Genomic DNA, 71,223 nt, shown 5'->3' on the forward strand with positions numbered 1-71,223 from the left:
TTGCTGAAGTAGAAGAATCTGCTGATGCTGCGAAGATTGGCGATAAAGGTAAAGGTGCTCTTCGCAGAGAAAAATCAACTGGTCCTCCTCCAAAGAAAAGAAAAGTTCGTTCTTCTTCTCCTTCAAATGTTCTTCCTAACGAAAATTCTGAAAGTGACAAGGATGATGAGGATGATAATGATCTCGTTGGAACTGAAGATTCTCCACCCGAATCTTCTATGGCTAAGCTTTCTGGCCTCTTTTCTGATTCTCTACAAGGAATGGGAGATATCCAGTTTGCAAATACCTGCAAAGCTCTCGCTACCCTTTGTGATGTCCCTTTATTAGATGGTGATAGCTCTCTTCGCGGAGTTTTTAGATCAGTGACTCCCGACTTCTTGCATTCTCTCAATAGTTTGGTATACTTTTATCTTTTTACTTCTTCATTTTTATAACTCAAAATCTCTTTCTATATTAATATATTTCTTTTCGCAGGCTGGAAAATCTTCTTTTGCGGTTGCCTTAGATCTAGAGAGAAGACGCGAAATTCTTGAAAAGAAGAATCTTCAATTTCACAAAAGGAATGAAGAATTAGAAGTTGAAGTTAAAGGTCTTCGCGAGAAGAATGGACAATTAGAAATTGATTCTTCCTCTTGTAAGAACAAAATTTCTAGTCTTCAACAAGCTAATAATCAGCTTTACGGTATATTACTTTTCTCTTTTCTCTTTATTCATTCATCTTGTTGTTTTATCTTATTTAAATTATCCTTTTTGCAAACATTTATGGTCTTTCTGATGAAGCTACCCTTCTTCGTTCATTTCCTAATGCCTTGGATAATGATACCCTTCTTGAACGTTTTAACAATTCCTGAAATAGCTTTTCTAATGATAGAATTTCATCTCTTTATCTAAATGAACTTAAATAACAATTTCGCCTCTTAGAAATTGATCATAGATCCAGTTTAGGCTTAACTAACAGATTTAAACGTCTCCTTATTGATTCCAAAGAGAAAACCAATGAGTTGAGAACCAAGATTAGCGGTCTCATAGATGATAAAGATCGTATCTCTGATAAAGGTGCCAAGTCTCTGGCGAAATTCCAAGAGGCTCTCCTTGAAGTTCAACTTGAGCGAGATGAAGCTAATCGCAAGAATATTGAACTCTGCGAAAGGGAAAATCAAATTCGTTCTCTTCTTCTCATAAGTAGTGAGGAGGAATTTGTCTGGGCTGCGAAAATTTTAGATGATGCTAGAAAAGATTTAGGCGTAAATGTTAGTCTCCAAGTTGAACATACAGCCTTGATTAGAGATATGATTTCTGACAGAAAAGGTTGTTAATTGCTCTTTTTTACTAATCTTTTGCTTCTTATGGATTTTCATCAAGTTAATAATTGGTTGTCTTTTGTTCGCAGATTCTGAAATTAGATATCGTGAAAAGATTGAAGAATTTGAAGCTGAAAAGGAGGAACTCGCAAAGAATCTTTCTTCTCGCAACGACAAGTATTCTAGATTGAAGAATCAAATCAAAATCACCATTGAGAATTTTAAGAATGATGCTACGCATTTTCGCAATCAAACCATCCATATGGTTTGTGATGATCATAATATCCCAAATTCTAATTACCCTTGTATTTTAGAGGAAATCCCGCGGAATACTACCAATTTGATTATCTCTGATAGTGAAGCTGGCGATGAAGAATCTGATAGTGATGGAAGTTCTGATGGTGATGAGGATTCTGACGCAGATGAAGAAGGAAATAAGCCTGATGAAGATAATGAAGGATTAACCAAGAAATAGTCTTTATTTCTTCTTTGATTCTTTGTAGCACTTGTATATTTATTTCTTCTTTCTGTATATTTGTGTTTCTTTCATTTTGGCCTGCGTAAATTAAAACAATTCTTCTTTGCAATACAGTTAATCAATATAATCATTAATTCTTGAATTTTTGAGTAAATCTCTCATATGGAGACAAATAGCATTTTCTAATTTCATACATTCCCATACTTGCCTCTGTTATTTGAATCCAAATGAGAGATTTCATAAACTTTTTCTTATTGTATAATTTCGCAACCTTTTACGAAGTGATTTTTGTTTCTTTTCAAAATATCATTCCTGTGTGGTCTTATTTTGCCTTCCTAATTAAAGGTCTTATTATGCCACCTCTTGTCATTGCGAAAAAATCGCAGGACGTCCTTGCACTTTCATGCAATAACCCATTGATCTTGCCTTAACTTTTTCTTCTGTATTATGGCCTTTTCAGGAATATTGCGACAATATGACAGGCCTAAATATTCTTGCAAAAATAAAGCCCCTTGACATTGTCGTCTTGCGATGAAATCGCAGGACGTCTTCGCACTTTCATACGAAAACCCATTGATCTTATCTTATCTTTTTCATTTATATTATTGCCTCTTCAGGAATGTTGCACAAATATGACAAGCCTTAATTATCCTTGCGAATAATAAGCCTCATGACATTTGCGTCTTAAGACAGTTATCAGCTCCCTAATGGAGGGTGCCGCCCTTATCTTCCCCCTGGTTGCCCCTTCAAGGAGGCGTACTTCTACCATACAAGGTTAGCTCCTACCATCCAGTCTTAACAACAACCAGTTGTTTCCGCAGTCTCTTATCCCTTTTACCTATAGGGCTTATGGTTACGAGACTGCACCCTAAGTGGGGTTTTCTTCGGGTCGAGTGCAGTATAAGCCAAGACTTGTCAAGAATGGCAAGGACGCTTCAAACGCCCTCGACACTCTTGACTCAACCGTGTACCTCGGCGCCTTGATCAGATCTGCACTCCTTGGGAGAGTCCTTATTACCTTAGTCGCCCAACCTAAGGCATATGCTTAAGTTGAGAATCCAAGGTGCCTCTCCCAGATGGGCTTTATTGACCCTAAATCTCCATGACTCAGGTTCCGGTGGCGGTGTAGCCTTTCCCTGAGCCATGTAACAGGTACCCCCTAATATGACGTACTTTAGGTCTTACATTTTCCTCTTGCGAAATTTTATTCACGAACTAGGGTGTACGCCATAAAGGTTCGCCTCTTTCTCTTTTGTCATTCTTTTCTGATTATTTTCTGTAAAATTCATTATCTCTGCGAGAGTCTCGCAATTCATAATATTGTATATGAATTTCGCAATCTCAATTTTGTTATTCAATCAAATGTATTTTTGAGAATTTTACTTATTGCGAGATTGTCGCAACAACTTAATCATTCATACATTTCTTGCTTTTATTACTTTTTCCCTCCTATGCTTCTTTATGATTTTCTGCTACTGCTTCCTTGGTAATGGCATGTTTATCCTTTTTATCCTGAGCTAGCATTGATTTTGTAACATCTCTTCTCCTTTATTTTCGATTGTATCCACCATCAACTTCTCACTTCTTTGTACGTCCTTGATCTTGTGTCGCCAGTTTTCCTTCTTGTTTGCTCTTCCTTCGCAAGATTCTATCTCAGTTTCGTAACATTTCTTTCCTTCAACCCAATCTCCCTTAATGATTCCTACACCATTGGGGTGAGGGAATTTTATGCATTGATGGAAAGTTGAAGCTACACCCAGAATCCCATGTAGCCAAGGTCGACCAATTAATGCATTGTAGGGTGATTCTACATCAACAACACAGAATGAGATTTCTGAAGATATTCCCTTCAATGGAATTTGCATAGTAACCTCCCCTTTAGGCTTGTTTGCAGTACCATTAAAACCATATATTTTATGTGTTGATGGTACAAGATCATCATCTCTTCCACCCATGGTTTTATAAGTATGATAAAATAAGATGTTCACAGAGCTTCCAGTATCGACTAAGATTCTATTGATTGCCAATGAATCTTCAGATCCATCATCCACATCTTTTTTTGGTTTTGGATTAATCTCTAATTTTATTACCAATGGATTGTCATGCATCTCTTCTCCTTCGGGAACTTCTTCTGCGGTAAAGGAAATTATCTGTTTCTTCTATTCCTCTAGTTGCGAAATTTTCGCAATATTCATAATTTCTTTTCCATTATTATCTCTTGCGAACACTCGACTTAAAACATTATCATAAAAGTCTTCAATTGTCTTATATGAATGTACGATAGAATGACATAATAGATTTTTTGCTTTTGCACCCACTTCTATGAAGAATGTTTCTTTCTTTTTCATTGTATTCACTTTGTGATGTTCTGGTGGTGGTGGTAATGGTTGAGGTTGTGGATGCCCTACCAGAAAGTCGTTTAATTTTCCTTAATCTATCATTCTCAAAATAATTCTCTTTATATTTCTGCAACTGTTTGTGGTATGTCCATGAAAATGATGAAAAAAACAAAATTCATGACTTCTGTGATTTGGAGGTGGTTCCGTTCCCATGTTCCACGGTGTTGGTATATTTTCCATCAAGATTATAGCTTCCCATATCTTCTCCACACTTGCATTTAGAGGTGGCATCTTGATTTCTTCCCACACTACCTTATGACCTCCTTGTCCTCTATTAAAGTTTGGTCTTTGACCTCCATAAGTTTCTTGCGGTTGATCGAGTCTTTGAATCTTGTTATTTCCTCCACGACTGTAGAAACTTCTTTCTCTTTCATACCCTTCTTTATCTCGACTTCCCATGGCTACCAACTTCCGCTGATTGTTTCCTGTCACCTTTTCTTGTTGTACTTGCGAAGTATTCGCCACTGTATTTATTAGCTTGGGTAATAAGCTTGCATTCGCTTCTTGTGAGATGGTATTCGCAACTGGATATGATTCCATTTCATTTTGTCTTTCCTCCAAAGAAATGTATTCTTCTTGAAGTTCTTGCAATTCAGTCATTGTAATTGTATTCTTGACTCTGAAAATTTGGACATACAATGGGTTTGTTGCAAACATAGCATTGATAAATGATAATATGAGATATCTCTCATCTACACGGCCAGCCATTTCGCTACACATGATTCTCCATCTTTTAGTCAAGTGTTTCAAACTTTCACCAATCCTTTGTTTTAATCCAAACACATCTTCTATACCAGATCGTGAGGAATTATTACTTATATATGCTCCCAAGAATGTGGTCTGCAAATGATTGAAGGAGGTTATTGTGTTCTTTGGTATACCTTCAAACCATTTTAACGCCTCTCCTGTTAAGCTGGATGCGAAATATTTGCACAATACCGCATCATGATTTTCCCATTGTAACATGCATCTCACATAAGCTTTAATGTGTTGAATTGCATAAGTTGTTCCATCGAAAATGCTGGTTAATGCGGGCAAATTGCATTTCGGTGGTATTCCTCCTAATTGTACTTCCCTTGTAAATGGAGTTTTCGCAGCTTCTTCTATTGCTTCATCCAATTGTCTTCTACCTACTTCTCCTCTGTTATTTAGCATTCCTCTCATTTCTTCTAATTCTTTCAAGATTTGTTGATTGACTCCTGAATCTTGACCCATTGGTCTCTTTAATTTTGCTTCTCTTCTTCTGCGTTCACGTTTATCTTCTCTTGTGAAATTTTGTATCTCTTCTTCATTATCCTCATCTCGTCTTCTTCTGCGATTCTCTTCCTCATCCCTATCTTGAATTCGCAAGTGATGATGTCGTTCATTTTCCCCTCCATAATTTTGTTCATTTCTTATCAACTCAATTCGCTGTCTTTCAGCCATTCTCTTCACTCTATCATACTCCTCATTGAGATTATCATTATTCCAGTTTTGTATACGCCTTCTTTCTCGGTTGTCATGATTGTTCTGGTGAATTGTCTCCTGAAGCTCTTGCTCTTCCATTTCTGCTCTCAACTTTTCACATTCGCAGATTAAACGTGCTTGTTCAGCATTATGTCTTTCAATTTCTTCTTCAATTGTCTGTTGATTTCTTTGATTTTCTCTCACATGTAAAATTCTTCTTCCCTCCTCTTGATTTCCTTCGCCATCTTGGTTATTTTGTCTCTGAATTTGCCCGTTCTCTTGATTTCCTCCAATTTGTCTATCATCAAAAGTTTCATTTTGTGGAATGTAACGATCATCAATTCTTTCTCTATTTTCGCGATATTCTTCATTAGGATTTGACATTTCTTCCTGAATACTGTTTCCAACATTGATTGTAAGTGAATTTTGCCTCATTTCTCTTCTAGTTGATCTGGAATATGATTTTGTAATACTTCTCGATCTTCTATTCTGCAATCTGATATTCTCCATCCTTAATTCGTGATTTTGTCTTGTTAAATTTGCACGTTCTTCCGCCTCAGCTCTTCTCTCTTCATGTATTCTTCGTCTCAATGTTTCTAACGCTCCAATTTCTTCACCTCTATGAATTATTCCTTCATATGCTTCTTGATTTCTCTCTTCCTGTCTGTAATTTCTATTTTGTTGCTCTTCTTCTACTTCTTCTGCTGAATTTGATCGCCAAGTGTGTACGTTCACTCTGTCATAATCTGTATTCCTCTCTTGAACTAGTGTTTGTTGAGTTGGTGATTGAAAAATATTTTATCTATTATTTCTCCTTCTAGTAGATTCTCCCATTTCACTTCTTTCTCTTCCAGCAATTCTTTTGCTTCTTCTAATAGTAGTTGGTTGTTCGGATGTATTTCTTCTTCTAGCCATTTCTTCAATGCTAACAATGTTTCAAGAAATTATGAAAAATTATTAATCAACTACTTTAAATTTTCACAAATCTCAATATTAATCTTCGATTTTTTCTAGAATAGTCTTCAATCTTTAATCGTCCCTATTTCTAGCGCCATTATATAGTTGCAGGAAATCCTACACTACACCTCTCATATGATTTCATTGTTGATCGGCTCATTTAGGTTAACACTCTTAATTTTATTGATTGAATTCTGAATGTTCTTACAAGACAAGGAAAATAAAGAAGATCAAGAATGATCTTTATTCTGAACTCTCTCTCTCTCCTATTTACTTGTCTCTCACTCAAAAAGGTCCCCCTCTTTTACAACTCGAATGACTATTTATAAGGAAATACATAGTGGATGACAGCTAATCTGTCCTTTATTTTCGGATATGGTTTACGACATTCTCGCAACCTTACAAACGTTAACTTCGCAAGCTCTCTAATTTTCGCAAGACTATCACATCTTTCCCATGATATTTGCTGACGTTGTTTTCTGAAATTGTTCTGCGACGCTATTGTGCAATTCCATTGATAATTTCGCTGAGACACAATTGTTTCAAGAATCTAATCCTACAACAACAAATCGATCATACCATTTCAGGTGATTACTTAAGATCGCTTTCACTAATAAAAGTCATACCAATACAAAAGTCAGGCCTTCTAAAGAGTTTTACCAAGAACATAAACAAGTCATGAGCGGTTATACTAATCACACATATTGGTAGTTAAAAAGAAATGCAATGAATAGCAATACCAATAAGCCTAGCTATTTCCCTTTTGATTCACGAAACAAGTTCATGAATTTACTTCCTTTAAACGAATTTAAAACATTGTTTCCTAGGATGAAATCTTCACCTCATACCCATACATAATCACAATAGAATTCAAACGATTATGTCGATGTCTTATATACGAATTTCAAAATATAAACGTTATACTTCGTATTGTATTCCTTAATACTACGTCTAACTAGAGTATAATCATTCATGCTTCGCAGTTATATTTTCAATATGCACGACTTGAAAGATACGTTAGGGAATGAAATAGTTCAACTCAAATATCACTAACCTCAAGTGGAAGGATGATGTTGTCGTTGTAGCTCCTTACTTCTTCACTTCTTCAAGTCTTCACGTAATACTTGTAATGTCTCATATCCTAATACTTTCAAGCTAACCTATACAAAGTTGACTCTAGTACATAATCAAGCGACTCTTTAAATGAGTTTTGGTCCACTAAAACATGAAAACCAAACTTGACACACCAACGCTTGGTGGGTTCAACCGAGCTATGCTCTAACATCTCCCCCTTTGTCAATTTTAGTGACAAAACTCTTACATCATATGGATAAACAAATTACAAGAATTCACTACACATACGCTTGATTCCCAAATTCAACAGCACAATAACCTGTATACATTCAATCCATAAATGTCGTTGTTGACATTATAATAACAAAGTTAATACTCCCCCTAAAGGTAAGATAGGTAGATTTTCAATCTACACGTCTTTGTTATTCCTTTGTAGTCCATATAACTACAAATATCATATGATATGCTACTCCCCCTTAGTCTATGCTTTACTCTTTCATTAGATAAAACGTTTAAGAACAAATGTCCTTTCCCTTAGTGATACCAATCAATATTAATCAATACCAGTATCACTTGTTTACTCCATATATTTCTCCCCCTTTTTATCACAAAATGACAAAGATACGAGCAAATAAAGGACAAACCGAAAGGATCTTACAAATCTCACAAGACTTGCAACCTATAGAGTTAAGCACGAGGTTCCACACACCATTTTTGATAACCAATATCAAAACTGAAACTACAAAGTAATTTTGTTTTGATATGTTACCAAGGAAACAATTGCCTTGCCCAAAGCAATTTTCCATAATAGTTTAGCAAACCAAAAGATCGACTAAACACCTTAGTTCTTTTGCTAAACCGATTGTACAAGTACAATCGCTTGTTCAATAAGACCAAAATAAAGATAACTCTATTTTTCTCATCAGGTTCTAATTATCCATATAACTTAGACTTCACTTTCAAACAAGACAAGTACTAGGTTAGTTAACTAACATTTTTTGTTAACGCATTCGATTAGACTTGAATAACTGAAACCTCCACTTTGATAAGTCTAACTAAGATCGGAATTAACTTAGTTTCTCTTACCCGGAATCGAATTGGACTAAACAATTCATCCCGAAAAACCTTTTCTTTTGTCAAGCCATAAACAATTCATACAAACCAAATAAATCAACTTGCATAATTACTTACCTCAACCGGAAGCAATTGAAACAACATAGACATTAAAGCACCGCAATTGCACCGAAATTTTGTAAGCCTAAACGATTGATACCAAATAATAAATCAAGATAACAATAGTTTTTCTTAACCGGAAACAATTGAATCACACACACGTCCATACACAAATAATGGAATAAAACATCAATTGTAACGAATTTTTTTTAAGCAAACGCAATAATCATATGCAATAAAATCAGGCTTTTCTTAAACAGGAAAACGATTAACTAACAAAGTCGTTACCTCAAATTTCTCATCCTGTTCTCCAATATGTGTGCATCTTCTTTCCAGGGAGAACTGATACCGAAATATCATTGTGTTGTCATCCTTATGCAAAACAAAAGAATAACAACAACCAACCTTTACCAGAGAAAGGTTGAAAACCGGTTTTTAACTATTGCAAGCAAAAGTTGAAAACCCCGAAACACATATGCTTTTATGCTAAACCAAACGATTCAACATATTGTGACTTTTCACATATTGTTTCAATCATAACCCCTTGATAAAGCCTACCAACATGGGCTAGAACTTAATCTTGCTAAACCAAAAAGTCACCCAAACCATAAGGGTTCACAACATATGAAATCGAATATTAAGGTCAGAAAACCGAAATCAAACATCCCATAAACATATATAGCAATAAGATAAAGCATTCAAGCATATGCTATGTAATCATAAACTATCACAAGAAAAATTACAAATCACATAATTTTATTCATAATAAGATAGTTTTATTCATAATAGACCTAATACAATTATTGAAAGAAATCAAAAACTGATGTCTATTTTCCCATTTTTGAAACTTTAATTTCAACATTTTAGGGTTTCCTTCAAAGCTGAATCCGGATCAGAAGATTTCACCGGATTCCAATCATCTTCTATAATTACTAGTCTTGATTCAAGACTAACAACATTGTCATTGACTTCCTTTCGCAAATCCTTTTCCATATTCCTTACTTCACACAAAATTAGATCTAATTTTAGTGAGAGGTTCTTGAGAAGATTATCATTAATCGAAGAGATTTCTTCATTAGGAACATCTTGCTGAAGTTCTGGAGATGAATCAGAGTCACCATCAGGAGATTCAAGACGAAGTTTCTTGTTAGGAAACAATATAGTCCAGACTTTTTCGGTTTTGCGAGAGTTGCAGCTAGAGGTAGACATTCTGTCAAATCTCTATAAAAATGAAATAAGAGGTCTTCCCTCTTATAATTTCTAAAACTTTTTCTCAAAATCTTTGAGAATATTATTTCAGTTAAATTCTTAACCAAAAAATCATTTTTAGAAATATTTTTACTCAAATATTTACATTTATATCCTTACTTTATACTTTTGAGGATAACAAGTAAAGATCCATGATAACCAGTTAGGTTGTCACCTTTTTGTTGAATTTTCTTCCCTTGAAGATTTCAACATTCTTACATATTTGAGGAGACATTACATTTGGAATTTTAGGTTCAACTTTTAATCTTGATGTTCGAAAATCTTATTCTCCCTTTTAGAAGAGATCCTTGATATATACTTAGATCCTGACTTTTCGGTTTTATACAATCTCTCTCTCTGTTTAGTATCAGTGAAAAGAAGAGGGTACCCAAATACACCACAATCTTTTATTTTGATCACAACCTATACAAAACCCACAACGTATAAACCTCTTGGAGATACAATCACTCAAGGAATATTTCAACACAGTGTCTACTTGAAATAGGGTTAGTCCGGACTGGCCTAACAATGTGAGAATGTCAAAGTCAAGTGGAGAAATCCAGTACACTTTATGTGATCGTCTATGGATATGAAATCGAGACAATACAACAACAAAGTGTTCACTTGATAATAGTAAAACCTTATAAGATAAATATCAAGTGCCTAGTTAACATACAAGTGTAATTACTGTAATTATAATATAAAAACTATTATAATGCGGAAATAAAGTAAAGCACACGCCAAAATTTTGTTAACGAGGAAAACTACAATCTTGTAGAAAAACCCCGGGACTTAGTCCAGATTTGAGTACTCAATGAATTAAGATGCTACAAAAAGTAAACCTGCAACTTCGTGTAGATACTACTAAGTAAACTAAAATCCTAGTACCCAGCTTCAGCAGTATTCTTGTTTTGATAATATCTAGCAGAACCAAAGTTCTCAATAGATATTTGATACCCAATATCCTGGCAGAAAAGACGTTTTCTTTAGGACTAGATCTAGTATATCTTCTTAATGATTCACACAAATTCTTCTTCAAATCTTAAAAGTCTTCAATCTTCTAATTAATCTTCAAAGTAACAACCTGCAAAAACAGACTTTATTCCTTATTGATTTGTCGCATAGAACGGAGTCTGTTAACAATGGAAAATCAATGAATCTATCTTACGGATCTAGAAAAACTTAGATCCGTAGAAACGTTAAATCCTTGATCTAGTTTGAGTGAGCCTTATCTCAGAAGAGAAGGTTCTCAAGAATAAACAAACTAGGTGCAATCAAATATTCAACAACCGTTAGTCAATCAAATCAATAATCGAAAACTAAAATAACAATGCAATCATCTAGTTTCCCACCAACGGTACTAATAGAGATTCTCAATCCCAAAGAAGACTTTAACTGCGCGGTCGTAAGATATTTCACCTAATTAGGTTACTCTCATCTCTGAATAGGCGACTTCACCAGTAACAACACAACCGAGGAAGTTTGTTGTCACGAAGGATTAGTTTGCTAGAAATGCAAACTTCAAGTATTTATAGACAAGGAAGTTTGGACACCAAGGAATTTCCAAAATCGAAAATATTCTCAAGATATGCAATATATTACAAATTCGGTTTCCATAATTCCTGGAAATGCTCTGTCCAAAATATTGACCGAAAATCTCTTTGGAAAATCTTTAACTAGTAAATGCACATTACTAATTCTCATTTTCCTAAAATAAAATTAACAACCTTAAATAAAAGATTCTTAACTTATTTATCTTTCGATCCTGGGATTTTCTTCCTTTAGCTATTAAGGAATAACTTTGAACAATAAAAGATAAATATTACAGCACATGTTCAAAGTATGTCGACATCCTTACTTTGTAAGTCCTCTTTCATACTTACAACCTTGAAACTAATTTGCCACACTTCCAAACAAGTTTAGAATTGGTTCATCTGACAAGAACTATGTGATTGATCAAGAACACTCAATCACAAATCATGAGTTTAACGGTTCTACCAAAACAAGTTTCGGTTCTATCTCCATGTGAGTACTGTGCATAGTCACACTAGCTTTCCAAAATTTGGTTGACTAGGTACTAGGATCGGTTGCCCACATATATATGGTATCTAACTTATAAGTGTTGCACATGTTCATAGGATCGGTTCTCCTTTGCCTAAAAACGTGTTGCACATGTCCATAGGATCGGTTCCTCTTTCTGCTAAAAACTTGTTGCACCTCATACAAGGATCGATTCCCCTTTGTGATGTCTTGCACCTCTTACTAGGATCGGTTCCTCTTTACCCAGATTCGGTCATACACAAATCACAAGCTCGATCATACCATCTCAGGTGATTACTTAAGATCGGTTTTACTAATAAAAGTCATACCAATACATAAGTCAGGCCTTTGTGAATAGTTTTACCAAGAACACAAACAAGTCATGAGCGGTTATACTAAATCACACATATTGGTTGTTCACAAGATATGCGATAAATAACAATACCAATAACGCCTGGTGGTTTCCTTCTCGATTCATAAACAAGTTTATGAACTTACTTCCTTAAAACACATGTAAAACATTGTTTCCTAGGATAAAATCCTCACCTCATACCCATACATAATCACAATAGCATTTAAACGATTATGTTGATATCTTATCTACAAAGTTTAATGGTTAAGCAATAAACCTCGTATTTTATTCCTTAATACTATGTCTATCTAGAGTGTTCATGCTTCGCAGTTTTGTTTTCAATATGCACGACTTGAAAGATACGTTAGGGAATGAAACATTTCAAGTCATATATCACTAACCTCAAGTGGAAGGATGATGTTGTCGTTGTAGCTTCTTACTTCTTCACTTCTTCAAGTCTTCGCAATACTTGTAATGTCTCATATCCTAATACTTTCAAGCTAACCTATACGAAGTTGACTCTAGTACATAATCAAACGACTCTTAAAAGAGTTTTGATTCACTAAAATATGACAACCAAACTTGACATACCAACGTTTGGTGGGTTCAACCGAGCTATGCTCTAACAATCTCCCCCTTTGTCAATTTTAGTGAAAAAACTCTTACAATCATATGGATAAACAAATTACAAGAATTCATTACACATACGCTCGATTCCCGAATTCAACAACACAATAACATGTATACATTCAATCCTTAAATTTCGTTGTTGATATTATAATTACAAAGCTAATACTCCCCCTAAAGGTAAGATAGGTAGATTTTATCAATCCGCGTCTTTGTTATTCTCTTGGTAATGATATGTTACTCCCCCTTAGTCTATGCTTTCACTCTTTCGTTAGATAAACGTTTAAGCACCAATGTTCTTTTCCTTAGTGACACCAATCAATATAAAATTAATGCCAGTATCACTTGTTTACTCCATATATTTCTCCCCCTTTTTGTCACAAAATGACAAAGAAACGAAAAAATAAAGGACAAACCGAAAAGAATCTTACAAATCTCAAAATAGACTTGCAAACCTATAGAGTTAAGCACGAGGGTTCCACACACCATTTATGATAACCAATATCAAAAACTAAACTATAAAGTAATTTGTTTTGATATGTTATCAAGGAAACAACTTCCCGAAGCAATTTTCCCTAATAGTTTAGCAAACCAAAAATCAACTTAGCACCTTAGTTCCTTTGATAAACCGATTGTACAAGTACAACCGCTTCGTTTGATAAGACCAAAATAAAGATAACTCTATTTTTCTCATCAGGCTCTAATTATCCATATAACTTAGACCTTTCACTTTTAAACAAGACAAGTACTAGGTTAGTTAACTAGTATTTCTTGTTAAGGCATTCGATTAGACTTGAATAACAGAGACCTCTACTTTGATAAGTCTAACTAAGATAAACTTAGTTTCTCTTATTCGGAATCAAATTGGACTAAACAATCCATCCCGTAAACTTTTTCTTTCGTTAAGCCATAAACAATTCATACAAACCAAATAAATCAACTTGCATAATTATTCACCTCAACCGGAAGCAATTGAAACAACATAGACATTATAGCACCGCAATTGCACCGAAATTTTGTAAGCCTAAACAATTCATACCACACAATAAAACAAGATAAAAATAGTTTTTCTTAACCGGAACCAATTGAATCACACACATATCCATACACACATCATGGAATAAAACATCAATTGTACCGAAATTTTGTTAAGCAAAAGCAATAAATATATGAAATAAAAATCAGGCTTTTCTTAAACAGAAAAACAATTAACTAACAGGATTGTTACCTCAAATTTCGCATCCACTTCTCCAATATGTTTGCATCTTCTTCCAGGAAAAATTGATATCGAAATATCATTATGTTGTCATCCTTATGCAAAACAAAAGAATAACAACAACCAACCTTTACCAGAGAAAGGTTGAAAACCGGTTTTTAACTATTGCAAGCAAAAGTTAAAAACCACCGAAACACATATGATTTTATGCTAAACCAAAACCGATTCAACATATTGTGACTTTTCACATATTGTTTCAATTAGAACCCCTCATGATCCTTTAATAAAGCCTACCAACACGGGCTAGAACTTAATCCTGCTAAATCAAAAAGTCACCCAAACCATAAGGGTTCACAACATTATGAGATCGAATATCAAGGTAATAAAACCGAAATCAAACATCCCATAAACATCCATAGCAATAATAAAGCATTCAAGCACAGGCTATGTAAATCAAAAACCATCACATATTATCAATCAAATAATTTTATTCATAAAATAGACCTAATACAATCATTGAAAGAGATCAAAAATTGATGTCTATTTTCTTGGATTAAGTATTACAGCATATAACTTAATCTCTAGTGGTGCTATTTTTGTTTACTGAGGTTTCATCAGTGTTCAAACTTTTGAAGCATGTCTCAAGAGACTTGTCAGCAACCACTTTTTGTTTTCCAAGATTTTCAATTTGTAGCTTCAAATCAGCTAGCTCGCTTCTTGCTTCTTCCATTCTATCATTCAGACTGTCTCGATCTTGTAACAAAGAAAAAAGACTTCATATGAGTTATTCAAACCCATGCATAGCTTCATGCATACCATATGTGGGAAACCACTTGGTAGAATCTGAATCATCGATCGCAAAGAGACTTATTCCATCTTGTGATATATCAGAGTTGTGATCAGAAACGATTCTTGAGACGATCTTCCTGATTCTTCGTTTTGAGAGAAAACCTGGACAGGTTCTAACAATTCGATCTTCACTTTTATTACTCCTTGTAACACTTCGAGTTATAGGAGACATGATTTTTAGTTACAGACTTTTTCCAGGGAAGATCTAACTCTTAAGAGAAGATTTTTATTTTAAAGATAAGAATATATTCAATTCATGAAAACAGGGTTTCTGAGAATAGGTTATTTTACCGAACTTCTCTTTTTATTAAAGGACATTATCCCCTATTACCGATTAAAAAAAAACAGTACCCCACTTGTGCTCTTGTTTTTATATGCTTCTCTCATCCAGGGTTACGAGCACAAAGAAAAATGGATGAGTTTGCACAGTCTCCCTACAACTAGGTTGTACTGGAGTAAGCCTTTTCTGGCTTACAGTGAGTATCAGAAACATAGTTCATGTTTCTCTTCGGGAATTTCTGCCCAAAATATTTTCTCCCAAGACAATGATCTTTTCTAACTCTAGAGATATGATCATGTGGAGAAACTATACTGACGTGAGAATTTTCAGAGATAGATAAATCTCTCTTGATTCTATCAATGAAATTTTCATAAGATTTTCTCATTATAAGGATTTCCTTGTGATTCACATCAGTGTGATTATCTGAAACAATTATCGGAGATTCCTGATTGTTTTTTTTTGACAGAGATTCTCTCTTTCCCTTTCTTCTGGAATCGTTCTTCATCAAAACAAGGATTGTTTCGATATGGATGAGGAGGAATCTTTTTCCAGAAGCGATTATCAACTATTTCCTATGATTCTATTAAGTTGATCTTATCGGGTAGTGGTATGATCTGTCTTTCTACTGAGGAACGGTCTTTCAGTTTTTTAAGACAAGAAACTTCCTTCAATATTTTTACCACCGTATGTTGAAGAAGTATAAGTTTCCTGTCAAGTGACTGAAAGTTGTATTTCTTAAGATCATGCTCACGGAATCGGTTCAAAGTTTCCTTTGCACAAGATTTCGTTTGATAATCAGTAGATCTAGAAGATGTTTTTCCATCCTCTTCTGACTTGATGTAGTTAGGAAACTACCATTATCTTGATCTGTTTCAGATGTGACTAAACCGGTTTTATCACAGTATGTAAAAGTCGAGCAAGGACTTTCAGTTTCCTCATCATCAGAAGAAATCACAACAACATCATTAGTCAGAGTCATAGGACGCGTCTCTTTAATAAAAGTAAGAGATTTACCAAGAACTTCTAGTTTGATAGTGAGATCCATATTCTCTTTAGCCAGACAATTCAGTTGAATGTCTTTATCTATGATCTCCTATTTAAGAAGATTTGTCTGTCTTTAATAACACTAATCTAGTAGACAGAGTTTTATAGGCTTTAGGAGTTTTACCAACTCTTTATCAGCATCTTCTTTTCCATCAGAGATGGACACAGATGTTTTCGCAACTCCTGGATCATGAGTCAGCGAAGTATTAACATCTTCAACTTTTGAGTAGTCAAACTCTTGCATAATGTTAACTCAATCAGACATAGATTCAAATTTTTATAGGTTGGATCGCACCAAACACATATTGTTAGATCTTTTCGTGTTTGCCTGCTCTGATACCAATTGAAAAGGCGAGGGTACCCAAATATACCTCAAGCTAAAACTTTTCCTACCTATAAGTCCTTTCTCCGAAAGTGATTGTCTATGGACTGAGTCGATACAGTGCAACTAATCGGTTCACACTTCGTGTGATCGTCTATGGATACGAGATCGAGACAATACAACAACGAAGTAGGTTTACTTGATAAAAAGGTTTGGACTTAACCAAACACAATAGGATTGCTTATCAAGTAAATAGGAATTAACGTTTGTGTAATTTACTTTAATTATAATAAAACAATTATAATGCGGAAATAAATGACACGGCAATATTTTGTTAACGAGGAAACCGCAAATGCAGAAAAACCCCGGGACCTTGTCCAGAATTGAATACTCTCAGGATTAAGCCACTACACAAAATTAAACCAACTTCATATAATTTAGACCAAGCAACTAAACCCATAGTTCACCTAGTTCCGTCTGTATTCCCACGCCTCCAACTTATGAATAAATCACGTACTTGGAACAATTCCTTTGGTTCGTATTCCAAACAGTAAAGGAACAACAAATATGTTTGGTAGAAACTCTCTTCAACTAAGTGATATGAGTTCGACAAAGGCTCTTATGTTTATCTCAATAAACTCCGTCGTCAGGTTGATGCCGATCTACACAACTAATCAATCCAATCTACCACAAGGATAAACCGATTATAGTTGGATCCTCTTATACCGAAACAAGTATTGTGCACACCAAAGATTATGAACCGCAAATCAGAAATCTTCAATATCTTCTTTATCTTTAAATCTTCTTAGATCTTCAATAAACACCTGCACACAACAACTTGAATCTCTTGTGATCAATCACGCACAGAACGGAGTATGTTAACAATGGATTATCACAAGATCATCTTTAGAACTAAAAACAGTCTAAAGGTCCATGTCGAAACTTCGATCTAGTTTGAGTGAATCTTATATCAGAAGAGAAGATTCCCAAGCATAAACAAACTAGGTGCAATCAAAGTTCAACCACCGTTAGTCAATCAAATCAATCGAAAACACAAGATAAACCGCAATTATCTAGTTTCCCACCAACGGTACTAATAGAGCTTCTCAATCCCAAAGAAGACTTTAAACTGCGCGGTCGTAAGAGATTTCGCCTAATTAGGTTACTCTCATCTCCGAATAGGCTGCTACACCAGTAACAACACAACCGAGGAAGTTTGCTGTCACGAAGGATTAGTTTGCTAGAAATGCAAACTTCAAGTGTTTATAGACAAGAAAGTTTGGACACCAAGGAATTTCCAAAACCGAAAATATTCTCAAGATATGCAATATATTCCAAATTCGGTTTCCATAATTCCTGGAAATGCTCCGTCCAAAATATTGACCGAAAATCTCTTTAGAAAATCTTTAACTAGTAAATGCACATTGCTAATTCTCATTTTCCTAAAATAAAATTAACAACCTTAAATAAAAGATTCTTAACTTATTTATCTTTCGATCATGGGATTTTCTTCCTTTAGCTATTAAGGAATAACTTTAAACAATAAAAGATAAACATTACAGCACATGTTCAAAGTATGTCGACATCCTTACTTTGTAAGTCCTCTTTCATACTTACAACCTTGAAACCGATTTGCCACACTTCCAAACAAGTTTAGAATTGGTTCATCTGACTTTCAAGAACTATGTGATTGACCAAGAACACTCAATCACAAATCATGGGTTTAACGGTTCTACCAAAACAAGTTTCGGTTCTACCTCCATGTGAGTACTGTGCATACTCACATTAGCTTTCCAAAATTCGGTTGACTAGGTAATAGGATCGTTTCCCCACATATATATGGTATCTAACTTATATGTGTTGCACATGTCCATAGGATCAGATCCCCTTTCTGCTAAAAACTTGTTGCACCTCGTATAAGGATCGATTCCCCTTTGTGATGTGTTGCACCTCTTACTAGGATCGGTTCCCCTTTACCCAGATTCGGTCATACACAAATTACAAATTCAATCATACCATCTCAGGTGATTACTTAAGATCGGTTTCACTAATAAAAGTCATTCCAGTACATAAGTCAGGCCTTTGTGAATAGTTTTACCAAGAACACAAACAAGTCATGAGTGGTTATACTAAATCACACATATTGATTGTTCACAAGATATGCAATGAATAACAATACCAATAACGCCTGGCGATTTCCTTTTCGATTCATAAACAAGTTTATGAACTTACTTCCTTAAAACACATGTAAAACATTGTTTCCTAGGATGAAATCCTCACCTCATACCCATACATAATCACAATAGCATTTAAATGATTATGTCGATGTCTTATCTACAAAGTTTAATGGTTAAGCAATAAACCTCGATTGTATTCCTTAATACTATGTCTATCTAGAATGTTCATGCTTCACAATATTGTTTTCAATATGCACGACTTGAAAGATACGTTAGGGAATGAAACAGTTCAAGTCAAATATCACTAACCTCAAGTGGAAGGATGATGTTGACGTTGTAGCTTCTTACTTCTTCACTTCTTCAAGTCTTCGCAGTACTTGTAATGTCTCATATCCTAATACTTTCAAGCTAACCTATACGAAGTTGACTCTAGTACATAATCAGGCGACTCTTAAAAGAGTTTTGATTCACTAAAATATGACAACCAAACTTGACATACCAACGCTTGGTGGGTTCAACCGAGCTATGCTCTGACAATCTTAGATTTTTTTTTATAGAATAATAATGCTTATGGAGTTTTAAAAATTGATTTTAGGAAAAGAATCAAAACCTTATTTTAGATTTTCGATAGATGTTGTTGTGGAGAATCTTTAAGGGCATAATAACAATACATAACCTCAATCAACATTACCATAATCATGATTTAGGAAACATAACATCATTTTGAGAAAAGATGATTTGGGTTTAGTTTGTCTTGGGAAAAAGGTAGAAATTAAGATTTGTGATAGGGCAAGTTGTAAAAATTGTGAGAGAAAAATTAGAAATAAACTGAAATATAACTTAATTTGGACTAAAAATAAAGAAAAAATTAGGGTTTATAAATTGATTTTGGGGAAGAAATACGATTGTTATTAAAACAATTAAAATCTGTTTGGTGACTTTGATTCCCGAGGGCTTAATTCTATATAATCCGAAATTAACGACTTCTCAACCAAAAGTGCCGTGATGTAGTCGGTTATCACGTCAATCTCACACTGAAGGTCCCCAGTGATTCGAAATTTAACACACCGAACTTCACGACCACAGCTGAGATGACGATGTCGATGTTCATAAACTCAATTCTTAATCTTATCCTGACAAATTATAAAAAAACGAGAAGAAGAGGAAAGACCCTCTTTTAAGTTGGTGGAATGAAGTGGAATGCTAATCTCCCTTGCATCATAGCCGACTTCCATTTTTAGGGTCCTCCACCAAAAGAAAGTATAGTGTAACACACGTATGATTTAAATTAGAAAGTATTTTTTGACTTGTTATTCATTATACATTTGGATAACGTCCACTCAACCCTACTCATCAAGAATGTTTTGACAACGTGTCACCAGCTGTTATTACACGTCAGTTGTCGTTCTGAACAGTACATGTGTTTGGTTACGAGTTTATCTCAACCACTAAACTTTTGTTTAATAATCTAGTTGCTCATAACTGTGATGCACTACTTTGTTAATGGTGTCGACTGGAATAGTGTTGGTTTTGGCATGTCCGGCTAATAATTAACTTGAAAAAGTCGTCTGGAATTGATTCATGAATCTGCCCGTACAACTGTAAGTCGTCTCTATAGGTCACTCAAGTGTCACAAATAACATGCGGTTCTTCCTCTACGGTCTTAGAGCAAATACTATGGCGCAAGACTTTTTGGAGATATCCACAGAATGCAGAGAAATGCAACAGCTATGGTGTCATATTTATTTCCTTCCGGTAGAGATAGCTTAAACATTTTACTTCACAAACAATTAATATTTCTGTTTTTAGAAGTCATTCTGAAATTGTTTTCATTTTTTTGTTTTCTAGAGGTCAAAAAATAACTTTTGGATGTGTATCCAAACGCTCTATTAGGCTTACCCACATGCATAGACTATGTTTCACACTACCATAGGAAACCCAGCTTTTGCCAAATATTTGTTTGTGACACTTTTATACTTAATCAAATCAAACCTAGTCATAAAAACTCAAGGTGACCAAACTTGTGGTACAAAAACCCCACTCAATCGTTGGGATCCATTAAAACTCCATCGAAACAAAATTGATACAAAAACCCCAAATTTTTTAAAATTTGATGAAACCAACATTTAAATTTGGGGGTTTTGTGTTAATTTTGTTTTGATGGAGTTTTTGTGTTACTTTTGTTTTAAAGGGTTTTTTGTGGAAGGATGGTGACACCTCTGGGGTTATAACTCGCGGACCGTAATCAAATATCAATTTATGGGCTAGAAATAGAATGCTTGCCTAGGCTAACACCACAACGCTATTTGAATGTCCCTGTTATCTTTATCAGATTTGGTCTTGTAACTGTGTTGTTAAGGTTCTTGATTATCCATGTCGTCTATTTGAATGTCCATGTTATCTGTTTGAATTCTTTATAACTGCTGGAAACTTTCGAGTCAATCCTGTAAACGATCCGGATCTAGAATCGGAAAATATTTTTGAGACTTGCCTCATTTATGGGGAAAAAAGAAACCACCACAATGCTAATCCAAAGGACTGTTTCACAATCACCAGGTAGCGTTGATTTTCTCAGTTGACTGAAAAGTCATGTCATAACTTATCGTTGCAGTTATCCATGCCTACTGCTGGTGTGGGTATCAAAATACATGAAAATATTGTTTTGTTTTATATTTTTTAGAGACGGATGGAGTATGAAATTTGATACACCCCAAACAAAATTGTATCCCCTATCACTATTATTAATCCTGTTAAACTTGGAAATTTCTCATGCTGCTCCTATGGTGGCCTGGTGGGAATCGCTAAAGAATTGGCAACATATGGCGGGTATTACTTTCTTCTTAAAAGGTATTTGATCCTAGTGAAAACATATTGGTGCCACTAATTGGCGGAATACTAAGAAGCTGACCACATACTGAGACGCATCATAATGCTATGCTTTTGACACCCTACATATTAGTAGAATCCCAAGAGAGTACAGAAAGAAAAAGAAAAATACCCAAGAGAGAAGCAAGTGAGATAAGCATTGACTTCCATTGACAATAACAGGTTGCAAATTCACAATACAGAGCAGTTTACTGCAATGATATTCATCTCAACATAACAAAACTCGACCCTTTAATTCCATTCAAGAGTTAGTTGGTGATTCTTATATCAGAGCCCACCATAGTTAAAGTTGTTATCCTTCTTTCTGACAAAGTAACAATCTTTTGAAGAATAAGAATAAGAACCAAAATATCTTAAAACCGACCAGAATCATATTTATTTCATGGGAACCCACTTCTACAGTAAACCGACTATTTCACATCCCTATCAGATTTTCCTGCGACTCATCAGCACTATGTTTGTTTATTTCTTTGTAACAAGAAAAACTTGATACAAATAATGACATTTCTTTTGGTCAAAATCGGATATATTGTACACGTGTAACTTAAACAGGTTTCGTTTCCTGCTATAAAAGAAGAAAACGTGTTCAGCTAAAACTTCAAAGAAAACCTTCCAACCAAACACCTCTCATCTTCATCTTCTTCTTCCCCTTACCCGCCAAAACAAGAATTTTTTTTGAACAGATTCAGCAGCTTAGATGTTCCAAGAAGATTTTATGATGATGGGTTCTAATTATCTTCCATCAGCGACGCAGCAGTCGTCGCAATTTTATTCGTCTCGAACACCATGGCCTCGTTCTTTGGATAAGTCGTTTGAGCAAGCTATTGCAATTTTCCCCGAAGGAACACCAGATAGATGGAGAAAAATTGCTGCTCATGTTCCAGGGAAAACACCATGGGAAATTCGAGAACACTATGAAGCTTTAATCCATGATGTAACAGAAATTGATTCTGGAAGAGTTGAATTGCCTCGTTATGAGGATGATTATGCTGGTGGCAACAACGATTCATTTTCAAAGACTTGGGGTTCTGATAGCGGGAGAAGATCGAATCAAATTTCCTTTGCATCAAAGACGAAAAATAATACAGAGGAGAGAAAGAAGGGGATTCCCTGGACTGAAGAAGAACACAAGTACTTTCCTCTTTACTCTCTAGAGGAATCTAGTTGAACAACTTGACCAGACTGATATTAGTCTGAACACTAACAAGCTACTAATTTTTGTGTGACAGGCTTTTTCTAATTGGATTGAATAGATATGGGAAGGGTGACTGGAGAAGTATATCAAGAAATGCTGTAATGTCAAGAACACCTACTCAAGTTGCTAGTCATGCTCAGAAGTATTATCTTCGCCTGAACTCAATGAAGAAAGAAAAGAAAAGATCAAGCATCCATGACATAACCACTGTCGAGACACGCACTGTTTCTCCACCACAAAGTGATAAATCTAGGGTTGGGTCAGCATCTGACAGTTCAATGAAAATGGGGATGTCAATCGACCTGCCAAGATCGTTTTTTGATCAAGGATATTCTTCATCAGGGTATCAGCAATTGGGCTATCCTATGTAAAGATTACTACAGTTTAGATAAAGTTCTTGTAAAATGTGTACTATTAACCAACTTAGGTTCTGGTGTTTCTTCTAATTTTCTAGTAAGGATTCGCAGTATACTAGCTTGCTTTGCATCATTCCATGAACAGGAAATTTCTGTGAATTTGTGAATGTAAACCTAAGTTCAAGAACTTACTTCAATTGCTCGTTTCATCAAAGTGACAATCCTTTTGCATCAAAAGATTCTTAAACTGTGAATAACTTGCAAGTAATAATTGGTATCCATCCTCATCTAACAGCAATTATAATCCAAGATATAAAGGTAGTGTAGCAATCAAATCTAGCATTATGATATGCTGGAGAAGAGAATGGAAGACAAAACCCGCACTTTAAAGTATTGAAAATATAAACTCAAAGGTCAATACAGGTGTGCAGTTTTACAAACAAGTATATAATAGCCACTTCTAACTAAGAAAACGGTGTTCAAAACCATAACTGTAACTAGTTAAAGAAACAACAGAAGGGTCTGGGAAAAACTCCATGTTACCGAAGATATTGAGAGCTTGCATCCAGCAAGTAGGCACTTCACATCTTTAGAGCATCAATCTTTAACTGAGGTCCTCAGTATCTTGACGTCATGAATAGGCCTGGAAAGCAGACGGCACTTTAATGTCAACATCGATCAATAAAAAGTGAAGGAAACGACAGAGAAAAAGAAGCTGTTTGACTTAAAGATCAGTCCTAGGCTAAAAGTATTTTGTTACTAGAATTGCAAAAGCGAGAAGTATCTTGATCTTACTACAAAAGATAAAGGTTAGTACTCCTATGTAATTAGTGTAGAGTTCTTTTTCTTTTGAATAAGATTCCACCTCCTAAAATAAAGAAACAGGAATTGTTTGCCCCTACCCAATCAAGAACGGATATACATGCCAGGAGAAATACAGGTACCTAAAGCATTTTACAGTACAGATACGTATGACTGGTCCACTCATGCAACAGATTTTATCCAACATAAAGAGTCTTCAGAATGACGTTATTACATTTGGGTTCCAGGAAAATCTAGACAATCACTAATTGTACACAATCACTTATAACCTAAGAGCTCCTATGATGGTCCATGCTCAGGAAGATGGGTTTCATATTATAGTCAAAAGAACACAAAAGAAAGGCATAGCCCACAGAAGCATACCTGTCATTATTATTAGTTTGAACACTGCCAAGTCTTTTGACGATTTCCATCCCTTTACAAATTCTCCCGAAAATTGTATGTTTACCTGGAAAAGTGAGAAACAGTAAGGAAATCGACTTAACTTTTAAGTTTGAAGCAGTAGCAATATAACTCCTACGGAGCACCAGGTTCCACTCAGTTAAACTGAGAAGATCTGGGACCCTCAATTGTGAGATATATACTTCAGGAAATGGTACGATATGATAGAAATATGTATGGCCATTTGAAGCTTGGTAGGAGATGGAGTAAGACCTACCGCAATTCAGCGTAAATTCAGCGTGACACAAATCGCACAATAATTCCAATTAAGAAGCAATTTAAATGGAAGAGAAGAAGAAGGTTATTACCATCCAGTGATGGAGTGGGTGCCAGGGTAATGAAGAACTGACTTCCATTCGTATTCGGACCAGCATTTGCCATGGATAGAATACCAGCTCCAGTATGCTTCAACTGTGTTGTTATCTCATCTTCAAACTTTGAACTGCATAAAGTTATAGAAATCGAGTCAAAGACTAATAAAGAAGAAATAGGCTATATAAGCACACCTTCAAATCAAAAGAACCCACATACTTTGCACTAACAGGTAGTTCATGCTAGAGATTGATAGTATCAAATTACACTCAAATTCGAAGTTTTCGAATTCGCCAGGGAGCACAACTTTCTCACTGTCTTAGCAGCCAACGTAGGAGGTCCTTTTGTGGTGACCAAAAGTAATTCCTATCAGTGTCTCGCAAGCAAAAAGTAACTACAGTTCGTTCCAATTTCACTACAATTTCTTCCACTGCCTTGACACTAGGAATTAGGTTAAAACTTACATCTGCACCCACCGTGGAAGCGGCTACCAGTTAACCTCAAAAAACCCTCACTTTCTTGGTCTCTCTTCACTACAATGCTACAAAAAAATTTGATGCCCTAATTTTATCATACGCAACAAACATCTAAAAACTAAGTTTGAGTAAACTAACCATACCCAAATCACAAAAAGCAACAGAAACCCTAGAAATTGAAAGAAGAAGGAAGAAGATGAATACCCATATATGGATTCTCCACCTCTGCCAGTCCCAGTAGGATCTCCTCCTTGTACAATAAAATCCTAATTCATACACACAAACACACAAAATCAGCCAAACAAAAAATCATCTACTAAAAAAAGAATAAGAAAAAAATATCGACAACAAGTGAGTAGTACCTTAATAATTCGATGAAATTTAACGTTGTCATAATAACCCCTTCTAGAAAGCTCCAAAAAGTTTCTGCAAGTTCTTGGTGCATGCTTATAGTAAAGCTTTAACACAGCAAAAAAAAAAAAAACCCAAAACAAAACCCATCAATATTTATCAAAAACCTAGACCTACAAAGAGAGAATAGAGCTGAAATTGAGAGAGAAACAGACCTCAATTGTAAAAGAACCCATGGATGTTTCCACAGTAACTTCAGGAGCTTCTCCTTCTGCGTTTCCCCACATCTTTACTCTTGAAAGATTGCAGCAACTCGAGTGATTTTTCTTCTCTTTTTTTTTTTGAGCTATGGCGCTAAATCGTAGGTATATACAAGAACACCACAATCACTAGGGCACCCGGATAATTGTTAGAGGCGGACACTTGTCGAGTTGCATTATTGAGTCAACTCAGTGAGTTGAATAACAACAGCGAGGATTCCAAGGGATCATGTGCAGGTGCACGTGGAATAAGTGTATGTGTGGGACCACTTTGGACTTCTTGTTGAGAGAAGAGAGAACGGCTCTTCTCCTCAACTAATTTCTCGCTCTCTCCTCAGTTTTGAGTTTTTGGGGAGAATTTAGGTTGTTTGATTTGATGAAACAAAAAACCTAATTTTAATTTTTGAGAATTGATTGAAAGGGATGGCGATAGTATATGCAGTAGTAGCGAGAGGAAGTGTAGTATTAGCAGAATTTAGTGCTGTATCTGGTAATACCGATGCTGTTTGTAGAAGGATCTTAGAGAAATTACCATCTGAAGCTGAAACTAGGCTTTGTTTTTCACAAGATCGGTATATTTTTCATATTTTGAAAATCGATGGGATTACTTTTCTTTGCATGGCCAATGACACCTTCGGAAGTAAGTAGTTTTTCCTAAATTAATTTCCTGTGTTCTTGATGTTAAATTGTGTAACCATTATATTTCGATTGAGATGATTTTCTCAACCTGTTAAGTCATTGAGAAGATTGGGTTGGTTTTGAATTTTTAATTTAGGGTTCTAGTTGGTGATCGTAAGAGCCCAATTTGGGAGAAATTAGAGTTTTTTCAGTCCTTGGCTAGTTCATTCTATATAAAATTAAAGGTTTGAGGTGCTATTTTGTACAAGTGCAAGACGTTGAGGTTTGCACAGTCCTGTCTACAGCTCACATTTTTGCAATTTTGCTTGTTTATAAGAGTTTTTCACCAATAATGATGATTATGCTCTTCTTTCTAGTTTATTATAAAAGCATAATGTGTAACTTGATTGATGTCTTGAGACATGAAAATGTAATTTGGTGTAACTTTGGATGAATTGTTTTTGGTGTAAAGCCTTAAGGACATTAATGCTTCATGTAGCATGATTATTTTCCTTATCCTCAGTTGATATTATACAACTGACATGATGAACTCTGCGATTTTCATGTTTGAAACCTTGATAATTTCTAATTCTTTATCTTCGAATCCATTCCTTTCATCACTCATATGGTTGGCCTTCTATTATACTCTTTGATTCCTTGATAACTATGACCGAACCATGGTATTTGATCTGCCAGTGTAAGACCTGTTATGTTGTTTGAACGTTATACGTATATGATATGTTTATGGTATTTGATCTGCTAGTATAAGACCTGTTATGTTGTTTGAACGTTATACGCATATGGTATGTTTATGATGACTGTACTGAGTGTACTCAAGGTTCCTGTAGTACTACAATTTAATCCCTATGGTATGTCATTTATTCCTCGAAGCTTTACTTGTTATAATGGTGCATATCTAGTTGTAGCACATGATGCCGTCTGATATACGTATCTACATTTTGATTTTGTATGTTGTTGAACAAATTTCTGTCTATCTGATGATATGATTGTTTATTTGGCTTAGGGAGAATTCCTTTCTCATACTTGGAGGACATTCATATGCGATTTATGAAAAACTACGGCAGAGTAGCTCACTCTGCGCCTGCTTATGCAATGAATGATGACTTTTCAAGAGTCTTACATCAACAGATGGAATTTTTCTCTAGTAATCCCAGTGCAGATGCTCTTGACCGTGTAAGAGGCGAAGTTGAAGAGGCAAGTATCCTTTTTGTGATAGAATCTTTTCTCAGTTCTTACTTTTCAGAAATAAATTAAATACTTTGATGTTTGTTGTTGTAATAGTAAATTGAGAGGTCTACACCCCTTACTTTATTGTTGTATTGGTTCCTAGTTCCTGTTTGCACTCTACAAGAGTGGATAGTTACTTCATTTCTTCCTTTCTAGCTTGCTCAAATAAAACATGGAAAGTAATCACCATTTTCGGATTGTTGATTTACTTAAAAAGTTATGTTCCAGTTATTTTCAATATTGAAACCCTCTTTGGGCCCTTATTCCTTTGCTTGGTATGTGATATATAGTCATCTTACTGGCTCTTTTTTATGCTGATCAAATTATGGTTTGATTTTCAGGTACGTACCATCATGGTCGACAATATTGATAAAATACTTGACAGAGGTGATAGAATAGAACTTCTGGTTGATAAAACTGCCACAATGCAAGATAATACCTTTCATTTTAGGAAACAGTCTAGGCGTCTTCGCCGAGCTCTTTGGATGAAAAATGTGAAGCTGTTGTGAGTGACTCCCTCTCGTCTTTTTTTTCTGATGTTAACAGGGTGAAAATGATTACTTCCAGACTAAAATATCATTGGAACTTGTCACCTTTATCATTATCGTGGCACCGAAGTCTATGAATTGCATAGTTGACTCTTCTTTTTCTTTTCACTTTGCAGGGCCATGTTAACAGGTGTGATTATTTTTGTGCTGTACTTGATTATCGCTGCTTGTTGTGGAGGCATCACTCTTCCTTCATGTCGCTCTTGAACTGAAACCTGGGATTGATTGTCTGCAAGGGTTTGCATTATCTAAAATTCAGAATTGTTGCTTGCCTCTATTAATCTCAAGATTCAGATTTATCAAGTGTGATTGCAAACAGAAGCATGTTATTGCATCCCAAGAACCTCACAAAAATCACAGAACTGAAGTTCTATTTGCTCAAGTTCTTTATCACGAGGTCCACTGCATATTTTTGCTGGTTGGTTACTACTTGCAAATTTGTCTTCCTTTCCTGTAAAATGTTGTTGGACTTCTGTATAGTTTTCATTTTAGTCGTGATAAATTGTCAAAGTTCAGCTTGTGCTTTCTGTGTTGATTTATGTCTAAAGCTTGTGCATATACTTCGCTCCCTTCTATAAGCTTGCAGTTTTAATATTGAGATAGTCCAAATCTTTTGTCGATCAACAAGATCCTGATATGTGTTTTCTTTTTTTGTATAACTTAGTTCAGTGTGACCAGCAAGCTTGCCGATTCATTCCAAAATCAACTATGGAACTTTTACATAAACAGCAGTCTTGAAGCATTCTAGGGTTTTGTTTAATACCGATAACCCTTTTGTTCTGGTTTGAAGCCCATTTCATCAAAACTGATGATGATACTTTTACCTTTCAGTCATCTTGGTTTAGTGGCATTTGGATGCATCAAGATGATTAAAGTTTTGAAAAAAGAAAATTTAGGGTTTTGTTTAAAGTTTTGAAGGTAGAAAAGTTAGGGTTTAGTTTCTCACAGGTAATAGTGCACTGTCCACTAATATTCCACTACACGTTGACCTGAATGTTGGGTACCTTTTAGCTCCTTGAGGGATGTCCACCTGAATTTCATTTAGAGGGATTTAGGAGGTGCATCATGTATGAATGAATGTAAATACATTTTTTCTAGTTAGTTGCATATGCGACAGTGAGAGAAATAGAGCATAATTTTCTTTGACAGTCCTTAGGATTCCTTTTTGTCTGTATACCAAAGTTCATCTCATTAGAACATCTACAGAAAAAACTTGGCAAGAAGAATTCTCATTTCTCAAAATCTTCGCATCTCCCCTGAATCCTCTGATGGCAACTTTTCTCAGGTGTCCAATGTTTTCTCCTTTCAAAGCACCCATCATCAAAGCACCTCCAAACCCCTATCCTCTGACTGAGACAAATTCAAGAAAACAAACCAAACCCAGAACTCAGATCACCTCTACACTAAAATCATTCCTAGATTTAAAGCCTGAATCGAAGCCGGAGTTCTCAACTTTCGACTTACCTTTTCATGACAAATCCGAGCGCGTAAAATACGACGTAATCATCATTGGTGCAGGTCCGGCTGGTCTTCGTTTAGCTGAAAGAGTCTCTTCATATGGAATTCGAGTTTGTTGCATCGATTCTTCACCTCTTTCCATGTGGCCTAATAACTACGGAGTTTGGGTTGATGAGTTTCAGAGTTTAGGTCTTGAAGACTGTTTGGACAAGACATGGCCGATGACTACCATCTTTCTTGGTGATCGGAGAACTAAGTACTTGGATCGTCCTTATGGACGAGTTAATCGTAAGGGTTTGAAAACAAAGTTGCTAGAAAAATCCGTTTTAAATGGTGTCAAGTTCTTCGAATCCAAAGTGTGGAATATTGAGCACCATGAATTCGAGTCTGTGGTAATATGCGAAGATGGGGTGGAACTGACAGGGAGCTTGGTTGTTGATGCAAGTGGATTTCGCAGTCCTTTCGTGCAATTCAATGAACCAAGAAACCATGGATATCAAATTGCTCATGGAATCTTGGCTGAAGTCGAAGAACATCCATTTGATCTAGACAAAATGGTTTTAATGGATTGGAGAGATGATCATTTAGGAAATGAGCCAGTTTTACGCGTTAAAAACAATAAGCACCCGACTTTCTTATATGCAATGCCATTCAGTTCAAATTTGATCTTTCTTGAAGAGACCTCATTAGTAAGTAGGCCAGTTTTATCTTACACTGAAGTGAAGAACAGAATGGTTGCTAGGTTGAGACATTTAGGGATCAAAGTGAAGAGAGTAATAGAAGATGAGAAATGTTTGGTTCCCATGGGAGGACCTCTTCCTACTATACCTCAAAGTATACTGTGCCATGGTGCAACAGCCGGTTTAGTGCACCCATCAACTGGTTACATGGTGGCTCAAACTTTAGCTCGATCAACAATACTCGCGGACGTGATTGCTGAATGTCTAGGATCAACAAGAATGATTAGGGGGTCTCAAATGCATCAAAGAGTTTGGAATGGTTTATGGCCTATGGATAAAAGATGCAGTAGAGAGTATTACCGTTTTGGAACGGAAACTCTTTTGAAACTCGACTTGAAAGGAACCAGAAAGTTTTTCCATGCTTTTTTTGATTTGGATCCTTATTATTGGCAAGGTTTTTTATCTTCTAGATTAAACATTATGGAGCTTGGGATGTTGAGTTTGTCTTTGTTTAGTCATGCTTCAAGGAGTACTAGGATTGATATTGTTACCAAATGTCCTTTGCCTTTGGCTAAAATGATTGGTAAACTAGTCAATAGTGCAATCTAATCTGTACAAGAGCAATGAGCACTGATATATACTTGTCTTCCTCCAGAGAAAAAAATATAAATGCGTGTTCTGTTTTGCTTGAATAACACCACTTTTTTGGAATATCTAAATTGTATCTATGAATGTGGAAAACATAATCCACGGCAGGTTGCTTAGGCAATTTTTTTTACCATGCCGCATCTAATCTGAGTTGGTGTGAGTTCACGAAAAACAAGCACTATGGTGAGTCGGTGACCATAGTTTGTCAAATTTCTCTACAGTCCAGCAATGGAGAACCACTACGACAACAAAAATTGCTAAATTGCAGTTGTTAGTTAAGAGCAACTTCAATGGCCACCATCAAATTTCCTAGTTTTCCGGGCCAGGTAGATGGACAAACTTACAGGGGTTAGTCCACGAATGAGTTGAGGGGAGTTTAATGTATTCTGGATCTTGGAGATTTTGAGGGAGTGTAAAAGAGTGTAGGGAGTTTGAGAGAGTTTGGTGTTTTGAGTGTAGGGAGTTTGAGAGACTCTCCTAAAATCTCTACTTTTTTTTAGAGATTTGGAGTGAGGCAATAATACACTGTAAACTCCCTAGAACTCCCCAAAAAAACTCAACTCCCTACCATTCTAATTTTTACCACTAACAGGGAGTTTAAGAGTTTCTTTCAAACTCCCCCACGACTAATGGGGTTTTCTAGGGAGTCTGGGAGACTCTTCTAAACTCTCCCATGACTAACGGGGATTTTGAGAGACTCCTTCGAACTCCCCCACGACTAACGGGAAAAAATCCAACTACACCCAACTCCCCCAACTCCCTTGAGGACTAACACCCTGTAATTTTGCAGGGGAGAGAGGTTTTTCGAAGCGAAAATAGGCCTGATCAATGTGGTCTGGTCGTCCCTAATTGATTAGGCAACGGTCGGATTCCCAACGACTATTTTCCCCCCTATAAATATTTAATCCATTCAAACTTTCAACTCACACCAAAATTCAACTTTCTCTTGAATTTTTTCCACTATAAATCTTTCTCTTGAAATGTCTCATAAGGCAATTTCATTTTTTTGTGAAGCCACTTGAGACTGTTGTAAATAAGATATGTAATTTTTAAAAAACTGAAAATGGTAAAAAGGAAAGAGTTTTGCAGGTTTTAGAAGTTAATCTAGGAAAATGTGTTGTTAAAAGGCAAAGAAAAGCTTCAGTCTTGAAAGGTAACAACCAAAGTTTCAAAAACAAAGGAGAAACAGTTCACGAGTGCGTTGAATGAAAGTTACGTCAAATGAAGAAATACAGGAGGCCAAACAAGTGGCAATAATATTAATTAATGTAAATATTTAGACCTTTAAATTAGACTTCCATTTTATATCAAGCACTACTTGTTACATTTAGACTTACATATATGGTAACTTGATTTCAAAATGCTTAAACTCTCTTCTGTTTTCTTCAATAAACTGGAATTGAGCCATGGTTTTCTGAAACACAGATAAACAACAAGTTAGTTAATATGATTTTAATTAAACTATGATGCAGTTGCTCAATGAGGACAAAGGTATTAAGATACTCACCAGTTCTTCGTTGGACAATCCAGAATTATCACGGTGAGCCGTCCATAAAACTTTTGTATGAATGCAAATCTTAGTTCTAGGATCGTGTTGTTTCTTAAATATTCATTTCGCAATGCTACAAGCCTTTGCAACACTCATTCCCAGAAATAGTCACAGGTCATATTTCTCGATACAATATGTATCCAACATCGAACAAGAGTAACATCTTCTTCCATAATAAAGATAAGGTGATCCCTTCAGGTGCACTAAATATGTGATTGCGATGGACCAAATCTAAGGATGTTGAAACAAGATTCATAAAGAAAAGGTTTGCAATGAGTTTCTGTCATTCATCCAGAGCTATTTAGATCACTTCAACTTCAGAAATAGTCACGGGTCATATTTCTCGATACAATATGTATCCAACATCGAACAAGAGTAACATCTTCTTCCATAGTAAAGATAAGGACAGCCCTTCGGTGCACTAAAGATGTGATTGAGATGGACCAAATCTAAGGATGTTGAAACAAGCTTCGTAAAGAAAAGGTTTGCAATGAGTTTTTGTTATTCATCTAGAGCTATTTAGACCACTTCAACTTCAGTTACACCGTTAAATTTTTCTTGATCAATTTCCCTTACCCAGTGTTGATGGTGGTTTTTAGCATAGGGTTAAAATCGTAAAACTGTACATCCGACATGACGTCACTATGATCATTAGCACATTTATTGAATCAATCAGCATGCCTAAGTAAGAATTATCGGGGTACCTTTTTTTTACATGGATCGTGTTCCACGGCAAAACCGTTAAATATTGACTAACATCATCCATGCCAAACCCTAATTCTCATGCTACCGCGCCAAGGCATGCCAATCATGCCAGCCGCAACACTGTGCCAATGGCAAACCATGCCAGCCACATCTTCGCGCCAAGGCATGCCAACCATGCCAATGGCAAACCATGCCAGGCGCGTCTCCGCACCAAGGCATGCCAACCATACCAGCCGCACCACCGTGCCAATGGAAAACCATGCCAGCCACGTCTCCGCGCCAAGGCATGTCAACCATGCCAGCCGCACCACCGTGCCAATGGCAAACCATGTCATCCACGTCTCCGCGCCAAGGCATGCCAAGCCGTCCAAACCCTTGGCCCCACCATGACAAGCCAACTGCACCTTGCCTTGGCCCTAGCCATGCTGGCCGCACCATGCACCAATGGCATGCCAAACCCTTGGCCCCACCATGCCAAGCCAACCGCACCTTACCTTGGCCCTACCACGCCAAGCCGTCCAAACCCTTGGCCCCACTATGCCAAGCCATCTGCACCATTCTGCCTTGGCCCCACTATGCCAAGCCGCCCGCACCATTTTTCCTTGGCCCCACTATGCCAAGCTGTCCACACCATTCTGCCTTGGCCCCACTATGCCAAGCCGTTCGCACCATTCTGCCTTGGACACACCATGCCAAGCCGTCCAAACCCTTGGCCTTACTATGCCAAGCCGTCTGCGCCATTTGCCTTGCCCTACCATGCCGACCTTCCCTATGCGGCTACCAAAACGAAGGCGTGCGACGATCAACGACCACCCTTCAATCCTAGATGCAAATCCTAGCCGTCCAAGGTCACCAGACAACGCATGGTAACCTTTGGCCCAAAACCCTAGTTTTGGCCACGCCAAACCGCGCCAAGGCATGGCATGCCAACCACCTTGTCGTGCCATCCCATGTCAGCCTTCCGTATGTGGCTGCCAAAACGAAGGCGTGTGACGATCAACGGCCACCCTTCAATCCTAGATGCAAATCCTAGCCGTTCAAGGTTGCCAAACAACGCACGGTAACCTTTGGCCCCAAACCCTAGTTTTGGCCACGCCAAACCGTGCCAAGGCATGCCATGCCACATGTGCCAATGGCATGCCAACCACCTTGCCGCACCACGGCATACCGGCCTTCTATATCCAGATGCCAAAACGAAGGCCTGCAACGATCAACGACCACCTTCTCATCTAAGATGCAGATCTTAGCCGTCCAAGGTTACCAGCTAACGCATGGCAACTTTTGGCCCTAGTTTGGTCGTGCCTAAACAAAGCCAAAACCCTAAATTTTGGCCGCGCCTAAACCAGGCTATATTAAAGCCATACCGAGCATGTTTCATGCCACTGTCTACCAAACGAAGGGTTGCAATAATCAACGACCACCTTTCCTCTTAAGATGCAAAATCTCGACCGTAGAAGGTCACCAAGCCGGCAAGTCTCCCAAGCTCGACTTGCCAGACGACAACAACATGTTACATGTTTTCCATGAAAACACTCGAGACATCAACGCATGTCACAAACTGGGGGATACTCATTGGGTATTGGTTTGGCGGTCTACAACGTGCGGCGTACACTACGCCCGTTATAAGAAAGTAACATAAGGATGAGGCGGTTAGTAAATACAGGGAGTAATGATGAAATGCTTTCTTTTATGGAACATCAATTCCAGGCGTTACCGGTTACCACCTCCTCCCATTTACTCACCCGTTTTCCATTTCTTAATGAGCCAGAGTACGTTTCACTTCGACTTGTATAAATAGGAATTACCTATTTCCACCGAACAACAAGTTCAGGTCAGGAGCATACAACACTCAGAAAAAATTTGCTAGCTTTCCATATGTTAGCTTCCCACTTTCTGATACAAGTCATAGAAAACAACTACTCTTCCAGAATCAATTATTCTGGTCTCAACACTTTCTCCGCTTCCCTCCCCAAAACCAACCCTTCTCCTTCACTTTGTGGCCGAAGCAAGTCTGGAACGGTCATTTCTTGGTTTAGGCCGGATTTGTACAGATTGATCTCTCGAATCTAAAGTACTCCCTTGCAGTACATTGTTTAGGGTTTAAATTCGTTTCTCACCCACACACCCGAAATTACCAAAATCAGCAGAAACCGTTTTCACCCTCAAACACCCGGTCAAGGAATCGCGTGACCTCGCGGTTAATTGATTGAAAACGATCATACAAACCAGTGGAATCTCGGTTTCCGGGGTTCCCCATTTTTGAAACATTGTTAAAATGTTGTGCCAAAAAGACGTGTCTGACATGTCTTGATCGCGCATAACATTTTGTACCTTATGAAAAACGTGGGATTTTGATATAGTTAAATCCTCTTCTTCATTAAATTTAGGACCACGAATTCTAGCAGACATTTTTTTAAAAAAATTTGGTACAAAAGTTTGAGAATGAAAGATAAGATAGAGAAGGTGTGGTTTTGGACTTGAAATCATTTGAGTTTCCAAGGCCGATAGGCCCAATGTGAGACGAGATAACGACTTTATTATAGCGGTCATATTTTTATTATATAAATAATACATTATAACCAATATTTTCCAAACACAGCCAAAAACATTCTCAACTGAAAACCTTCTCAACCAACAACATATTTTCTAAAAGCAATGGAAAACAAATATTATGTATGGACGAAAAATAAGTTTGTCTATTATGTTTCATGAATGACCATAGTTTGATGCAATGCCCTTGGTATTCAAAGTGTCCACAAGTTGGTTGTTCAACTAACATAATACTCATTGAATCACAACCAGAAAAGCTCAGGTATTTGCAAAGTCAAGATCCTAACTGCCGTGAATAACCACGAATGTTAGATGATGTTATAACGGAGCAAGACGATGAGAAGGTAGCAGAATCGTGGAAAACTTGAAACTTCAAGCCAGGTTGAAGAAGTTACAGTACGACCGCTGCGGAGAAGCAACGTCATGGAAAAACTTGAAGCTTAAAGTCATGTTGAAAAAGCCACAACCCAACTACTGCATAGAAGTAGAGTTTACAAAACAAAAGATTAGTGAATGCTCAAACCCCGGTTGCAAATTGTTTATGCGTTTGCACACTTCTTCGTAAGAAGACACATATGGAAAACACTTCTGGGAATGTCCTTCGTGTTTTAAGTTGGAGTGGATTGATTAAGTGTATGAACTAATTCCACCATCATTATATTGTCTCTAGCTTAACTAATGGAAATGTCTTTTGTATTTGCACAACTCTTATGTTTATATCAAAAAATATTAAATTCCATTAAACGGTACATTAGACCCACATTAAGATTTCATTAAACATCACATTAGACTTAATTACAACTAAATCAACATCCTCATTCATGGAACGGCTGGTGGAGCATCTAGAGTGCAGAAGGGGTCGAACATTTGAATATTTCTAAGGATGTTGGGACATGAAAAAGTCTCTTGTTAGTTTGTTGCCACATCGCTGCACCTTTTTGGATCAATTCAGCTTAGATTTAACTGTTAAATCTATTTTCGGATAATTTGTATTAGTATACCAAGAAATTGGTTGACATCATAACTAATTGATTGAAAACGATGAGACAATCCAAGAGCATCACGGTTTCTCAGGTTCCCCGTTTCTGCAGCGAACATTGCAAAAACTTGTTGTCAGAAATTCATTTGCATAAAATTCATGACATTGTGGATATTAATTCTTGTTTGAAAAATATAAGTTGTGCAAACTGTTAAATCTTCTTCAAGAGAAAACTTAGGACCATGAACTATGACTATTTTTTGAGATTGAAAGATTTTCGGATTGAAAGATGAAGACTGAAGTGGAATTATGAAAAATCTGTAGGTGTAATAGGTGAGAAGGTGTGATTTTGGAGTTGAAATCAATTCAATTTATAGCGAGGGGATTGATAGCCGTTGGATGGACTAGTCGTTCAATGCTCAGTGTGCACCGGTCGGGTCATCATGGGACGATCATCGTCTCTGTTTGAACCGAGCCTTGGCTCAATGTGAGCTGGTCGGTCCTTATTGATCCAGTTGTCTCAGGTTGATTCGTTCCACTCAACCTGATACGCGATGGAAAAACCCTTTTATTTGGGGTTTTTTCCATCCATTTTACTCGTTTGCCAGTCCCACTGTAGGTGGTGAACTGACAAGTCAGCTTGTATATCAGTCACATTGGAGTTGCCCTAAGTGACGGACGATGAGAAATGTACATCTGTAGTACATCGACCTAAACTTTTCTTGTTTTGTTGATGTTTAGGATTAAATCTTGTAAGGGACTGTTGATCTTAGTGGTTTACCAACTTGGGTTGGAATTATCTTCAAGATTTTATTCAATAGTCTTGTTGATTTTTTCCATAGCTTTTGCTCTTCACAGAAAAAGGAAACTTCAAAACCTTCAACAATTTTGGACCAACAACAGACTCAAAGTACCCCTCAACAGCAGTTTTTGAAGATTTATGAAGCCGATCCTGGTTTACTCTCTAGCACCATGAAGATTTTCTAAGACACGGGTACAAGGCACTACAATTACTCTGAAGACACCAACAACAAGAAGTTACAGAAGACCCAGGCAGATGAAGATCCAAATTGATCAAACCGATCTCGAACGATTTCGTTCTATGAAAACCGATTTAGATTATACAAGTTACTTTTGCTACTGTTACTTTCAAAAAATCATTGACAAAAGGTTGGATCTATGGATCCTGCTATACCTTTGTCATTTGTTTCATTATGATTTTATTAAATCTCCTGAGAAATGGTTGGATTTGATAATCCTAACATCTCTATTGATAATAGATATGTTATATGGGTTGGATTTGATGCTTGTAATCCAACCAAGACCATGTAAACTAGTCATGTTACATAGGAATCAATTAGGAAAGGTTGGAATTCTTTTTCAGAATTGGTCCTGTTAGTATATTGTTGAGTCTTTTGAATGTCTCTGTTGTTGGCTTGAAAATTCTGTAACTGTTGGAAACTCCAGAATCAGTCTTATAATTAAACCCGAGTTCAAATTGGAGATCTATGATCAATATATGTGAGGCATGCCTCTTTTCCGAAGGAAAAAAAAAATAGTACTGATAAGCCTTAATTTAGCTCGCGAAAACCTATTATCCGCCACCATGGGAACTTAGTTTTTGTCGGATACTATTTTATGTTTTCAGACCTTTTATATTTTAAGCTACACATTCAAATCCAAATCCAAATCCAACCACACATTTCAGTTTTGGCGAGAACGAAGTTTCCGTTAAATTTATTTATTTTTGCCTTTAGCTAGCCAAAGGTCATTGTGGTTATAATTTTTCTCTCTTAACTAAGTTGTATCTGGTTTTCAGCCAAGAAAAACACACTGTGATGTTTGTCTCGAAATTCAAAAATACCTTACGATTATGTGTGACTACGAGTCCATAGTATTCAGACCAGGTCCCACTGCAGGCGCAAACAGATTCACCACTTCCCAATCAAAGGATTAGATCCGTGACATGGGGTGTACAGATGTGGGGGGAAAGCGGTAGACGTGTAGCTTCGAAATAAATCGGACCCGGCTAACCGGCTTCAGTATTTTACACTTATGACTTTCAAAGCAAGCAATATATGACCACCACGTAGGACTAAAATCTAAATAACAACCTATTCTATTCATTTCTTTTCGTACTGTTTTTCCCTTCGTCTCTCTGAAAATCGTTGTAAGAAAACCGATCGAAATAACTTAAATTCCTTGTCCTACGAAATCACAACGAAACCCTAGATTTCTTATATCCTTGCACTTTCATAATCAAATTCTATTCCCCTCTTGTATCTGTAATTGAAAACCCTAATTTAGACAGAGTAGAGTAATTTGAAGGATATGTTTTTTTGTTTGTTTAATTGTTGATAGAAAGGGGGGGTTTGAGATTAGTGCATTGAGTAAATTAAAATTGTTGAGATGAGAACAATTAGACTACCTGAACCGCCTAGCGGTACTTTAGGTATGCCTGAAATTTTTGAAGGTGGGGTTTATAGTGTTATAAGAAGAGCAGTTATAATTGGGAATGGTTTTTCTGGTGCTGAGAATCAAAGTGTTGGGTTAGTTCGTGCTCTTGGTCTTGCTGATAAACATTCAATCTATGTAAGTCTCTCTCTCTCTCTATGTTTTCTCAATTTTAGTAGTTAATGTGTTGTTCCTTGATTAGTAATGTTAAATTGTGATGAGTGCTGCGATATTTTGTTTGATAAATGAAGAAAATGTGGAAAAAGAGAAGAAATAATGGTTATTGTTTAGGCTAAAACTCTAAATTTGATAAACTGGAATGTTAGGGCGCATGCCACTTGCTCGCAAGTTGCTTGCTGATAGCTATGCGGAAAACCTCATGACATTCACCCTATAGGGGCACCATCCTGAGAATTAGGGTGTATGTATGAGTGCCACGTCATGATCGTGGGCAACTACGGTGCAACTGGCTTGCGTTCTAGCACTGTTCATTGAGAAATGGGTAGTATTGTGCAGTCGATAGAATGATCAGCTGTTTGTAGACTGAGAAGTTGCAGTGAGTCGTAGTGGCTGAATAGTAGTACAAAACTGCTTGTTGTGTTTAGGATGTTCTTTAGTAGTGGTACATTTGGTATCGAAATTTATCTGTAATTGCTGAATTTAGTTTGTAAGAATTTAGTAGTAATCATGTGTCTTATTTTCAATGACTTATGCAGCGTGTTATCAGGCCACAAGGAGGAATCAATGACTGGCTTCATTGGCTCCCTGTGTCTGTTCACCAACAAATATATTATATTTTAAGGCGGATATGTGGTACTTCACGATTTGGAGTGGTACTCGGGGGAAAGAGACTGTCGCCTATACCTTATGATACAAGTATTAGTGCTGGTTTGGCATCTGTTTTAGATGCTGATGCAAAGCGCATTGCAACAATGGCTCGTGAGACTTTTGAGAAGTATGTATCTGCAATTTCTATGAACGTCACTCCACTTTCATTTTCCCTTTTTTTAGTTTTGATTTTCGTTTTGTGGTGGGCACTGAGTGCCAATTGCTTAAAATGAAGCAAAAATTAAAGTACCAAGCAGATAATAGTTTGGTACCATTGTCATGGAAAAATATTTTTATTTGAACCATTGTTAATACACCTGGATGCGAACCATGCAGATTTTACTGCGTAATTGCTAGATGGCTTTTGCTGGATACTGAAAATTAAAAACATATTTAAAATTGTGAAAGTCCCTTGATTCTGTATTCTTTTGTTACAATTCGGGTTTCAATTTGGAGAAGCACTTGAAAAACATTCCTTCATTATACTTTTAGGCTTAATAATAACATGTGATTATATTCATGTTTTAGCTTCTGCTTGCACCAAATTGCTTATGTTGCATGCTTCGTCCATTTAGTACTTTGTTTAGTTTCCTGATCTGCTTTAATCTTCCTTTAAATACTGTTGTCATTTCTGCCAGGGATGGTCCTTTATTAGTGGTTGCATCTGGTCGGGATACCATCTCGATAGCAAGTTCTATAAAAAAGTTAGCCCCGGAAAATGTGTTTGTGGTTCAGGTTTGTCTACGACCTTCTGTCATTGTATTTTCTTGTTAAATGCATTGTATACTATGCTCTTTCCGGACATTGAACACTGTACAAAGTTGTTAAAGCATCTGCCTGTTTTATATTGCATTTAGTATTCACCATGGTTGATTTTTCTGTTTTACCAAGAGAGAATTTTCGTGTGAAAGACTCCTTTTCCAGGTTTGTCTTGTGATTGCTATTATTGTTTGTTGGTGGAGATGCAAGTAAGTCGAGTTCATGAGACTGGATGATTTAAACTTCCTTAGGTTAGGAACTTGCTGTCGTTTTGAAGAATTAAGAATGTATGCGACGGTGCTTTTGCTTCATCAATGGATTTTATGATTATTTGATGTCGTAAACTAGTGGCTGAGGCATTCAGCACATTTTCACTATGGTTATATAGTGTTTCTAGGGTTTATGTGTTACTTGACAGGAAAAGATTTTATGAACTTGTTCCCTGTACTGTCGGTTATATGAGTTATTGATTATTCTGGGAATGCCAAACACTCTTTTCCCTGCTTCTCCAAGTAAATGCGAGTTGTTTTAAATGTTTTGTTAATTAAGTCATTCAAGTATCTCTTTTTTATACTAGGATGCTTTATGTTATTATCTGAGGCGCTGTTGCATTCTGTTGGATGCAAATGTGGTTAAGATTTTTATGCGCTTCCATTATGGTTGTAATTATCAGATACAACATCCAAGAAGGAATTTAAGTAGGTTTGACCTGGTGATAGCCCCTCAGCATGACTACTATCCACTGACTCCTCAAGCACAAGTACAGATCCCTAAGTTTCTTCGGAAGTGGGTAACTCCATATGAACCACCTACTAAGAATGTGGTGAGTTTCTTGACTATGATCTCCTTGATCTCTGATGGAAAACCTTCTTTGATTATAAAATGCAACTTCCATTTCTCATTATATTAGTATGAGATATGCGTATTCTGTAAGAGATCAAACAAAGAAATATGAGTATTCTGTAAAGAGTTCCTTTTCCTTTTTGTTTCTAGGTCTTAACCGTGGGAGCTCTACACCAGGCTGATTTTGGTGCACTTCGGGCTGCTGCTGCTGCCTGGCATGATGTGTTGGCTCCTCTACCAAAACCCTTGCTTGTGGTTAATTTTGGGGGACCCACTGGTAATATTCATTATATCATGTTGTTTAGCGAATTATTTCAATTTTCCCATAATTTTCTTGCTTTGTAATGGGTGTTATTTGCGAGTGGCTCATCACTTCTTCATAATGCTATATAATATCCTTGCCAAAGGAAAAATTGTTAAGTAAAGTTGTCGCGTAACAAGCTCCTCCGGATTACTTTGACTACCCTCTATATAGAAACAATGGTTACGTGGTGGTCATATAATATAAGGAGTATTCTCAATGTTATACTGATTGAAGAGAAAAAGAGTCTCGAGATCCAAATTTCAACTTGGGTGTTCATGAATTTTTTTTGAAAAGTTTAGATCCTAATTTCTTTGTATCTCCTGCTGCTTTTCTTTTTTACAAAAGAAGCTCTCTATGATTGGCGAGTTACTTGACTTCGATAGAAAGGAAGATTGGCAGCAAATAGCTGCTTCCATCTAAAATTTTTCCCTCTCTCTGTGCTTGTATTATGCAAAAGGTCTGCTTCCCATGTTTACTTTTTTCTCGTAAACGTAAGAATGGGAAGTATGCATGTCTTTTTGTCTAGTTTGTTGGTTCTTCCTATATACGGGACATAGTAAATTGTCTGAAAAGTGAAAACCTTAATCTTGTTTCCCTCATTTGCTATTGCAACTTGTTATTTGACCTTAGTGTTTCAGCATCTAATAAGTTATTCAAATTCCTATGACAGGCCACTGTCGTTACGGAGCTGACCTTGCCAAGCAGTTAATTGGGTATCTACAGAATGTGCTAGCAAGCTGTGGAAGTCTTAGAATATCTTTCTCCAGGAGGACCCCTCAGAAGGTACATATATGCAAGAATTGTAGGTGCTTCTTAATTTTCCAGTGCACCTCCCCAACCCTTTTCCAACTAGTTACGAGCATTGGCTATTCGCATACACAGGTATCCAGCATGATAGTGAATGAACTTAGCGATCATCCAAAGGTTTACATTTCGAATGGTGAAGGTAAGATCTTGTTTATTTTGTCTGCAAGGGGTTTATTATAGACCTTTGGACGTCTAAAAGATGTTTTTGATATGGTTTCTCTTGGCTGTGTAGAGCCAAACCCACACATGGGACATTTAGCTTGGGCAGATGCGTTTGTCATCACCGCAGATTCAGTTAGTATGCTGAGTGAGGCTTGTGGCACAGGGTATTACTCAAAGAAGAACTTTCTTTCTGGTTTGGTGATTGTGAATCCTACCTGAGACTGTCTGAGCTAAACTTTTTCGTTGATCTCGCAGAAAACCTGTTTACGTTATTGGAGCAGAGAGATGTACATGGAAATTTGAAGACTTCCATAGGTCTCTTCAACAACGTGGTGTAACTAGGCCATTCACGGGTAAAGAGGATGTAAGTAACTGATTTAATCCTATACATTCCTTGGGAGATGTTGCCTTGGATGGTGACTTTCGACGATAAAGTACTAGTCTATCGCAAACAAATTTTGATGTTGAAATATACGTCACTATTCACTCTGTTACTTTTGTTTTTGAATTATTAGATATCAGAGAGTTGGAGCTACCCACCTCTTAATGATACTGCAGAAGCAGCTAAGCGTGTACAAGAAGCCATTGCAGAACGTGGATGGAGGTTGCGGCCTTGAATGGAAGAATCTTTTGAACGATTTATCAGAATCACAAATCAGTAATTCAGTTGGAGGGTGTTTCGAGTACCTACTCTCCTTGGTGGTGTGACAGCTTCAGATAGACTAAACAGAAAATATGGTGAAAGTGAATGCTACAAAATGACATATTCCCCATAAATTGTTCTGATATATTTTCATATCCCAACATCCAACACTATTTTGTTGGGTGTCGGAGGTCGTCTGTAGAATAAAAAAGTTTTTGCAATAGTTTCATGTTGTAATTCCTAAGGTAGCAGACGCATCAGCATCAGCAGCTCCTTCGGCTTTGTAAATTATGAAGAGTGGCAGAATTTGTATACGATCAATACTTCTTTACGCATGGCACAGAGACATGAATACCAGAAAAACCCTTGACATCTGATTTAGATGATCAAATGGTTATAAGAGAGTTATTTCTGCCAACGTATGGGTTGTGTGGCTTGTCTTTTGTTGAAAAAAGTCTTCATGCTCGTATATTGGACTTAACGGTTGCTTTGGCTTTGGTGTACCAACACAGTTATAATAACATTCTGTTCCAACCCACTCTTGATAGGAGTTTTCCTCAGTCTTGTAGGAGCGAGGTGTTTGTGTTTGTTTGTTCAAGTGTGAAGGTGTACAGTTGATTGCTTTTAATAAACACTAGGGAAGTCTTATACTAATCTAATCTTCAAGTCCAAAGGTCGCCATCTAACTACCACACACCCCCCCACCCCCACCCCACCCCCCCACCCAACCCAATTTGTCATCCGCTAAAATAATTTACTTTGATAGTGTTGTTCTTAGTTTATCTGGCCAACAAGGAAAAAGCAGAATCACAGTAAACTGAGTAAGAGAAGTTAACGAAACTGAACAATGATGTCTAATTTTTGTGCTGTTCTTTTTTGGTATATAACAAGTATCATGCAATGGATAATTTCACTATTAGAAAACAAAATGATCCTATCTTAGAACCTCGCAAAAGAAAGAAGGAAAATGGCAGAATACAAAACACAGTTAATGAGTGCATACTATAATATGTTTTGCTCTAAGTAACAGATTATACAACAGAAATACAAACATCTATGCTACAGGATAGAGACTTGACAAAAAAGTGAGCAAAAATAAAAAGATCATGCAGAATTGTCCAACTATAAAAGCATGTCCAGTTAATCATTTATGTGTTTGAAGAAGAAAATTCTGAAAAAGCGACACAACACAGACAAATTGTAAGCTTGTACAAGTTATAACTCCGCGGCTATTCTTCACTATAAATAATAGCATTGCTCTGCATCACAGATTAATGAGACGTAATGGAGACTGGAGTCGATCTAAACGAAGCTTCAAACAGAAACTCCCTAGCTGGAAAGTAGTATCCCGACCTTTGCTTACATGAACGAGTGATGGCGATAATCTCCAGATTAATGGGGCGCAATGGAGATCAAATAGTGGACTCAAAAGCATGTTTCTCTGGGTTTGGTGTACCAACACAGTTATGACCAACATTCGGTTCCAACCATCTTTTTTCTTCAGCCTTATAGGAGCTAAGTGCTTGTTTGTTTTTTTTTTTTTTTGACAATTCGAGTTTCTCTGTTTGTTAGGCCAGAATAAAGATCATTAAGAGCAGTTCCTATGGGATGAACAAACTCAGAGTTTGTTCATTTTGCTCCCACTATGGAATGAACAAACATGAAAAATGGATGTTCAGATCAACAAATCTGTTGATTTGAACATCGAGTCGGAACATCTGGCACGCCTCTGTATCAAGGACGGGCGACATCTCTACAAACGCTGGCGTCAGAAGAAAAAAACGTCAGCGTTTTTATAACCAACGTGCGTCCTTAGTTAGAACGCCCGCGTCCGTATTAGAATCGCTAGCGTCTGACTCTATTGCGCCAACGGCTCAATCTGAACGGCTGCAAAACCCTTTGATCCAACGGCTACATTTTTTGAATTCTATAAATACTCCTCATTTCAACTCTAAATTCACACATTCTTCACTCTCAAATCATCTACAAAAATGCCTCTCAGAGTTCGTGCTGTTAGATTCACTGAACAAGATGATTTAGCTATTTGTAGAGCCTTTGTTTCTCACACACAAAATGTTGTCATGAGTAATGTAGCCGATTCAACGTTGACTTTCTGGGAGAAAGTTTACAGAATGTTCACCGTCGAAACTGGGAACATCCATGGGCGTGATTCTCACGGATTGCAACATCGTTTTAGTGTAATTAGTATGAATATATTGGATTTTGTCCCCCAACTAATGGAGAATCGCCAAAATAAGCTCAACGGTGAAGCCGAACATGAAGTGTTGCCCAAAACTCTAGCAATGGGGCAAGCATCTCACCGCGATCGTCCTTTCGACTTCCATGCTTGTTTCAACATTCTTAGGGTGCTCAACAGATACGATCCCTACGTCGCCCTAGGAATTCCACCACCCGCCGAGAACTGACGCCGCCTATGTAGTAGTTGTTTTAATCTGATGTATTTCTTTTATTCTCATGTATGGTGTGGTTGTTTAATGCAGTATGTTTTTATTTATGAAATTGATGGTGCAATGTTTAATCGAAGAAAATTTTAAATTACTTGATATTGATGGTTTTAGATAATCGTAATAACACAGAATAAACAACAAATTAAATAACATAATACCATAGTGAATCGATTTGTCCTACAACTTCAATCAGCCCAATCCACCAAAGAATACCTGGGACATTCCCAGAAATGTCTTCCATATGTGTCTTCTTCAGAAGAAGTCCGCAAATGCATAAAAGTCCTGCAACAGGACTTTGAGCATGAACTGATTCTCTGTGGACAATGTTTGTATTCGTAATCTCCATATCCACAATGCTTGCAGTGTAATAACTCCTTCTTCAATTTGGCTTTAAGTTTGAAGTTTTTGCAAAGTGTTGCAATCTTTTCTTCAATTTGGCTTTAAGTTTGAAGTTTTTTAATCTTCATAGCATCATCTAGCATATGTGGTTCCTCTGGAAAATTGGGATCTTGACATTGCAAATACCTGAGCTTTTACGGTTGTGATTTAATCACCATTCTGATGTGTGAACAACCTTCCCGCGGACACTTTGAATACATCCAAGGACATTGCATAAGACTGTGGTTATCCATGAAACATAATGGGCATACCTCTTTTGCTTCGACACATAATATTTGCTTCGCTTTGCCTTTAGAAAACATGGTGGATGATGAGAAAGAAATCGGTTGGTTTAGAATAAAACCTAGTGATGTATTTATAATAGAAAATAGGCGTTGATAATTCAAGCGGGCGCTCAAAGGAAAGTCGCAGGAGATTTTGCTACAAACGCCAACGACAAAATTTCGATTTCCAACGGCAAACTTTTCTTTCTCGACCTATAAATTTCATTCCTCCCATCTCCAAAATCACATCTTCTTCTTCTTCTTTTTCGTAAATCTCTCCTCCTTTGCAGAAATGTCTGTTAGAAATCGTGGTCCCAAGTTTACTCAAGAAGAGGATATAACTCTATGCAAAGCATATTTCTTTCATAGGGTAATCACTGGTGTTGCTATTTCTCATGACAGTTCTTTTTGGGAGAACGTCTTTTAATGTTCGTCTCATTGACGGAAAACCCAGGAAACCGAGATGCTCGTCGATTGCGTGCTCGGTTTCATTCCATTAGGCTTGCAGTCCAGCCATTTCTTGCTCTGGTAATAGAAATTGATCGAGAAAAGTTCAGCGGTGTAACTGAAGATGAAGTGATCCAAACAGCTCTTGATAATTGGGAGGAAGCTCACGGTAAGCCTTTTCGTTACGAAACGTGTTTCAGAATTCTAAAAGATGGTCCATCTCAAGCACATCGTTACTGCACTCGAATGTCGCTACCGGAATTTACAGTGGAAGAAGATGTTGATCTTGTTCGATGTTGGTTACATCGTATGGTGAGACCAATGAACAATGACAATTTCTGGGAAAGAGTATTGGGACATTTTGTAGCATCGCGGAACGAAGCCATAAGAAACAGTAAGAGCCTAGAACTAAGAATTGCATTCATCACTCATGAAGTCAAACATTATACGGAAGTATTGTGGATGGTTCATCGTAGCAATTCTGGATTATCCAACGAAGAACTGGAAACCATCGCTCAGACCAAGTTTACCGAAGAAAGCGGGAGAGAGTTTAGGCATTTTGAATGCTATGAACTTTACAGAGAGAATGTTGCTGGATTTGATGTAGTTTGATGTTTTATTAAAATGTAGTTTGATGTTATTTGCAAGTTTAATAAATTGTAATAAATTTCACTTAATCTGAAGTGGAAATCTATTTTAAAATATAAACATTTTCATTCATTGATATTACTACCAATTCTTTTACAAGATATAAACTTACACAATAATAAAAACTTCAATAAAAATCAAGTACAAGTTTTAGCCTCCTGTTTATCTTCATTTGACGTATTTTCCATTCAACGCGCTCTTTGACAGTTTCACCTTTGTTTTTGAATTTTGTGTTGTTAACTTTCAAAACTGGAGCTCTTCTTTGCCTTTTAGCAGAACATTTTCTTGGAGCAACTTCTAAAACTTGCACTTCCCTTTTACAATTTTCAATCTTTTTAAAACTCCCACATATCTTAGAAACATCGGCTTCAAGTCTTGCATCGCAAAAAAGTGTGATCGCCTTTTCAGCCATTTTAGAAGAGAAAATTCAAGTGAATTTTGGTGTGAGTGAATTGTTTGAAGATTGTGGTAATTTATAGAGGTAAAAAGTGAAATTCGAATGTTAAAAAACTACCCGTTGGCGTTCGTGGCAAAAACGCCGGCGCTTTATCTTCGGACGCCGGGTTGGTTCTTCCATCGCCAGCGTTTGTCCTCCCGACGCCTGCGTTGGATCTACTGACGTCAGCGGTTTAACCTGGCTCGCGCGCCTATTAGTCTAACGCCCAATGCTTTACCATAGTGGAAAATCTAGTTTGACCATCCACCTGGCTGAACAAAAGAATTTGTTTGTTCATTCCCACAAGAATTGCCCTAAGAGTCTTTTTAGGTACTTAGGTATTACTGGGGTTTACAGTTGATTGTTTATTAATAAACACAAGGGAATTCTTTTACTAAATCTAATTTTCAAAAAGCTTATGGTAAATCCAAAGTCACCATCTGACGGCTCCATAGTGTGTCAGCCACCCAATTTATTACTTTGACGGTGCTGTTGTTTGTTTATCTGTCTAACTAACAAGGAAAAATCACAAGCACGGAGATAATATAAGGGTAGGAAAGATAACCAACAAGAATGAGCAATGATGTCTATTAACAAAATCAAAAAGATCCTAATGCAAAGACGGGTTCTGTTGCAGCCGCAATAGAGAACCTTACAAATGGAAGAAGGAAAATGATAGAAACGGAGTTAATGAGTGCTTTATAATCATGTTTCCAACAATTTTAAAATTCCCCTACTCTGAATGGTATAGATCATCTCAGTTCACCTTTGCCACTAAGTGATACTAGTAATATATCGAACCAGAAAATTCAGCTACGAAATGGCAAGAGAACTAAAGAAAACAGATAGACAAGTGCCTGAACCATATTGGAAGTTTGACTACAGATGACAAGTTCAGGACTTACCAGGTTATTCGAAAATGACCAAACACAATAAGGAAACTGAGTGAAACTGAACTATAGCCTGATGAAGAGTTTTTATGCAAATTTTCGAAAAAGAAAATCAGAACAAATGATGTTGGTGTCAATCAGAAAACCATAGTGGAAGTTGACTACAGATGAACTTTGGCAATGCAAATTCCAGAAGCCCTTTAGATTTGGGAAAAATCAAATTTGGGTGTAACTGATTTCTCATTGATCGCCTTGATTCTTTATCACCACATGAATATGCAAAGTAAAGACTACAAGTTTTATTCTGCTTTCAAAAATAACAATCTATCTCCCCTCTACTACTCTTTTAAGCTCATACTACCCTACATTGTAATTACATGAGTCATGCCAGAAATCAAATGCAGCACAATTTAGAATCTGTTAACCTACAATTCTGACCGCTTGTGATACTGCAATTACGATGATACTGGAACAAACTAATACAAGCTACTATTTAACTCCCTCTGACAATCTTTTAGAAGAACTACTGATAAGCAGATTTTGAGAATTAAACTGACCTTTGTAGACCTCCGACAGCTGTGGAACTTTTTGAGCATACTCTTTCACAAACTTCATTGAGAAAGACTTCTCACAGAGTGCCAAAAGTGAAATTAAGGAAAATTGATTCTTAACCAGTCCTTTGGAAGTTAAAGTTTTGTAAACCGAACACCTAGGTATAATTCTCTTCTCCAAGCTATAACAAAAAATACTGGGGTATTGGGCAATATAAGACGAACTGTAACCCATTTGATTCACAAGGTAATCCATTACCGAGGTTATCTTTTTCTCAGAAGTCATCATACACACAGGATGGTACCTAAATGCATTATGAATTTGTTCTTCAGACCAACCGAATCTCCTGTAAACAGCCACCCTTGACTCCCTATTCGATTTACTCAACCCATTGATTACATGAATAGCTAAAAGATACGTAGTTTTATAGGGCTCGAATCCCATATCCTTAATCTCTTCTACACTCTCCTTGTATTTACTAGTGTTCATCGTAAGTGCTCTTGGTCGGGAGATAAGAAAATTAGAAATATTGGATTGAGGGACACCTTCATTTCTCAAAAGCTCAATGTTGAGCGTCATGTTTTTTATACATCGCTTGTCGGAAAGAATCCATGAGTGGCGTCTGAGGATAAGAACTACATTCTCATCACAGTGAACAATATTCCTGAGGATATCAAATACTGGGATTATTTGGGTTGTTAAGCTCGCTCTAAGAATCCGCGGTTCACTAGAGATGACCTTGGCGAGGTCAATTCCAGAAAGCCCTTTAGAGTTGAAATAATCAAATTGGGTTTTAAGGGATATCTCTGGTTCAGATGAGAGTATGGATGGTGCTCTGGTGATGAGTTTTGAAATGTAGGGCTTAGTGAATCCATAGCTTTCAAGTAGGCTAAGAACTGAGTCTGGTTTTGATGTTGTTTCGAAATGAACTTTCTTGGAAGCAGAAATAGCTTCACTTTCTGATAATCCAACTGAATTTATTGGGTATGATGCTACAATAGAAGAAAAATTAGAAGATGGGTTGTGAAATTGGGAGGTGTTAACAACAATTACAGAGGAAGAGAAGGATATAGAACTAACCTTGGTAAGAAAAGGAGATGGATTTACAGTAAGAAGAAAAGATGAAATTTTGATTCTTGAAGAATACCCATTAGAGTACCTGATCTGAGCTACTGTATTTCGAAGAGAGCGAAACCACATTGTCGATTGAATGAGTAGAAAATGTCGATTGAAAAAGTAGAAAATTAGGGTTTCGCAATTACCCTGTGGTTTTAGATGTGGTTTTAGAGAAACATTGTAGGGTACTAAGGCCTATTCGTATGGGTACGGCAAAAAAAAATGTTGTTTGTCATACCAGGTGGCATGGCAAACGAGTTGCGCCACAATAGAAAAACCACTAAGCGACAGAGTTTCTAGCGGTCGATGTTTTCAATATCGCCAGCGATAAAGATTTTATCGCCAGTGATATTATGAATACCGTTCGATGTTAACTCTAGCGCCAACGGTTAGTTCTTTATCGTTATAAATAGGTAATTTTCAAACTCAGAAGTTACCCCAAAAAATTTTACACAAAAAACTTTCTCTAATTCTCTCTTTCTTAATCTAAATTTCTCTATTTTTTCTTTCTCAATCTAATTTATTTTTTTGAATTTTCCCAAATGGCATAATTTCAAACCCAACTTGATTCGGCAACACAACTTGATTTTTCTGGAGTAGTGCTTGAAGGTGTCGTTAAGAAGATACGTGATAGTTATAAAGAAACAGGTAAGAAGCAAAGAAGTCTTCAAGTTTTGGATGTTAACCAAGTCAAAATCGCAACTAAATCAAAGCAAAGGCAAAGAAAAGCTCAAGGCAAGGAAAATCAAAACAAAACAAATTTGAAACCAAAGAAGAAGATAAACAAAGGAAATTCCGTTCATGAGCGTATCGATTGGAAGTTTTGTGAAATGAAGAAGATTAACAATATCAAGAACATTGTCCCAAATTTTTAGTTTTGAAGTCTTTCCAATTATTGTCTAGTTTTATGTTTTGTAAAATGACTATTAATGATTATATGGACGTTTAATGAATTTGAAAATTTGACGAATATTGTTGAAAATTAATATTAATTATATTCTTAATCCAATCTTATAATTTATAATTTAAACAAATATTAAAACTTAATACTTAGACAATTAAAAAATTAAAACATAAGAACTTAAGTGGACAATTGAGAAATTACAACATAAATGTTGGAAAATATTTGGGCAAATATCTTAAAATCTCGAAGAAACTTTCAAAATGGAATCTTTTTCCATAGATGCGATGATATTCCGCACAACACCTTTGTTGAAATTCCATCATGGTTTCACCAGTTCTCAAGTTTGAACCTTCTTGATGAAGTAAAGTAACATACCTAGTAACTTCTTGCTTAATTATAGTGAAGCGCTGAATCAACTCTGAAACATCATGATTGTAGAGGTTCATTGTTTGTTCTTGAAATTTCCCAAAAATCCTTTGGCACAATGCTTTGGGATGAAATGCATCCTATAATTCCTGCAAATACATTCATCTTCCGAAGTAGTGAATTTTGGTTTTCGCCTCATAAATTGAAGTCTCCTAATTTCACTTTCCACATTGGCACAATTAACAACTCTTTGATTTTCGGCAGCACGTGGGTTTGCTACGAACTCAGCGAACTCAGCCATGTTCATATTATCAGCCATGCTCTCTGAGGAATTGGAAGAGTGATGAAAAGAACTGGATATTGAAAAAATCTAGAGAGGTTTAGAAATCTGGTGTGAGTTAAAATGAGTTTGAAATTAGGTATTTATAGAGGGAAAAAATAGTAGTCGTCGGATGAATATCTGATAACCATTGATTAATCTTATCCACATTCTATTCTCTCTCCTTGAGCTCTGCTCCGTCATAGTGATGTATGTAATAATCCTCAAATGCAATTCAGTGTTCATCCTTGCAAACTCAAGCTCAAATCAAGCACCTTTACCTATCTGTATTCAACAATCATTGGAATCCTAGAATCTTTCTTTACTATCATCACCTGCTTGCACATTTACACTACTCATTCAACTGCCATTAAAATCACACAAACAACATAACAGACAACAAAGTCCATAAACAGCAAACCAACATCGGCACAATTCAAGCATTAAGGAAAATCCAAATATTTAAAAGAACATAACCAGAGTAATTACATTACAGGGAAGAAGAAATAAGCAAAAAATTAAACCTAACACATCTGAAAATCCTTCAGTTCCATTACAACCCTTTTATACAACAAAAAATCAAGATTGTAACTTTGCAATCCTAACTGCTAAGCAAAGTCATATTATTTTTTATACTGCAACTCTTCAAACAGCTACCATTATATGCATTTTTTGTTGCCATCAGAACCACAAAATCACCCCATGCTTCACAAAAAAAGAAATTCTTACACCCAAAAAGTAAAACACCACAAAAGATCTTACCACGAAATGTTAGATGTTGAAACTCCTTTCTCTATGCACTTCTTCAACGACTTTTAATACCATCAGTTTCCTCATAAATTTTCACGAAGATGTTCAAGAGATTCTCAGCACTCTAGTTCGAAGGAAAATGATGGTATTTCAGAGATAATTACTCAGAATCATCCTCACTGTCGCTGGTATAGTTCAACTCATCAAAAACATAGTAAGGACCCTTACCGTCATCACTGTCTGAAGTTGTATAAGGCCCCTGGAGATATTCATCCTCATCTTCCTCATCTTCATCATTATCAGTGCAAGGCTCCGTCACACCAGAAAAACAGGCTCTCCATCTTTGTCCAATCCAGGAATTTCCTCTCCATCAGAATCAATATTTAGCGGTTCTGACATGGTCCGATCAACCTTACGGGGATTCTATGCCTTTTCTGCAAGATGACGCTTATACATCTCCTCCTCATACTCATGCCTTTCCCTCTTATTTTTCTCCAGTTTTCTTGCTCTCTTCTCCATTTTCCTGGAATCATCACTATTTTCCTCCATTTATTCTTCCTCAAAATCTTTTTTCTCTTCATCTTCACTATCACTCTCAGTCATACTTCGAGTTTTTCCAAATGAAACCTTCCATTCTTCTCTCCTCTGTAACCTTCTCATATGTCGGCGTGCATCAACAACATCAAGTTTTCTCAACCATAGTTGCAATTCCTCATCATTCTCAATTCTCTGTCTCTCATACTCTTCCCTCTCTTATTGTTCTATCTTCTTGGTCTTCTCCAGATGCATATGATCAATCAATCTATCCATCTCTACACTGGTTAAAGCCTCAACTGCTTTTTTTGCATGTCGCATTGCATCGGAATCAGGTGGTAAGCCTGGATTTCCTCCGTCGGTGGAACTGGACGCAACATTGGCCATTATCTCCTCTCTTAATATATTTCCCTCTTTGTTCTTTTCTTTGCTTAATTTGGTATAACACTCGGCTTATTACCATGTTCTCTTAAATAAGGGTGGTAGATTAGCCATAAATGATCTTTTATGGTTTTTGGTCAAGCATCTTGTCTCTTGGCTATTCACACCACTTCAATTTCATGTGCAACCCTTCCTATACCATCATTACCCTATTAAACCCTATTTTCAAAGTCTAAATTTAGACGTTTCATTTGCATTCAATTCTATTGGAATTACCTTTAAGAGGATTGTAATTAGGCCACCTAATTTTGAAAAGTTTATTTGGATTTTAATTAAAACTATTGGTTTTATGGAGGTTCAAAGCAAACAACACCTGTTGGGAGGCATTGTTCTTAATTAGGGTACCTACAACAGTTGGATTATTTCAGTCCTGTCCCGGGCAAGCATGTTCCATCAAGTTATAAAAAAACCCTCTTTTTCCAATACCAGTAAATCCAAGCACAACCATAATAAATCCCAATTTCACCATCAACAGATTTTATTTTCACAACCCACAACTATATTTATGGCAATTGGAAGAATGTGCAAAGCTACTCAGGGTTATTATCTATGTCAAGACAAAGCTCTTAAATACTCACCAACCTTCATATCCATCATGCTTACGTTTGAACTTGACGTACAAAGAATAACGTTAAGTAATCTGGTAAAATATACCTATTGCTTGTTTCTTAGTCACAAGTACCACGTGACATTCAAGCCCACGTCTCTTTCCACTGCTCAAATGAAGGGCACATAATTATCTTGTATCACTGATACAAGCTCTTTGTTTAAGTGTAAAAAAGGGGAACCTTTCATTAAACCATACCATTCTCCACCTCCCCATGTTTCAGACCTTATTCAACCATCTCAGAGTTCCCATTTTAAGGATCGGAATGCCTATGATAACTTTATTTGGTTGTATCTCCAATGTTTCATGATAGGACCTTTTCATCATCCTTGCACTGATACAAGAATCTTTTTCCTTCATATTCATATTTTAATCCCTAGACAACCTTTCTTCTCTGATAAAACTAGTATCCACACCATATTTATTGTATTTTATATGGAATCCTCTTCACCTTTGACCTCTACTTCCTCTGAAAGTCTTGAAATTCAAAACCTCACTAAACAAATGGCAGAAAAACTTATTCTGCCCTCTTCTCTAGCTGAACTAGTCTTCATAGATAAAACTGTCATACTTGCTGAAGATGATAATAGTTGGAAATGGTATATGGTTGGATATGTTTGTTGTGAAACCCTGACCCCTACCTCTTATGTTAGTTATTACATATGCAACCAGTGGCCTTTAACTCAAATTCCTTTTGTTACTACCTTCAATGGTTTGGAAAACAAAGTTCTTATCAGATTCTTAGCTGAAAGTGATTTCATCAGTGTTAATTCTCAGAGACCTTGGTATGTTTGTGGGCATTTAATGGTTCTCAAAGTTTTTCCACCAAATGGCTGGCCTGCAAATCATCAAATCTTTTTTTTTTTTTGCTTAATCACCCAATTTTATTAATAAAAAAAAACTAAATGAGAGTTACAAAATGAAGTGAAGGAAATAAAAGCAAAAAATTACAACAGACCAAAATTTCAACAAAATCTGTAGTATATCCTGTTTGGAATTTCTACCTGAACTAAACTATAAGATCTTCCAATATATTGAATGACTTGTCCCATCTGAAGTTTTGCTCCCTTTTTAGCTAAATCATCAGCTGTGAAATTGATCTCCCTGTAGCAGTGGATAGTGAATTCCAGTTAATGCTTTGAAAGCTTTAATCCATCTTGATTCGAAACACCAGGGTACTTCTCCTCTTATAAAATCTTCCACAACAGTTTTAGAGTCAGACCTGATGATGATTTTGTAACACTGAAGCTTACCTGCCCATTCAATGGCCCATATAATTGCAAGAGTTTCTGCAATATAATTAGTGGATATGCCTAAACCTCCAGATACAGTCCTTATAACCTCACAACTGTTGCTTCTTGCTATTATACCAAATCCTTCCATACATGGATTCCCAACTGCAGCTCCATCACAGCAGAACAATACATAATCAATCTTTAGATTTGTCCAGTAGCATTCCTTAATTGATTGAAATTTAGTTCTTCTATTACTTAGATTGAAAGCATTAAGAATATCAAAATCATATTGTTTCCCCCATCTAGTACCATGCATTATGTATCCCCCATATTGAACTAAATTCGTGATTCTTCTCTTAAAATTATTCCCATTTGGCTTGTCATTGTCAAACATAATGTTATTCTTCTGAAACCAAAGCTCTCTCGTTGTTAAAAAGGCAGATGTTAGCCATATTTCCTTAACAATTGGGATTTTGTGTTTTGCAAACTTTATAATATCATCAAAAGAAAATGGATTAGGAAAGTGAAAAATGTTACCTAACCATGTCCATATGCTTTTACTGAATTTGCATTTCCAGAGCAAGTGAGTCATATTGTCTTGATCCTGCTTACAAACACAGCACTTGGAAGCTAGTGAGAAACCCTTGTTAACCATTTTCTCATCATCCACAAAGACACCTTGTTGAATTTTCCAGACATTGCTTGCAATTGATGGATGAAGAAAATATTTTCATATCTAAGAAGGCCAGTGAATGCTTACTTCTTTATGTCTGATCTTGTTTACTGCAGAAGCTGTAGAGAATTTTCCTTTTAAGCTATTGCACCATATTAGCTGATCCTTATCACCACTTGCAACTGGTAGTGGTAGAATTAGAGATTGTTGGAGATCTTCAGGAATTTGCCATACACCATTATGTAAAAGATTACTCACTTTCATATGCAAATTGTTGTTAACAAAATCATTGAATCCCAGAGTTTCAATAAGTGGACACTCTCTTATCCAAGTATCAAACCAAACTGAGATACTTTCTCCATCCCCTATAATCCATCTGATATTGTCTTTAAGAGCCTGTCAAGCCCATTTTAAACCTGGCTAAACAGATGATAACTTTCATTGAGAACACCATTGTCCATTTTTGTTCTTATATTTTGCTGCAAAAAATAAGGCTCAATCTTCCTTAGAGTTAAGAAGTTTCCACATCATCTTCATCAATAGAGCTCTGTTAACATATGACAGTCTTCTAATCCCTAATCCACCTTCTTGAATTGGAGTACAAAATTTTTTCCAAGCCAAAGTTTCGTATTTTCTCACTTCACAGTCCCCTGATCAAAGAAAGTTTCTTATGATTTTCTCACACACCTTGATAACTGAACTTGGCCACTTATAAACTGCCATGTTGTAAATAGGGATGCTGCAAAGCACTGATTTGATAAGAACAAGTCTGTCATGAAAAGATAAAAGTCTTCCCTTCCATACAGCTAAAATATCTTGCAACATTTCCACCATTGGCCAAACAGATTTGATTTAACTCTTCCTTGATGAATTATTACTCCCAAATATTTATCTGGAAAGGAAGTTAGTTCCATCTGCACCAAGCTTGAGATTTGAGTTTTCCTCAAAAGGGTACATCCATCAGCAAAACATTTACTTTTGGATTTGTTTATAAACTGCCCTGAGCTCTGCTGATATGCTTCTAATAATTTTAAGAGATTAGCTAAGCTCTTTTTGGAACCATTACTAAATATGAAAACATCATCTGCAAATAAAAGATGGGTATGAGAGATACCATTTCTTGTAACCATTGGTTGCAATTGATTTGTTTCCACTAGTTTAGTCAAATTTCTGCTTAAAACCTCCTCCATTAAGACAAATAAGATGGGTGAAAGTGGATCACCTTGCTTCAGCCCTCTTTGCATTGAAAAGAATCCATTTGGTCCTCCATTAACCATTACTGAAATTTTTGCTGAGGAAAATAAAACTCTTAGCCAATCACACCAATTAGATGAAAAACCATACTGTTGTAGTACTTTGAATAAAAAATTCCAGCTCACTGAGTCATAGCCTGAGAAATGTCTAACTTTAAGCCTACATTACTTCCCCTTCTCTTCTTCTTCATTTCATTAACTAATTCAGAGGATAACAAAATTTGTTCTTGAATACTTCTTCCTTGAATGTAAGCTACTTTTTGTGGAGAGACTAGTTTACATATAAGTTTTCCCATTCTGGTGGATAAAATTCTTGTAAAAACTTTGAAACTGAAATTACTCAAACCAATTGGCCTGAATTGATTTGGCTTCTTTGCTCCTTGAACTTTAGGTAGTAAAACTAAGAAGTTAGAATTAAGACCTTTTGGGATGTACTGTCTCCTCCAACAGTATTGAACAGCCTTGACAAAATCAGATTGGATAATATTCCAACAAGCTTTATAGAACATTCCTGAGAAACTGTCAGGCCCTGGAGCACTATTTAAATCCATATCCCAAATTGCGTGTTTAATCTCTTATGCCTCTGGAACTGCATCAACCATTGCTTGGTCTTCAATTGTAACTAGATTAGGAATTGCCTCAAGGAGTGAATCATCAACTTGAACTTCTTGAAATTGAAACCTTTTTTCAAAAAATTGGACAAGCATATCAATTATCCTGTCTTGATCTGAAATAAGATTACCTGATTCATCTTCCAGCTCACAAATCATATTGTTTCTTTGCCTAATCTTGATATTAGAGTGAAAGAAATTAGTATTAGTTGATCCTTCTTTGACCCACTAAATTCTAGATTTCTGCTTTAACATTGTACTATATTGAACTTCTCTAGAATTGAGTTCATTCTCAGCTATAACTAATTCTTGCAGAGCATTCTGATCATTAGGATTACTATCTGAAGTGAACATTTTTTTCCTTTACTTTTTCCTCAGCTTCTTTGATTTTTACTTGAACATTTCCAAAAACAGACCAATTCCACTCTTTCAACAGTACTTTCAATCTCTTGAGTTTTTGCATGTAAACATAAGGAGGATCTCCATTTAGTGGTGCAGACCAACTATGTTCAACAAGCTTCATAAAGTCAGGATGTTCCAACCACATCTTTTGAAATCTTAAAGGAGCATTACATGGTTTTGGAACATCAGCACAGCCTCCCAGTAATAGAGAGTGACCTGAAGCTATTCTTGTTCCTACTTTGTATCCCCAATCCCTGTAAATATTTAACCATTCCATGTTGCATACTACTCTATCAAGATTGCACAAAATTCTTCTGTTACCTTGCTGACAGTTAGACCATGAGAAATCCAGCCCAATTTTGGGAACTTGCAGAAGCTCACAGTCATTCAAACAATCACTGAAATCCAGCATTGATCTTCTTGAAGGAGTTCTACCACCCTTTTTTTCTTCTACAGATAAAATAGCATTAAAATCACCCAAAATGATCCAAGGCCTCTTAAGATCACTAATTAACTTCATTTTTGACCATAAAAATCTTTTTTGCACCATATTGACATGTGCATGAACTCCAGATACTAAAACATTACCCACTTCAACTGTAATCATCTGATTTGTTATGGAGATAACTTTTGGTGTAGATATTGACTTGCTCCAAAAAAGCCAAATGTTACTTTTATTTAGCAGTTTCATTATGAATCACCATTTGTTGCATCCCTGGAAGATTTAGTTTATTATAAAAAGAAGGAGAACACTTAATTTTTGGTTCAACAATCCACACTAAAGTTGGATTAAATTGAGTAACTAAAGATATTAACTTTTGTTGGGCCCTAGCTCTTCTAAGGCCTCTCAAATTCCAAAAAATTGTCTTCATTGTGTGATATGGAGGTTTTTTGGACCTCCCTTACCAACATTTTTCCTAAAATTATACTTAACAGCAACTGGGTTACTTGATTTATCATTCTTTCCTTGAGTAATATGCTTAATGACTGGCTGATGTAACTTTTCAGTAGAAGCATTTTTACCTGAAAATTGAGTGTTACCTATTTGACTTGGAGATTGTTGTGATGTGGAAGTATTAAGGACTGAAACCCAAGTAGTATAAGCAACTGGTTCTGTTGTAACCTTACCAGAACCTCCATCAACAAATTTGACTTCACTTTTCTCTAACTCTGTAGTTTCAGCTGAATGAATTAATTTTTGTGGTTCAATATCAACAATAGTCTCTTCATCTACACTGAGATCATCTTCTTCTAGTTTATCATCCTAAGTCAAAACCTTGAATCTGCTACCAGAAATAGGTGATTCTGTATTACTGTGTTGCTGAATATTAACTGGTGTTCCAATGCTGGAAATTATTGATGCTGCTGCTTGTTGCTTATGATTTGAGACTAAATTTGAAGTACTTCCTTGAATTATTTCAATAGTATGACTATCTCTTCTGCAGACCTATCACATAAGTCAAAAGGAACCATAATACCTTTCTCCCTTTGTTGAGTATCTCTGGCTCTCTACTGAGTAGGTTTTTCAACAGATTGACACTTAGCTTTCTCTACCTTGCATTCTATAATCAAATGACCAATAATTTTACAGGTAGAACAAAACTTAGGGCAATCAGGAATCAGAATATCCTGAAAAAACCCACCATACTTAGTGCTTATCCAAATTTTATTAGGAATGGATTTAGCAAAATCTACTTCCACCAGAACATTTGCATAATATCCAACTTCACAGTTAATTGTTGCATTATTAACTTTGACAGGAGTTCCTAATTCTTTACAGATTTTGAATAAGATTTCCTCCTTCCAGAATTCAAGACCCAGACCTGGAAAACGAATCCATACCATAGCTTTTGAAGATCTTTGACTTGTAGGATGAAAGTTTGAGATCCAGTTCCTTACTTTAAGAATCTGAGTAAGAACCTCCCATACACCCTCTTTCATATATTGACGATCAGTTTTATTATCTAATTTGATAGTGAAGAAACCTCTTCCAAGAGGAATGAGTTTACAGTCACCAACTAATTTCCATTATTTTCTCAAAATTGCAGCAGCATCTATAAATTTGATTTGTTGTAAATTTAACCTTCCAATCAAGGAAAACTTCCATGGATTAATAGCATCTCCATTAATTGAAGTGGTTTTAGATGAAGAATCCATGAGAACCACTAGAATTAAAGATACAGAATCATTATGAAACAAAAAACAAGAAGAATTAAAGAACAAGCACCTGAACTAGTGAAGTATCAACACAAAAACTAGATTCAGTCGAAGAAAAAAGTCGCCGAGTTAGGTCCGAGTTTGTCGCCAGATTCGCAGAGCGCAACTCAACTTAAAGATTTAAGTAAGTTTAGAATAATTCAAAACTTCCTGATATGAATTTCCTTGAATATATCTTCTTTCAAGGAATGTACTGAATTTGATGATCTCAAGAAACTTACTCTTAAGATGGGTGAATTGATTGAAGCTCAACCACCTTATGGTAATCATCCTTTAAAGAAGAATGTCAAAGTCTGCGTTAGAGTGTGTGTTCGGAAAGCTCTACCAACTGGAATCCCTCTCTTCACTGCAAGAAGAGAGCAACCTTTATTAATTTAATGCAGATATTATAAAGTCCCCAAGTACTTATGTACTTCTTGTCGAGTGCTAAACCATAAAGAAGTTAAATGTCCAGCTTGGAAGGCCAAACAAAAGCTCATTCAAGAATCAACTACTTCAAGTTCCAGATACGTTCTCCCAGCTGTTTCGAAATTAATGATGCCAAAAGAACCGGAGATTCAAGATTCTTTTCCCACCATCAATTTGGTTATCCAAGATATCATTATGTCTCCAACTGAAGTTGTCCAAGAAAATCAAACTGAGGTTATTAATGCTCATACCAACACCAAAGGAAAAGCTAAAGACTTAGCTCAAGGAACAAAGAATGTGGTCCAAAAAGGTTTAGTTAATAAACTCCAGATGGGTCCCTTTGTTAATCGATCTACTACGCTGAAAATCTTTGAGATTGGGACAATTCAACAAACATCTTCTCATTTGAATAATGGTCTTCCAGTTATTTTCAAACAAGTTACTATAGAAAATATCACAGTTGAAATATCTAGTACTCCCTCTAATCGTTAAATTGGGGACCGATTCGAACCACCGACTCATCTAGAAAATTCAAAATTGCTGCAGTTCAAACAAATCAACCAATCATAACTAGAGAAGACACGATTTCTGCAGCGGCTGAGCACGACGCCCTGTCTAATCGCAAGAGGAAGATTAATCCAAGAGTTGATATGAGAAATCGTACCAGAGCTAGTAACCCTACTCTAGCTAGCATTGTGGTTATCCCAAATCAAAATGATACGTCTGAACCCGATTACTCAAAGCTTTGTCCCCCTATTACCAAGTTAGGAGATCTACCTTCCATTGATCTCTCCAATTGTTCTCTCAATACCCATTCTCTGGTTGACCCCTATCGTTGTTATAATGTTCCTGCTGATGCTACCTCAAGCAATGACAATGTCCGCAATAATTTCTTTCATGAGGCTGCTTCTCTGAATCTCGGTTCTACCCAGGAGACTAATCAAATTGCTGGTTCTAATAACTCTTCTCTTGATGGTGGTTCTGCTTCTACCACTCAGGTAAACTCCAATCTTTCTCCCCTTATTATTGATCCCATTAATGTTGCAATCAATTCCACCTCTTTCCATGTTAATAATGTGAATGTGCTTGGCTGGAATATTAGAGGATTGGGTAAAAAGACGGATAATAAAGAGCTTAGCCTTCTCTATAGAAATCTTAATCCTGATATCATCTTCTTATCGGAAACTAAAAGGAATAAGGAATTGGCAGCTAGAAGACTGAAAATCTTTGGTTATCCATGTACCTTCAATGTCCCAAGTATTGGTAGAAGTGGTGGTTTTGTTCTTGCTTGGAAAAGGAAATTCACCTCAATATTTTATCTTCTAGTTTAAGGGGCATCTATGTTACTTCCACTGACATTATCCATTCTAAGCTTTGTCACTTACACTTCATATATGGTGAACCAAATAGTAGTCTTATACAAGCCTTCTGGGAAAGTCAATGCCAGTTACCTCCTTTACCTGTAGATGAACCTGTTTTCTTCATAGGCGATTTTAATGCTCTCCTAGGATCTGAGGATAAAAATGGTGGTCTAGAAGTGGATGAATCTGATTTTCTTAACCTTAGAAATTTTTATGATACACTTGATTTGCATGATCCTGGGTTCTCTGGACCTAGGTTCACTTGGTCTAATATGCAGCAAGGTCCTGATCTTATTCTTGAACGTCTTGATAGATGTCTTATTAATTCTACTGTTGAAATCTTGTTCCCTAAGTTGTGTATCAATAATTTTCCTAGAGATTCTTCTAATCATTGTCCCATGCACATTGGCTTTAATTATGAATATATCTGTATGCCTAGGCCTTTCCACTTTATGGCTATGTGGATAGAAGATCCCACATGTAGAGACATTATAGCCAATTTTTGGTCTGTTAATGTAGTCGGATCTCCTGCCTACAAGCTTAAAGATAAACTTTTAAACACTAAGAAAGGTCTTAGGGATTGGAACAAGTCCTCTTTTGGTAATATTCAAAATAACATTTCTACCACCAGAAAGGAGTTAGTTGACTCTCAGACCTACTCTCCTACAGATTGTAGGGTTACTTCTAGACTTAAAGCTAGATTGGAATATCTTTACAATATGGAAGAGCTTTACTGGAAAGATAAATCCAGAGAAGTTTGGCTCTTGGAAGGTGATAAAAATTCACCATATTTTCATAGAGTCACTCTATTCAGGAGAAAGAGAAAAGTTATTAGTTGGATTAAGAATGCTGCTGGTACTATTCTAACTTATAAACATAGTATTGGTAATTCTTTTGTTGATTATTTCAAGAATCTATATTCCTCTCACCCACGATAATTTCAAGATTAGATTCTTCTTGACCCCCCTGTAAAAATTTTCAGAAAATGATAATTCCATCTTAAATTCTCCTCTTTCTGAAGAGGAAATAAAGAATGTTGTCATTCAAATGGGAGGAAAAAAGGCCCCTGGCCCTAATGGTTTTACTGGTCTTTTTTATCAAAAATATTGGGACATTGTGGGAGAAGTTGTTGTTGATATGACCCAAACCTGTTTTAGATCTGGAAATGTTGCCAAATCTTTCAACCATACCAACATAACTCTCATCCCAAAAGTCTCTCTAGCTGAGTTGGTCTCTCAATATAGACCCATAGGACTTTGTAACTTCATTTACAAGATCGTTTCAAAAACTCTAGATAACAGATTAAATCCCTTCATGAATCATATCATTTCCCAAAACCAAAGTGCCTTTGTTCCTAAAAGGAGCATCTTTGATAACATACTTCTAGCTAATGAGGCCATCTATGCTGTCAATCGCCATAAGAAAGATATTGGCATTGCTGCCATTAAACTTGATATGTCTAAGGCCTATGATAAGCTAGAATGGTCCTTTCTGGAGAAAGTTCTGATAAAAATAGGTCTCTCTAATCATTGGGTTAAACTCATACATCAGTGTATCTCCACTGTTTCTTATTTTGTTCTTCTTAATGGTAGTCCTGATGGCCTAATCAATCCAGAAAGAGGGCTTAGGCAAGGAGACCCTCTGTCCCCCTACCTTTACATTATTTGCTCTGAGGCTCTTTCCTCTTATATTGATGTTCTTACTAGAAAAGGTTTGGTTGAAGGTATAAAGGTGTGCAAAAATGCTTCTGCCATGACACACCTTCTATTTGCTGATGATTCCTTACTCTTTTCTAAAGCTACTATTGAAGACTTCCAGATTATCAAATAGTACATTCAAAGTACTGCTTGGCCTCTGGCCAAGAAATCAATTTTGATAAGTGTGGTATTATATTTAGTAAGAAAATTCTTGAACATCTTAAACAACAGCTCTCTAATATCTTGGATATTAGTAATAGGGACCTTGGAGAAAAATATTTGGGGAACTCCTACTGCTTTTAAAGCTTTAAAAATTCAAACCCACATGGGTATTCTCCAGGCTGTTGATGCTAGGATCTCTATCTGGCTTCATAAGCTTCTCTCCCAAGCTGCCAGAACCACCTTAATTAAGCACATTGGTCAGGCCATCCCTCTTTGTCAAATGAGTGCTTTCCTTATTCCGAAACATCGTTGTAGAAAGATGGATTCTCATCTTTGCAAGTTTTGCTGGGGGGAAACCCTTGATTTCAAAAGATACAAAACTGCATCTTTTGGGTTGGGACATCCTTTGCTCTCCTAAATCTAAAAGAGGCCTTGGATTCAGGAAGGCTGAACTCAATAATCTTGCCATGCTTGCTAGGAATGCCTGGAAGATCATTGAAAATCCTGACTTCCTATTACCTTCCACTCTTAAAGCTAGATACTTTCCTAGAACTGATTTTTTAAATGTTAAGTGTCCTGCTAATTGTTCTTGGACCTGGAAGTGTCTGCATAAGCCCTTTATTTCTTGGATTGTTGGAGATGGTCAATTTATTGATCATTGGTGTGATAAATGGATTCCTTCTCTAGGATTTGTTGTTCCTAATCCTTTGGTTCCTCCAGATCCAACTATAAAGGTTTCTTACTTTATTAGTCCCATTACTAGATCTTGGGATGTTGATAGATTAAACACCCACTTTGATGATACTTCTACTAAGAAGATTGTCACTATTCCCTTAAGCCAGTTTTGCACTCCTGATAGGAGGGCTTGGGATCTTTCAAAGAATGGTAGATTTGTCTCTAAATCTGCCTACTTGGGACTCAGAGGGCTCAGGCCTTCCCCTTGTAGTGCTCTTTGGAAGCATATTTGGAAAATTAATGTGCCCTATAGAATTCAAGTTTTCACTTGGAAAGCTGCTAAAAATGCCTTACCTGCCAGAACTGTTCTTCATACTAGAATGCCTATGAACCCTGTTGATTGTGATAGATATATTGATCCTTCTGAATCTATTATGCATGCTCTTGTCTTGTGTCCTTTTGCTAGTTGTGTTTGGTTTCTTTCTTCCTTCTGTATCAACACTCAGGCCTTTAGTAGTAAAACTTTCATTGACTGGATGTTATTTTGGTTAGTAACTCTTATCTCTAAACTTCCTAATGAGGATCAATGTTTGTTTTTTTGCTATCCTTTGGTCTTTGTGGCAAAGTAGGAATAACCTTGTTTTTAAAAATAACAAAGAAACATATATTGCAGTCCTGATGAGAGCCAGAGCTATGCTTCTAACCAGGAAAACTAGTGCCTTTGTTTCCCCTTTGGGTCCTGTTAGCATAAGTGACAGATGGATGCCCCCACATACTATATGGATTAAATGTAATATTGATGGTGCTTATGATGTAATCTTTGGAAAAAATGGCGCAGGTTTTGTCATGTGGGACTTCTCCAAAACTGCCTCCTTTTGTGCTTCTATAGTTTTTCAAATGAAATCTGCCGAGCAAGCTGAAGCTAGAGCTATTTGGGCAGCCCTAAAAAAAGTTGTGGAGAAAAAGCTTACCCACCTTATTATAGAGAGTGATGCTCAGAGCCTAATCAACCAATTTTCAGCTGGCTTGTTTGATGGGAACTCTAAGACAGATGTTATCTTTAAGGATATCCAGTTTTTTTCTTCTAGTCTTGTAGCTTGTTTGTTCAATTTCCAACCCCGTACTTGTAATTCTGTGGCTCACGAACTTGCCCTTTGGGATAAAACAAATAATTCTGCCATGTACTGGTCTGTTTCTCTAATCTGGCTTACGCTTTTTGTTGAGGGGGATCATTAGCCTTTTTGAAGGCCGTTTCTTATTAAAAAAAACGTTGATTAGACCAGCGAGCGACAGATTGACCAACGTTGGCGCTTCAATGACCAGCGAGCGCCGGATTGACCATCGAGCGATGTACACTCTATCGCTCGCTGGAAAGTCTGTCGTGTATGCCTATATGTTATTCCTGACATATAGGCATATGAGTTTGGCAGTTTGGCATACCCATAGTGGGTGCATATATGCCAAGCATATGAGTTTGGCATGTGCATAGGAATGGGCCTAAAGGAAGAGAAGGTGCGAGGATCAGCAATCAAACTGGGTTGTAAGGCTCACCCAGTGGTGTATCCAAGAATTACTCTCTGGTAGGCTCTGTAGTAAAAATTTGTGCATAAGAGAAACTCCAATGGGCACATTAAATAGGCAAGTTTGTTGATTATACACGTACAGTGAGACTATCAAACCATTAAAAAGGATGATCAAACCCTCAAACAAAAGGCTTTGTTCATCGCATCTCAGATTGAGTCGATCGACTCAATCTGAGACGACCGGTTTCAACTGAGACGATTGGTGGATACTGAGCCGAGCCACGGTCCCAACAGAGCCGAGTATCGTCCCATCTTGAGTCGGTCGTCTCCAAATGAGCCGACAACGGCTAGTTACATCCAACAGCTATGAATCCCCCCATAAATTGAGTTGATTTCAACTCTAAAATCACACCTTCCTTCTACACCAACAAATTTTCTGAGCAATGGCTCAACCATATATTAATCCAACTGAATTTACGATGGATGAAGATTTGTCGCTTTGTCGAAACTACGTAGCTTTGTATCCGACTAGGGGTGCGGAACGACGTCAAAATGGTGTAATGAGTATGAGTTATATCCATAGAATCTTTGATAACTTCTGCAATGGTACCGATAACTCCAACAATCGCAATGCGGCTGGGTTATTTTTCCGAATGGAAGATATAAAAAATGAAGTTAGGGAATTCATAGCTTTGGTTCGGCTTGTTGGTCGTTATAGACTTAGAGGTGAGACAAATGATGATGTTGTATTGCAAGCTCGAGAGAAATAGCGAAGATGGAAAATAAGAATTTTTACATATGAAGCTCATTACACAATCTTAAAGGATTTTTTGATAAGTTAGAGATAAAGCTATAATTTCATTTCTAGATAAATTAGTATTACATGTAACAGTTACATTAACTAATATAATTCCAGTTTACGAATATTAAAAATTAAGAATTAATTTTTTTAGTTATTCGGCTCCACTCCAGTTCCTGTAATACGTCCTCTTTATAGCCGAAAAGACCCCCTTTACTATGATGTCTTGTCCGCTAGGGATGATCCGCTGAACAAGACTCAGGTAAGAGGAGTGATGCAGTATATAGGTAACTTTTGGCATGCGCTCCATGAATGCTGGTATCGTAGTAAGGGTAAGACGTCTCTGAAGTCTTATGATCCTTTTGCTCCCGGGAGATGTAAAAAGGAATATTTTACTCCCGCCAATTTCAATGTTACCTATGAAACATTACTTTATCCATTTGTTGAATATTTCTATTCTTTCTTTCAGCCACACCGTTTTCCTGCGGTGTAATGTAAGCATAAAATTGATGAGAAATTCTAAGTTGATTACAGTATTCATATACTTTTGTATCCTTGAATTTTGTACCACGACCGCTTCTTATTTTCTTAAGTTTGCGACCTTGTTCATTTTGAATGCTACTCATAATAATCTTGAACTCTTCAAGAGTGTCATTTTCATGCTTTAGGAAAGCAACCCATGTGAACCGTGTGTAATCATCTACCATTACTAAAGCATATTTCTTTCCTCCAACAGTTGCTTGTTGGATGGGACCAAATAGATCCATATGAATAAGATCGAGAGGAGCACGAGTGGCTATATCTCGAGAAATTTTGTGTGTAATTTTTCCTTGCTTACCCTTTTGACAAGCACCACATACACCTTCTACTTTAGTATTTATTTTGGGAACGCCCATGACAATTTCACGATTAATAAGCTTACCCAGCATTCGGTACGTAGTTGATATGACCACATCGTTCATGCCACAAATGAGTCGACTCTACCTTGGTCAGGTTACATTATAGATTAGACTGTATATCAAGAAGATAACAGTTATTCATACTTCGTCGTCATCGCAAATTATTTTTCCGGACTTATCTTCAATATCACAACCTCCCATATTAAAAATAACCTTATGACCTTTATCACAAATTTGACTTACTGAAAGAAGATTAACTTTCATACCTTTGACATAAACAACATCATGAATTTCAAGAATACCTGGAAGTTTGATAATTCCCTTTTTGCTGATTAGACAGCTGCTTCCATCTCTGAAAGTTACAGATCCTCATTTACAAGAGATATCACATGTCATATGTCTACTACAACCACTATCTATAAACCATTAGAAAGAAGAAGCGGTTTTGAGTGTAAAAGCTCCCGGACATTTTTCAACGGGTTCCACAGATTTTTTAACTTGGTCTTTTGATTATAGATCAGGAGGGTTTGTAAAGTTTCTAAACAATCGTTTAGCATGGTAGTCAGATTTTTTGCACAACAAATCTTCTAATTCAAGACTTTCCACCCTTTTAGAAGATTTCCTTTGTATTGTTTCTTCTTGTTTGGTTTTGACTGTTTAGATGTCAAAGTTGAACATTGATGCAACTTTTTTTATGAAGTTCTAAGGTATCCTTGACCAGTCCTCTATCAATCAAGATATCACTGATGTCTTCGGCATATGACTGGTTTTGTTCAAATTTTTTTTTTAACATCTTGGATAGTACCGAGCAACACTCTTCTGTATCATCCAAACTATGTTGAAGAGTACTCAAAATCTTTGGTAAGTTGTTTGAATTAGCCATGAATTCAAATCTTATAGGTTGGATCGCACCAAACACAAATTGTTAGATCTTTTCGTGTTTTCCTGCTCTGATACCAATTGAAAAGACGAGGGTACCCAAATACACCACAATCTTTTTATTTCAACCTATAAGTCCTCTACCGAATGTGATCGTCTATGGAAAAAGTCGAGGCAATACGACAATTCGGTTCACACTTTGTGTGATCATCTATGGATACGAGATCGAGACAATACGACAACAAGATATCTTGTGCGATTGAATATGGATACAAGATCGAGACAATACAACAAAAAAGTGTGTTACTTGATAATAGGTTCGGTAATAACCAAACTTTATAGGATCACTATCAAGTATTGTGGAGTTAGCATACAAGTGTAATTTACTTTTAATTATAATAAAAAATAATTATAATTGCAGAATAGAATAGTAAATGACACAGCAAGATTTTGTTAACGAGGAAACCGCAAATGCAGAAAAACCCCGGGACCTAACCCAGTTTTGAATACTCTCAGAATTAAGCCGCTATACAAAATCTAATACCAACTTCGTATAGTTGAGACCAAGCAGACTACCCCTAGATACTTAGTTCCCTCAGTTTCCCTGCGCCTTCGACTTCTAGAGTCACACGCGTGAATAGCAAGTCCTTTGGATCGTATTCCACATACCAAAGGAAGAATATGTTTGGTAACCACTCTAATCAATCTTGGTACAAGATATAGATGAGTCGTTGACGAAGGCTCTTCCGTTTAATCTAATAAACTCCTTTGTCTGGTTAGATCAATCTACCCAATAACTACCGAAGTAGTTAAGTTTATATTCGCACTCAATCAATATAGATCTCAAAGAGAAATATAGAGAATGCCAATCTCACACAACTAATCAATCATATAAACTGATTCTAGTTGGATCACAGCCGATCAAGGTTTGTGCACACAATTCACAAGATACGAAAACTAATAAAAAATCTTTTTTGCCTTCAAATCTTTTTTTATCCTCAAAACCTGCACAACACCACTTGAATATCTTGTGATCAATCACCCACCAAACGGAGTCTGTTAACAATGGATTATTTGAATATTATGTTTTTAGATCTAACAACAATTCTAAATATCCCGTCGATACTTTGATCTAGTTTGAGTGAATCTTATATTAGAAGAGAAGATTCTCAAGCATAAACAAACTAGGTGCAATCAATGTTTCAACAACTGTTAGTCAATCAAATCAAATCGAAAACTAATAACACTACAATTATCTAGTTTCCTACAAACAGTACTCGTAAAGTTTCTTGATCCCACAGAAGTCTTTAAACGAGCGGTCGTAAGAGATTTCACCTAATTATGATACTTTCCTCTCCCATTAGACGGCTCCACCAAAAACAACAAGAAATGAAGTTTGCCCGGCTCTTAAGATAGTTTGCTAG

General features: G+C 36.5%; 8 protein-coding genes across 8 annotated transcripts; 5 read left to right on the top strand and 3 right to left on the bottom strand.

Annotated features, from left to right (window-relative positions):
- Positions 1-22,484: 22,484 nt before the first annotated feature.
- Positions 22,485-23,629, top strand: LOC113313471 (transcription factor SRM1-like). Its single transcript, XM_026562249.1, has 2 exons — positions 22,485-23,000; positions 23,099-23,629. The coding sequence occupies exons 1-2, from the start codon at positions 22,567-22,569 to the stop codon at positions 23,433-23,435; spliced, it is 771 nt and encodes a 256-aa protein (XP_026418034.1). The 5' UTR covers positions 22,485-22,566; the 3' UTR covers positions 23,436-23,629.
- Positions 23,630-23,785: 156 nt separating this feature from the next.
- LOC113313472 (peptidyl-prolyl cis-trans isomerase CYP18-2) lies at positions 23,786-26,157 on the bottom strand. The gene is made up of 6 exons (XM_026562250.1): positions 26,038-26,157; positions 25,834-25,929; positions 25,676-25,737; positions 24,992-25,125; positions 24,606-24,690; positions 23,786-24,063 (listed from the first exon to the last, which is right to left on the bottom strand). Exons 1-6 carry the CDS (start codon positions 26,107-26,109, stop codon positions 24,018-24,020), a joined length of 495 nt encoding a protein of 164 aa, XP_026418035.1. The 5' UTR covers positions 26,110-26,157; the 3' UTR covers positions 23,786-24,017.
- Positions 26,158-26,380: 223 nt separating this feature from the next.
- LOC113307758 (vesicle-associated membrane protein 714-like) lies at positions 26,381-29,111 on the top strand. The gene is made up of 4 exons (XM_026556208.1): positions 26,381-26,722; positions 27,725-27,915; positions 28,290-28,453; positions 28,613-29,111. The coding sequence occupies exons 1-4, from the start codon at positions 26,506-26,508 to the stop codon at positions 28,701-28,703; spliced, it is 663 nt and encodes a 220-aa protein (XP_026411993.1). The 5' UTR covers positions 26,381-26,505; the 3' UTR covers positions 28,704-29,111.
- A 458-nt stretch (positions 29,112-29,569) lies between these two features.
- On the top strand, positions 29,570-31,329 carry LOC113309304 (capsanthin/capsorubin synthase, chromoplastic-like). The gene has a single exon (XM_026557729.1). The coding sequence runs from the start codon at positions 29,765-29,767 to the stop codon at positions 31,241-31,243; it is 1,479 nt and encodes a 492-aa protein (XP_026413514.1). The 5' UTR covers positions 29,570-29,764; the 3' UTR covers positions 31,244-31,329.
- Positions 31,330-39,168: 7,839 nt separating this feature from the next.
- On the top strand, positions 39,169-44,186 carry LOC113311562 (mitochondrial fission protein ELM1-like). The gene is made up of 10 exons (XM_026560388.1): positions 39,169-39,657; positions 40,236-40,474; positions 40,986-41,082; positions 41,780-41,929; positions 42,100-42,226; positions 42,924-43,036; positions 43,136-43,199; positions 43,293-43,386; positions 43,478-43,586; positions 43,738-44,186. The coding sequence occupies exons 1-10, from the start codon at positions 39,475-39,477 to the stop codon at positions 43,837-43,839; spliced, it is 1,278 nt and encodes a 425-aa protein (XP_026416173.1). The 5' UTR covers positions 39,169-39,474; the 3' UTR covers positions 43,840-44,186.
- Positions 44,187-49,905: 5,719 nt separating this feature from the next.
- Positions 49,906-51,168, bottom strand: LOC113312536. The gene has a single exon (XM_026561283.1). It carries the CDS (start codon positions 51,166-51,168, stop codon positions 49,906-49,908), a length of 1,263 nt encoding a protein of 420 aa, XP_026417068.1.
- A 4,920-nt stretch (positions 51,169-56,088) lies between these two features.
- LOC113312537 lies at positions 56,089-56,895 on the bottom strand. Its single transcript, XM_026561285.1, has one exon. It carries the CDS (start codon positions 56,893-56,895, stop codon positions 56,089-56,091), a length of 807 nt encoding a protein of 268 aa, XP_026417070.1.
- Positions 56,896-62,454: 5,559 nt separating this feature from the next.
- Positions 62,455-66,935, top strand: LOC113312538. Its single transcript, XM_026561286.1, has 7 exons — positions 62,455-63,084; positions 63,177-64,050; positions 64,148-64,994; positions 65,094-65,363; positions 65,467-65,865; positions 65,947-66,246; positions 66,329-66,935. The coding sequence occupies exons 1-7, from the start codon at positions 62,455-62,457 to the stop codon at positions 66,933-66,935; spliced, it is 3,927 nt and encodes a 1,308-aa protein (XP_026417071.1).
- The last annotated feature ends 4,288 nt before the right edge of the window (positions 66,936-71,223 follow it).

The sequence above is a fragment of the Papaver somniferum genome, chromosome 9, assembly GCF_003573695.1.
Source record: "Papaver somniferum cultivar HN1 chromosome 9, ASM357369v1, whole genome shotgun sequence".
Taxonomy (NCBI): Eukaryota; Viridiplantae; Streptophyta; class Magnoliopsida; order Ranunculales; family Papaveraceae; genus Papaver; species Papaver somniferum.

Coding starts and splice junctions, on each gene's coding strand:
- LOC113313471 (XM_026562249.1), top strand. CDS start 22,567: ATGTTCCAAGAAGATTTTATGATGATGGGTTCTAATTATCTTCCATCA. Junction 23,001..23,098: donor TGGACTGAAGAAGAACACAA/GTACTTTCCTCT, acceptor TTTGTGTGACAG/GCTTTTTCTAATTGGATTGA.
- LOC113313472 (XM_026562250.1), bottom strand. CDS start 26,109: ATGTGGGGAAACGCAGAAGGAGAAGCTCCTGAAGTTACTGTGGAAACA. Junction 25,738..25,833: donor AATTTCATCGAATTATTAAG/GTACTACTCACT, acceptor TGTATGAATTAG/GATTTTATTGTACAAGGAGG. Junction 25,126..25,675: donor GGTGGAGAATCCATATATGG/GTATTCATCTTC, acceptor AACTTTATGCAG/TTCAAAGTTTGAAGATGAGA.
- LOC113307758 (XM_026556208.1), top strand. CDS start 26,506: ATGGCGATAGTATATGCAGTAGTAGCGAGAGGAAGTGTAGTATTAGCA. Junction 27,916..28,289: donor TAAGAGGCGAAGTTGAAGAG/GCAAGTATCCTT, acceptor TTTGATTTTCAG/GTACGTACCATCATGGTCGA. Junction 28,454..28,612: donor ATGAAAAATGTGAAGCTGTT/GTGAGTGACTCC, acceptor TTCACTTTGCAG/GGCCATGTTAACAGGTGTGA.
- LOC113309304 (XM_026557729.1), top strand. CDS start 29,765: ATGGCAACTTTTCTCAGGTGTCCAATGTTTTCTCCTTTCAAAGCACCC.
- LOC113311562 (XM_026560388.1), top strand. CDS start 39,475: ATGAGAACAATTAGACTACCTGAACCGCCTAGCGGTACTTTAGGTATG. Junction 40,475..40,985: donor GCTCGTGAGACTTTTGAGAA/GTATGTATCTGC, acceptor CATTTCTGCCAG/GGATGGTCCTTTATTAGTGG. Junction 42,227..42,923: donor TAATTTTGGGGGACCCACTG/GTAATATTCATT, acceptor TTCCTATGACAG/GCCACTGTCGTTACGGAGCT.
- LOC113312536 (XM_026561283.1), bottom strand. CDS start 51,168: ATGTGGTTTCGCTCTCTTCGAAATACAGTAGCTCAGATCAGGTACTCT.
- LOC113312537 (XM_026561285.1), bottom strand. CDS start 56,895: ATGGTTAACAAGGGTTTCTCACTAGCTTCCAAGTGCTGTGTTTGTAAG.
- LOC113312538 (XM_026561286.1), top strand. CDS start 62,455: ATGAGAAATCGTACCAGAGCTAGTAACCCTACTCTAGCTAGCATTGTG. Junction 63,085..63,176: donor TTGGTAGAAGTGGTGGTTTT/GTTCTTGCTTGG, acceptor ATCCATTCTAAG/CTTTGTCACTTACACTTCAT. Junction 65,364..65,466: donor ATGGATTCTCATCTTTGCAA/GTTTTGCTGGGG, acceptor CCTTGGATTCAG/GAAGGCTGAACTCAATAATC.